This window comes from Larus michahellis, chromosome 6 (assembly GCF_964199755.1).
Source record: "Larus michahellis chromosome 6, bLarMic1.1, whole genome shotgun sequence".
NCBI lineage: Eukaryota > Metazoa > Chordata > Aves > Charadriiformes > Laridae > Larus > Larus michahellis.
In genome coordinates, this window is record NC_133901.1 from 31298300 (window position 1) to 31368830 (window position 70531).

General features: G+C 41.2%; 3 protein-coding genes across 6 annotated transcripts; 1 reads left to right on the top strand and 2 right to left on the bottom strand.

Moving 5' to 3' along the window:
• Positions 1-561: 561 nt before the first annotated feature.
• On the bottom strand, positions 562-4438 carry COMMD2 (COMM domain containing 2). Of its 2 annotated transcripts, none has more exons than XM_074591738.1 (5): positions 4351-4438; positions 3386-3463; positions 2824-2906; positions 1326-1499; positions 562-857 (listed from the first exon to the last, which is right to left on the bottom strand). In XM_074591738.1, the coding sequence occupies exons 1-5, from the start codon at positions 4436-4438 to the stop codon at positions 660-662; spliced, it is 621 nt and encodes a 206-aa protein (XP_074447839.1). In that variant the 3' UTR covers positions 562-659. The 2 variants fall into 2 exon arrangements, with proteins under 2 accessions (XP_074447839.1, XP_074447840.1); XM_074591739.1 differs by lacking the exon at positions 4351-4438 and adding an exon at positions 3579-3841.
• A 1326-nt stretch (positions 4439-5764) lies between these two features.
• Positions 5765-50712, top strand: RNF13 (ring finger protein 13). 2 transcript variants are annotated; one of them, XM_074591155.1, is made up of 10 exons: positions 5765-5883; positions 12187-12314; positions 15225-15305; positions 20130-20255; positions 25246-25333; positions 27101-27191; positions 28884-28989; positions 35860-35953; positions 47411-47491; positions 49232-50712. In XM_074591155.1, exons 2-10 carry the CDS (start codon positions 12201-12203, stop codon positions 49594-49596), a joined length of 1146 nt encoding a protein of 381 aa, XP_074447256.1. In that variant the 5' UTR covers positions 5765-5883; positions 12187-12200; the 3' UTR covers positions 49597-50712. The 2 variants fall into 2 exon arrangements, with proteins under 2 accessions (XP_074447256.1, XP_074447257.1); XM_074591156.1 differs by having other exon boundaries at positions 5798-6337.
• A 4753-nt stretch (positions 50713-55465) lies between these two features.
• On the bottom strand, positions 55466-60829 carry PFN2 (profilin 2). Of its 2 annotated transcripts, none has more exons than XM_074591160.1 (3): positions 60495-60829; positions 58962-59154; positions 55466-57208 (listed from the first exon to the last, which is right to left on the bottom strand). In XM_074591160.1, exons 1-3 carry the CDS (start codon positions 60624-60626, stop codon positions 57111-57113), a joined length of 423 nt encoding a protein of 140 aa, XP_074447261.1. In that variant the 5' UTR covers positions 60627-60829; the 3' UTR covers positions 55466-57110. The 2 variants fall into 2 exon arrangements, with proteins under 2 accessions (XP_074447261.1, XP_074447262.1); XM_074591161.1 differs by having other exon boundaries at positions 55466-56891; positions 60495-60810.
• Between the last annotated feature and the right edge of the window lie 9702 nt (positions 60830-70531).

Below are 70531 nucleotides of genomic sequence, written 5' to 3' on the forward strand. Positions count from 1 at the left end.
TGGGTTTTCTATGGTACCTGCTACCTGCAGAAAGCATGAGACTACCTAGTAGGGGTTATAGGTAGCTTTCTTAGAATAGGAGCGTTAGCTTGGTTACACTTTCTGTCGTCATGCAGGAAGGGTAGAAACGCAGTGCAACACCCAGCCCCTGAGTTGACTGAATCCTCTGGAGGGCAGTAGTCCCACCTGTACTCTTATATATGCATGAGTCTGCTGGAAGAAACATTCCTGTAAAGTATCATTCCCAACAGTATAGGGTCTTTTTAAAAAAATTCAGAACAGGTGCAAAATCAAGAAAAATACCTACTTCATAAATGTAAAAATAAACGCGCAGCTTCATATAATATTGACACAGCTCTACTTAATGTAGGAAAGCTCTTCAAGTAGAACTATACTAATTTAGAGCAAAAGAAATTCTCAGCATAGCACGCTGAACTTCTACACGTGCAAGTAAGCAAAACCAAAGACCAATCTCATATCAGGCAGGCGCGCAAAGTTAGCACCAGAGGACATTCAGCCTCTAATTACTGGCTCAAGATCCTGGCACAGGAAAGCATTCCATCTGATCCAGATGTTTATTTTTCCTCAAAATGTATTTGTGAACTTTGTTTTTAGTTGTTCCACAAACCGCTTACTACAACAATGGCCATGAATCAATACTATTTCATGTTGCGCACTATTCTCCTGCAGTGGTTGGTTTTCATTTCCCCTAGCGCTTGTTCCAGTTGCTGAATTAGGTGGAGGAGGGTAGACGGGTCGGTTTGCAACACCTGGGCAGTTTGATCTTCATGCTGATTAAGATGTAGCTTTATAGTCACAGCAGGCTTAATCTGTTGTCTCAAACTTCTGCTTGCAAGCTGAAACAGGAACAGGCAAACAAACAAAGGAAGATGGTTATCAGCTTTCATATTTACAATTCGCAACAGGTTTGCAGGACCTGCTTGGAGGACTGTTCAAAAATCCTTTTCATCCACATTAAAGATATACACAATCTATTATTTAGTTTTATCATTAGGCAATACTAATCCCCTTTAATTAATGCTTTCATAATATTTCTGAAAATAGGTGATAATTAGGACTGAATATATTACGTATATGCTAAGATTTTTAAAACACCAATGGAGTTATGAATTCAATTTCCATAAAGCAACACTTTGCATCATTATATATCCTGTTCATCTTATAACTAGCAATAACAAAATTATGTCAGTTTTAAATACAGGAAAAACTGCTACCTCAATTACTTTGAAATAATATACATTCATTTTTTAGTAGTTGTTTATGATGTTAAAAAAATGTAAAGTGAAACAAAACACACAAGTTACCTGCACATCCAGTCTCCATTCCAGATTGTGATAGCTGGGAAGCTTCGGTGTCAGCTCACCAAGAATGCTTCTAATCTCTTTCCTGTTATCGAGGTACAGCTGCAGCAATAATTTGTTCAATTCATCTGAGAATCCCAGAACATGAATGGAATCTTGGAAGTCTGTCTCAGAAATCTAGAAATAACAATTTAGGCCTTAATGCAGAACTGTGTAATAATCGTTATTTGTTGAGAAACAAATAAAACTGTAAGCAAACTTTACACATATGGCATGCTGCAGTTATTTTCCTGCAGGAATGGGTGAGGACAATTCTACAGCTAGGACAAAACAAATCATCCCTGTTTTAAGTGACTTACACGTGTTGATGTATTACTGCTGATTTGCATGAGCTTCAGGAACAGTTTAAGATCCGTTTTTTAAAAAAGAAAAACATTCAGCATCCTCACATTTAAGCCTTCATATCAGAAAACAAAATGCAACACAAGAAAAGCATCTGAGCTTTGTCATGAGGAAGTACATATTTCTGTCATCAATTTATCAACAGATGTTAATATAATATTGATACTCAAATTATAAATACTCTGAAATGATCTGAATGCTTTCATGCATAAGCGAATACCAGGTACAACTTTAAGGCTCACATTACAGTAACTCAGAGAGGCCCCAAGAAGCTGATTCCCACAGGTCAATGCCTTTGTGCTGCCCTGGAGGAGCTGGTTCATTACTGTGAAAGCAGTTATTTATTTACAGAAAACGTCATACCTCCACAATGTATTCATACCATCAGCACGTTCTGCGATCAATTCTTGTCTGCCACGATACACTACAATTAACGTGTCAATCAAGCCACCTTACTTCAAGGGAAGACTCTGTGATATTTCAATCCCTTCCCCGCCTGCTCTTCAGAACAACGTCTGCTCAAGTTCAATTTGAAATAACTTGTCTCTGTATCCCTTCTCCGTGTCTATATTCTACCACATCAATAGTAAACAGTCTTACCTATAGAAAAGAGCAATTATCCAACTATTATTCTTTCAATATCTGCTTACACCCACCCAAACTTCTTATGTCAGAAGCTGAAAAGGCTCTCAAACCTACCATGTCAGCCAAACGTAAGGAAGACTGCACAGGGGTTAGTACAGCACACATTCTGCACAAGACAGCAACAACAAAATCTTCACTTGAGTTTTGCTATTTAGACAGAGCTCAATCCTGAAGTATGCTTCTCTATAGGGACTAAATTATCCCATGTTCTTGCTATACACTATTAAAACATCAAGTTTTAGCTTCAGATTCCAGTTATCCGTGCAGACGCAGTATTTCAATAAGAGAACAGCATAACAGACACCTTTTTAAAAAAAAAATAAAATTAAAAGAATACACGTGATCAGAATTTTGAATTAGCTTTTCCCCATTCATCAGTATTTTCAGAACTAGAAATGTCTAGAAGACATCTCTTGAGCATATCCCTGAATTTATGGCACAGACATGTCCTTACCATAAGCTTGGAGCTTTCAGTGAGAAGATATGTGAGTCCTTCCACCCCATGCTGGACAGTGTCAACACCGACGTTAAGCTTTCCTGTAAAGAAAACGCAGAGTACCTATTACTTCCTTCTTAAGCTGCCACAGCAACAATACACAAAACTGCAAATCTACCCAAAGCCAACTTGCAAAATATGCATAGAAAAGAGAGAAAAAGAGGGCTGAGCATCCTTCAAATAATAACCTAAGGGGATCGAAAGGCAAGTTGCCCCCCCCCCCCCCCAAAAAAAAACCCCAACCAAACAAACCAAAAAAATAAAACCCCAAACTAATTTATTATGGCATGACACAGAGAGAACCGCATGCTCATGTACCACAGCTGTCGTGAACACACCGGGACAGAAACGGGCAACCGACAGGCTCGGGAGAGACACGGCACCCCCGCGGGCTCCCCGCAACACCCCCGCACCCTCCGACACCGCTCCGCCGCCCCCGCCCCGCCTTTCCCGCTCTCCCGTTCCCGCGGCGGAGTCGCTACGTCCCCCCCGCTCCCGGTCCCCCCGCCCCGGCTCTTACTGGCGGCGGCCTCGCAGGCCCGCGGCGCCGCGCCCCGCCGCAGCAGCTCCAGCGCCAGGCGCCCCAGCTCGCCGACGGCTGAAACGAGAGGAGGCGACTCCGCTGCAGGCCCCGCACAGCCACGGCCACGACCGCGCCCGCCCCGTTCCCACCCCGCTCCCCGGGCGGCTCCGGGCCGGGCCCGCTGCCGGACCTGCGCCGCCCGCCCGCGGCAGGCAGCCCAGGTGGGCCTTCTGCTCCTCCGACAGCACCAGCAGCATCGCCCCGCTCTCCCTGACGCTCCTCGCCGCGACCGACCAGGAAGGGGCGGCCCGGGCCCGCCGCCACCGGGACGCGCCTGCGCGGGGCCGCCGGGGGCTGCTGCCGGCGGGGAACCGGGCTGAGGCCGAGGGGTGGGTGGACGGACGGACGGACGGACGGACGGACGGATGGATGGAGAGAGACACCCCCAGCCCCGTCGCACCCCCCCCGGCTCGGCCTTCACAGCCGTTCGAGAGCGGTTCTGTCCCGGGCTGCGGGGGATCTGCTGTACGTGCGGTTCAAAGCTGTTCTGCAGGTACAGCCCACACTAACACCCGGATGGCACCGAGGGGCATGGCGCCATACTGCCCAAACCTGCAGGACAAGGATTACACTCTGGTGACACTGCTGCGTCCCATGGCTGGTACGCGATTGCATTTGTGTGCTGAAATTAGGTAGAGGTGGCATCGCTATTCCCGTCTGCCTAAAATAGATTTCTAAAAACGTATATTCCATGTTAAATAAAGCCAAAAAAACCCAACCCCCAAAACACCAAGGTTCTGAATTACTAAAATGATGCGTAACTTCTCAAAGATCTTTTTTCTCTTTTAGGCCATAATTCATTTTGTTAAACAGCAAGGCTGTTCAGCTTTGACAGGGTTGTTTTAGATCAGAATAGCATTAGGAAAATGTGAGTGGAAAAATATTTCATTTTATTTTGTTACCTGACTGAAGTACTATCTTTTCCTCGGATAATGCAGTGCTTCTCCATGAGACAAGCAGTCCAGAACTCTTTCTAGCTATCCCACACATCTCGGTGAAGTGTTATGCTTGCCAACAGATATGTTCCAGTATAATTATATTTGCAATTTATAAACTTATAAGTTACCATAGTTACATCTACAGGAAATTTTTGCAATTTTGTGGCTGGGAAATAGGTATAGGACAAGGTCCTGCAAGGCCAGTGGGGTGGGGGCTTCTACTCTCTTGGACAGCAGCCTTAACACCATGAGTTTCTTTTGAGCGGCTATCAACCTCAAATAATCCAGTTTTGGTAAATTTGTCTGCTATTTCCATTCCCCCTCCACCCCACCTTGTTGTAAACATTCACCCATCCTGTTAAGTGCTCTGGTTAATGATGGTCAGTAGATCTCAGGACCAAGACCTTCTACTATAAAAAAATGTGAAAACGTATTACGGATTTATTCCTAACCTCTTCCTTACTGAGTTCCAGTGCTTTCCAGGAGCAAGTCCAATATTACAAGCACAGACATCAGAGACTCTGAAATATTAAATGTAATACTTCAGCACCTGTTCTTTGGAGATTTTAGAGGATAGCTTCACATTACCTCTTAAAATCATAAAGGAGAAAGTAGAGGTAAGGACTGTGAATCAGCGTGAAGGGAATGTAATTTCTTAGCCATCCTCACAAATTGAAACAACTTTTGGTGGTATATTAGAATTGCAGATTTTTGTTTCTAGTCTTTAGATTTCAAGCATGACCTTCCAGCAGATGTTCACATCCAGAGTAGCAGTTCCTAATCAACTCATCCAAATAATTTTACTTGCCAAGTCCTTCTACGTATCCGACCTCTGCAGTCCACAGACAGGCCTACTGTAGTTCTTCCAAGCTACGAAGTAGGAAATTTTTCTATTCTGTACTTGGTACATCTACCTGAACTTGGGAAAATGTGACCCATAGAATAGTTTGGGTGGGAAGGGACCTTGAGGACCGTCTAGTCCAACCAGGCCGTGCTTCCGCCTCATTGGGGTCACTGAGGAGGCCGCACCGCCCGCCAGCCCCGGAGAGCCGTGAGAGCGGGTATGGCCGTGACGAAGGGAAGGGAAGGGAAGGGAAGGGAAGGGAAGGGAAGGGAAGGGAAGGGAAGGGAAGGGAAGGGAAGGGAAGGGAAGGGAAGGGAAGGGAAGGGAAGGGAAGGGAAGGGAAGGGGCTAGCACCGCCCGGGCTGCGCCCGCCCCGCCCCGTCCCAGAGGAAGCTCCTCCCCCACCCCGCGGGCGGGGCCAATGGCAGAGCCTCGCCCCGCCCACTCGCCTGCTAAGGACTGCCCCGCGTCACGCACCGGCGGCTGAATGGCAGCCTGGGCCAGCAAATAGCCTGTCGCGGGGCTCGTGCCTCTTGCTGCGCGGCGGCGGGGCGGGACTTCCGCTGTGGCGGCTGAGGGGTGGGAGGGCGCCATGGAGTCGGCCTAGGCGCGGCCCTCGGCTCCCCGCGCCGGGCCCTGTGCCGGGCCCGCAGGTGAGCGCTGCCGGGGCGGGGGGCGCGGGCGCCGGTTCCCCTCGGGCCTCTTCCCTGCTGCCGGGCCCCCTGGCTCAGCGGTGGTTAAGGAGTTGCTGGGCCCCTCGCTCCATTGCGCAGCGCTTATTTGCCTCCGCCCTTCGAGCGGTGAGGCGGGGCCGCGGCCGGCCCTGCTCGGCTGTCCGCGGGGTCCGGCGCTTCCCTGTCCCGCAGACCATCACCGCACCGAGCGGCCGGAGGGAGGGGAGGTGAAGAGCAGTGAAGGGAAGGGTACCAAAGCGCTCTCCGAGCATCGCTTCCAGACTGGTGAAAGCCAAACCCTTGCTCTAGCGTTTCACACATAGCTCTGAGCCGTTGCTCCGAGGTTGTCTGGGCACGGAGGTACTGGTTATGCTTCGACGAGAATAAGTAGGATGGAGGCTGTCTGGCTGACAACCAAATAACTAGTAAAAAGGTGAAAAAAAAAAAAAAAAGGAGGGGAATAGGTCCTGCATCTTATCAGATCTGAACAGTGAATTTTGTTTGTGTGCATTAGTTTTCAGTTCTGTGGATAGGTCTTAAATGGAGATTTGGGTCAGTGATGATATGGTGACATCAGAATGCAAAAAGCCGGAGACATTGGGGCTTTTGGGGATATGTGTGAAAATTGTTGATATTATCTGTGTTACTTTTGTTCATCCTACGCTTGTGGAGTTTTGGAAGGTGCAGTCTAGTCTATCAAAATATTTAGAATGTTGTTACTGAGTTTGTGGGAGGACAGAGCTTTTGTACTTTCATATGATTTTTGTAATTGCTATAAGCATTGTAATCGTCTTTGGTTCTAAAATAGAATTTAAGTCTAATACAGATGTGCAAATTATTTTTTTCACCTATAAGAGGGGAAAGATGTGTTTTCTTGAGAGAGTTGAAGCACGAGCATAACCACGTGGACAAGGAATTGCTTTGTGTTGTCTTCTGCTGTGAAATAAGTTTTGAGTTGATTGAGATGTAAACTTCTGAAAATTTGGCATTTTATATATACTTTGTGGAGCTTGGTTTGTGGTAGTTGCTAAAGCTCTAATTATTCCTGTTGGTGTCCCAAGCCAAGTAATTTTTTCATGACACCTCTCCAGCATGTGCTCTTAAGGCGTGTTCGCGTTGGCAAGTTTGAAACTGATATTATTGGCAGGATGAAGGACTTGCATCTAAAAGAAAGTTTTCCACTCAGGTTGCCTGTTCCGGTCTGGGAGTGAGTGTACTGGTGTTAAAGACACTGTGTGTTTCATAACCCCTTGTTATTAATACAAACAATATCATTAATGCATTAAGAGGTAGTCACGGTGTTCTTAGTGTCTGGTACAGCAGAATATCTGTTGTGTATTGTCACTTCTTATATCAAGCTTATTTAGCCATCCTGATTTTCAAGTGAGAAGGAACATTTTTCTCTCCCCTTCATTTGAAAGTGTAATCAGAAGTGTATTTTCTGTTGTACATACAACACCACTACTTCTGCACTATCTTTATGGGCAAGACTTTGTCTGATATATTCCAAGTTAGTATATTTGCTTCGTGGTTGCCTTACTGCTCACAGATATGCCGTGATACAGCACACCCCACACTTTCACCTCCTTAGTTCTGACCTGATGATCCGGTTCAGTCCTGCAACAGAAGGATGTAGCTCCCCGGGTTTAGTTTGTTTTGTGAGTTCTAGGACGTGGAGTGGGAAGGAAAAAAAGAAACAATTCTCAAACGCCCAAGGTTACTTAAGGAGAACTCTGTCTATAGACACTGGAAAATCAGGTGTAAAGTGAGGAAGATGAGTCCAGAGTCAAGTTTAACTTCTTTTCTGTGGTTTACAGCATAGTCTTTAATTACGTATGCCTATATTTCTGTGTGCTATAAGCTGCCTCATTTAATTAAGAGTATAGTCTACAAATGAACTATGGAATTTCAGGAATTATGAGGCTTTTTTGCTTGCATTTGAGGCCATAGTTCTTGGGCCCAGAAGAATGTGTGTTTAACTCTTTGGTAGAGAAGACTGCACTGTATGTACCTGTTGTTTGTAAGGACAACTTTAGTTCAGGTATTTTATAATCTTGCTCAATAGTATTTTAATGCTTTTTCTGTGTTTTAAGGTATGTGCTGAATTTGCGGCATTGGTTAAAATATTGTGATAGCTTCCAGTGTGTTGTTGCTTCTGTCATAGTAAAAATGATTGCATTTTTTTTGAACAATTGCTCTTTTATCCTTCAGTTTCACTGACATCCTCTTTGTTAGGGCAGGCTGATGAGAGGAACTGGTAAATCTTAATTTAGAAATAAAAATTCTTGAATTTCATAATTCATTGCAGGTTCCGGTGGCTGTAACTTCTGTTGCGCTAACCAGTTGAAAGTTTCACAAAGCATCATATGTCTGAATGACCAAGTCAGAATCATGAGAACTGTTTTTGAAAATATCAGCTGTTCCCTCCCATTAGTCATAAAGAATTTTAATTAACTTTGTGTTAGTTTAAATCAAATCTAACTCTCCAGTATGTGCTCTAATTAGCATTGAGGACCTCATTGTGGGACAATGCTTTCTGCTTAAAAACCCTACAAAGGATAGAATAGGAAGACTGGAATTCTTAGGTGTTTCTTGATTCTGAAAGAGAATGGAGTAGTCTTGTCTGTGATTTCTTGGATAAGTGAACGAAGTTTCAAGTGTCAGAATGAAGTATCTGCAGTCAAATGAAAACGAATCCATGTGGAACTATATTTAAATAAGAAGCCTCAATTTGGAAGCTTTCAACAATCATACAAGCAATTTGGATGACCTAATTGAGTTTAATTGTTTGTGAAGTACTTTTAATTCCTCTAATAAAAGTAGTTAGAGTGGATTCAGATGTTCTGATAATGATAATATTAAGCACGTACCATCTACTTTTAAAACTTGTCCCTGAATTATTTCAACTATTATAGCAATACTAGATGCAGTGTATTTGCTGTTATTTTATGTTACCACTTTTTTAATGTTATGGAATTTCAAGTAATTTCTTACTGTCACCCTAGAAGAATTGCTAGAGAGACTTGGTCATCCATTTGTGGACCAAGTAATTCTTTTAAATGTAGCAATGAAAATGTTTAGGTTTTGTACTGAATGTAGTGCTTAATTGTTGCTTGTTTTGTACTCTGAAGAGGTGTATTGGATTGCATGTTTTTTGTTGAATGTGTTGGAATTTTGAATGTTGGATTTCTTAGCTTGATCACGTTTATGTGTGAGTTTTTATAAGGGCAATAATATATTTTGTGCTTCTGTGTTCTTAAAGAGATTGCCTGCACATAATCATGTTACAGCTAAGCCTAAGAGGAATCTGAAGTTACTCTGTAGACGGCTAATAATTGTCTGTTTTAAGACTGGATTATGACTGTAGCAACAGTACAAAAAGAAATTGTCAGGTGCTACTTGTCAGTGGAGAACAGAGGTCCTGCTTTTCGGCATTAGGTTGTGGTTTTGCACAATAAAGAAAGTGAAAGGCGTTTAGTAGTGAGAGCACAGGGGGAGGTTCCTCCTGGCTGCTTCTCATTAACAGTGACTCACACCCTTCTCACGGGGCTGTTCCTGAGATTTTTCTGGGAATTAATGGTGATCAGGTTGTACACTCCGCTCTTGCTGTATCCCAAGTGAGTAAGTAAAAGGCTGTTGTGGGAGGCTGAGTTAGGGTAATTCTCCATTACTGTTCCTTGCTCTAAGGAGCTTTTGTTGTTAAGATGGTCCTCTTCAAAGAAAAACAAACAGGTATTTGTTTAAGCACTAAAATGTATTACCTCATTCAGTTAGTAGTTTCGTTTGGAACAACCTTTCTGTGTGAGAGTTGTCTGTCATTCTTTTTTAAGACCGTGTCCAGCAGATGAATCAGTTGTTGAGGTTGACCATCATGCAGAATCCCACTGAGTCTTTCCTCTCTAAGCTTGTGTGCATACTGTGTCCCCCTGAACGTCACAGGTACAGCCACATTGCAAGAGCGTGACAGGCAGAAATCAGTGATAGTTGTTGTCTCTCAAGTTCTGTAAATGGAAGTGCTGCGATTAAATGATCTGGGTTATTACATAGTTAAAATGTGCTCTTTTAAAATGCAAATTTAGAAAACATCTCCCATGTCAGTATGCTTATAAAGGCTTATAATATACTTATACAGATTAAGTGTATTTTTGTGACAGGGAGGGTAGGGCAGTAATATATCCTGTATTTTAGGAACATCATACAGGACAGAAGCCTCTACATGTAGCCCAAGAGAGATGGGGGAGAAGATAGATGAGCGTTTGACCAGGATCCTTATCCAGTTCCCCTGTCTTTCCCCTCTGGAAACCTCTGTCCCTTTGTCAGCTGACTGTTGCTCCCATTCAGAGTGCTTTTCTCAACAGCATAAACCAAGGCTAAATCTCAAACCCCTACATTACTGCAAGCTGTGGGAAGTATATATACAAGAATTTAAACTCCTTTATGTGGGTTTAAATGTCCCCAGTTATGTGGAAGGCTGAAACTTCTCCCTTGCCCAACCCAAGTTTTTTGATACTTGATTTTGCAATTTAGCTAGTAGATTTTTTTTTTTTACCTTCATACGAGTGTGCATTATGTTACTGCTTCTTGTTTGTATTAGAAGCTGAAAGACCCGTGTTGGATTGAATGCCCATAGGCACGCGGTATTGAGCATTTTAGACTACAGCTTTGCAGAGACGTCATTTCTTACTACATTAAATGTGGTATTTAGCAAATGTTGCAGATTTGTGCCACGTTGTTCATGTTTGTGGAACATAAATTTTAGGGCCTTACAATAAGTGTGGAGGAAGTTGGTCTTTCACATTCAATGAATTCTGTGGTCATAAGGAATGGCCTTTGTCAGTCATGGAAATGACATTTTAACATGAGTTATGTTTGTTGTCTGGATTGGGATTCTCAATGGTGCCAGGAAAATAATTATTTGGAAGAGGCAATTGGAAAGTAATCTGTAATCCATTTCAAAGAATACCAAGAGTTTCCAAACTGAGGAGTACTGTGGATTATTATTTTAAGTGTTAGCTGTTGTCTTTGCTGGAAATAATTGAAATGCTCAAAATTTAGACATTATACCTTTAACATACGTGTTGTGTTTGATGGGCCATATTTTGCGCTTTCAAGATGTGTAAGGTTGTAAAATTGGCCAGTTTTTGATGTGAGAGATTACGAAATGAAATCTGTTACCATTGCAGTTCATGCATGTGTTACGTTTGGGAGGGACTTCAAAGTTCTGTTCATGCAAATGTTTGTTTTGTTTGGGGTTTTTGTGGGTTGCTTTTTTTGTTGTTGTTCTTTGTTGTTGTAGTTTGTTTTTTGTTGTTTAGGGTTTTTTTGAGGGTAACATTATACTGTCAATGACTCCAATAAGGATGTAGGTATCATTGCTCGTACAAGGAAGGCGTTCAGGCCTTTAATCTGTGTTTTTAATACATTAAGAAAAAAAATCTCTTTGCATGGCAAAGGAGAAATATCAAAATGCTTGTTTTACTTCCTCCTAGCCCCTCTCCTTGCTTTTTTTTTGGCTTTGATTAATGATAAATCAGCAGTTTTAAAGAACAGTTTCTGTTAGAAAATGTGCCGCTCTATTTCCAGACACAAGCTGTTGCGTTTTGCTGCTGGTTTTGAGGAAAAATTATTAACAAAGCAGAATTAACTTCCTTTTAATGTCATGAGCTTATGAAACGCATAGAAAAATACTTTATAGAATATTTGTGTTCTTTTTTCTTGAAGATTTCAAAAATGCACATCCTTTACAGGAGACTAAATCTGCTGTCCAGGCCATGAGTCATGTTTGAGCATTTGTGAATTTCACTGAAGTTAATAAAACTAGTTTGTATTTGGTACTTGTTGGTATCACTCTGGTTTTGCAAGTCTATGTTTAGAATAAATGCTTTCTGTAGAATTACTCCAGGTACATGAGGAATTTTCCTGATTCAGATTTATGGTAGGAGAAGGGAAGATTAAAAGAGAGAATGTTTTAGGTGATTAATATTATGTGAATGTTCATTCCTACATGCTGCTTGCATTGCCATGCGTTGCCTACAGCTTTTTGAAGTACTTGTATTTGATGCATGCATTCCCATGGAGGTTACGTGCTCTTAGCAAAAGGAACTTCCATTTCTAAAATAATCGTATAAATTAAAGATTACTTATTTCTCAAAAGTAAATGTAGAATAACGCTTTGCGTACTTTAGAAGAAAAGCTTTGACTGACCAATAGAGCCTAGTAAAATAACAGAAGGACATATTTGTTACAAGCCTTGACTCTCCTTTTTTTTTTTTTTAATTGCAGGTATTAAATAAAATATGCTGTTGTCAATAGGAATGCTGATGTTGTCTGCCACTCAAATATACACTATTTTGACTGTTCAGTTATTTGCTTTCCTGAATCTCTTGCCTGTGGAGGCAGATATTTTAGCAGTAAGTATGAGAATATTTGTCTACATAGATGAAATCCCTACAGAATTGAATCTTCTTTTAAACTATTCTATTAATGAATCAATTAGTACAATAAATGTTATAGCAGGTTGCTTGGAATGGAATTGCCTTAAGAGTTTTGTTCAATGAAGAAATAAATTGCTAATTTTCAAATGATTTTACAGATGATATGTGCTCAGATACTGTGACAGTGAAAGCACTTAATTCCCTTAGTCATTTGAAAAGTCCCAATCTGACCAGATATCCTGTAGTACATTATAACCCTGTTAAAAGAATTCCATGATTATTTGGTTTAGACAGAAATTTAAGTTTTGGAGATGGATGCCATTTTGTAGGGTAACCGTATATAAATAAAGTAAAATAATCTTCTGTGGCTAGTATAATTTATGCGTGCGCTGGAGGCTTTGTTGGTAAAGTCTTGGTGTATGTTACACCTAGATTTTTTTTTAATATATCAGGCTAATAAATAGTACAATGAACATAGGATCAGTCATCAAAGTTGTTGCTGGCCTATTTACTACCTATTTTATTTATCGTATAGTTTTATGGAGGAAGTTATATGCATCTTTGTAGGATAGATCTTAAGCCACTGAAGTAGTTAAACCTAAGTACTGTGGCCTCTACATTCCCTGATAGATCCAGGAGAGTTATTAGTATCCTATCAACTAATCTAGGAGAACAGAGTAAAAAACCCTTGACGCTAAATTTTAAAATAAAAATACATAAAAGTTTGTGGTAATGTGGGATTGATGAATACTGAATTATGTTATTTGGATCTCTGAGTTGTTACTATTTTATTTTTTTGTAGATAAAAATTTTAAGAAATGATTAATGCAGCTAGATAATTGCTTTATTATGGAACTGACATCACCATTTTATTGTGAAATTTTGAACTGGCTTTCTTACTGTAAATCTGATTTCCCCTCCCCCCTTTCCTCTCTCACCAAGCTTGTGCTTCCTCTTTTTATTAAAAAAAAACAAACCCTAATTTTTATTCTTGCTGCTTCCTCCCTTAGAAAAGATATTTCAAAACAAAACCAAACCCCACCAACCTGAGAAAGAAAAAAGGCATTTTGGAAGTTTAGTTTATTTTCTTCTGTTTAAGCTTCCATGTGCAGTGTTCTAAAATGCTTCCATTTGAAAATGGAGTGGTTTTTATTCTTGAATATTTGGAAGTTACAGATTTATTCTGAGAGTAACTTTGAAGTAGGAAATACAGAGATGAACTGGACACTTATTCAAACTTCATTGTGAAAAGGGGCCAGTGGAATGCTTAAGAGATGCTCAGAAGCAGAGGGCATGTTTGCACACTGTCACATGGAATTGAAGGCATACAGATAGCTTACCATCTTGAGAGGTTTCGTGGTTTAATGATTGCCTGTTTGGGGAGCAAAATTCCAGCTGAAGTTTTAGGTTTGTCAGTGAAAGAAATGCTGCTTTTCCTTACTGATTAACTTCTGTGTTCTCACATAGTTGCAGCCTCAAATGAAGTAATGCTTGTATGAAGTACTGCTAGGTGTATATGAAGCATGATTGGTTATTTTTTAAATAGGGGATAAAAATAAATAGGTGTGTGTCTGACTCCTAGCTTAAGTTGGGGCTTGCTGAGTGTTTCAAGGGAAAAGCTACATTAGCACAAGCTTAGGAAGGATGTTATAAAGAAGGTAAATGAGTGACTAGTGAGGACTGAGGAAGGCAGGGTACTGGTGCGAAGCTGTGCTGTGTGGCGGCGGGATGGAAGATCAGGAGAGTTTTTGTGGAGCAGATTGATTACACAGAACAAAAATGCTACCTTGCAATTTAGCTCCATTCCTAGCTCTTTCCCCTCAATTTTATTAAAGTCTGTGGGAAGGAAGCTCCTTTGAAACGTTCCTCATTTGAAACAGTTAAGGTAAATCATGGTAGTGTTTTTATCTGTAGTTTGAGTTCCCTGGTATAAGTCTGGGTGTTGCAAAATGTCTGGTCCCTTTGAAATAAACATGATCCTTACTTGACTGTTCTGTTTGACAGTTTGATGATACAGTGATATTTCTGAGTCACTAAACTATTCAATAAAACTTACCAACTGATGTGTATTCAATTCAATGTATAATTCACAACTTTTGCAGAAAGCTAACTTTTTTACTTTTAATGAAAAATATTCTAGCATACATACTGTCTGCACTTTTTATTGTATGGATTCTGCATTGGTTAGGCATATCATAGATGTACAACAAAAGATGTACAAGGAAAGGGGGAACAAAGCTTCCACAGATTTAAGGTCTTTACAGTATTCCTCTGTTTTGGAATGAAAGCCATAGTATAAAACAAAACTGTGGATAGTTTTCCTGAACAGATAGCAGGGAGTTGAGAAGGGATAACATATGGAGGCTATTCTTTGCTTACAATCAACCACCTGTTAAAAAATGTTCTTCCCTGTACGCAAGTGAGTTCAAAGCAAAAAAAAAAAAAAAAAAAAAAAAAAAAAAAAAAACGAAAAAACCACCAAAACAACAAGAACACCACCATCCAAAGAAACCACCACATCCAAAAAAACAGTTCTTCAGATTTTTGCTTTTTTTGGGTTGTCTGTAGTTTCTCTTCTGCAAATATGATGGTATTTGAACTGTAGACAGTAGAAAGTAAGTTATAACGTACAGGTAACGTAACAAAAGATCCATTAATACTTTATTGTTTTAACTACTAGATAAGAAAAGAATGATGTTGCCATGTGAGTAGAAGAAGAGTAGAAGAAGCAATTTTGTGATTTCCTGATGAGGTCACAAGAGGCCCTATGCCAGATAAATATTTTAATCTGAAAAAATATGCAGTGTTGTTTATTTCTACTTACATTTGTTATCTCTTTCCCTCTTGCTGTAAACCTGAATTTTCTTTAAATTTTATTTCTCTTAGTATAACCTTGAAAATGGAACTCAGACCTTTGATGATCTACCTGCTAGATTTGGCTACAGACTGCCAGCAGAAGGCTTGAAGGTAAAAAAAAAAAAATTTTTTTTAAAATTATATATATGTTCAGGATATATATAGAGAGGACTGTATCTGCTGAACACTTCTTCTGTAAGATAAAAGTTAAATGAATAGTACTGAGGAAAAATAAATACAGAACTGATTAATCTACTGCTCAAGGAAAATAAGTGTGCAAAGGGTCTGATGTGAACTGTTGTTCGTGAATAGGAGATTCCTCGCCTAAGAGGAGAATCTTGGCAATCTGACCTCTTGTATGTAAGAGAGAATTTGCTGAACACTCTTATTAAATAAGTTAAAAATAACTGAATGATGGGAGTCTAAGTAAGCAAGTTTGGTACGCTGTTGTCTTTTCCGAAGTTCGTCCCAATACTGATCTATGATGTCAGTACCTTACGCTGATATCAGTGGATGCCATATTGAATTTTGTCTTGATTTATTTTTTTTTTAAATATTTTGAGGATTTATTGTCTCTGTAGGGTCGTATATTGGCTGGCCCTTTCACATAGTAAAGTGTGGAAGGGCAAGAGGGGTTATCTTCCTTGCATGTGGCCCACATTAAGTGCTGTGTAAAGGATTGGTAGTTCCTTTTCTTGGGAAAGTACAAGAACTGTTGTCAGTTTGCTTCCCTCTTTGCGTTTCTCAAGCAAGTGAATGGAGAAACTGGTGGGCTGCAGTTCTGCTTTAACCACCGCATGCGGTGCCACAAAGCTGGTGGCTGTGTAGTAGGTGATTGATCATAGACCCTCTCCTTATACAGTTTCCTTTTAATTGCAATCCGCACCCCACAGCAGATGAGAAGTTCCCCATTCTCCCAGTGCTGTATCATTAAGTGGGGAAAATGCATGTAGCACATATACATGTTTGTTAGTTATCTGTTCCAGTGTCTTATAGTCCAAATAAAATTATGGCTTGAAAACTGGTCGTAGGATTATTAACAGAAATAAGCGATAATATATTGAATTAGCAGAAACAGTAATTTTATTTTATTTTTGTTAATCCAGTTTTCTTTGATATATAGGAACTAAAAAGTGTGTAAATTTTATTCCATATTTAATTGTAAAATACAACTAGTATTAGAGAAGATGGAAGTGAGGTGTATGGATTTGGAACTGGAAAGGGAAAAATCGTATTGACGTATCATGCGATCACATCAAGTGATTAATGTGCAAAAAAGGTTAAAGATGGCTGTAACTGTGGGAATACATATAGGACGTTATCATTGTTTTGCACTACATCAGAAATTCAGAAGATGTGAGGTCTTCTGAAATACAGCAGCAAGCATGTTTTGTACAGTGGGATAATTCCTTTTCCATGTGTCTAGTGTGATTAATACACTTGGAACATAGTAAGGTGTGTAGATGGACTGAATTAAATGAATAGAAGGGAAATTACATTGAAGGTGAAATGGGAAAAAGACTACGAAGAAGGTTGCATAAATGTAGCTTGCATAGACAATTATGAGAAGGCGTGTTCTGCTTTTTCTGACTTCTGCTAAGGTAGTAGCTGTCCATAGGCACTGGTGGCAGAAGTCAGTAACTGGTGTAAAGACAAGCTCACTTTTATCTGTGTAAAATAAGATAGAGGAGGTAGAATATAAATTATTTGAAAATAAAATATATACGGTGATGTTAACACTGTAAACTGGTGTGGTAGTCCTGCTGCTTAGAAAAGTATTTAAAAGCTAGATGAATATCCAGTTCAGTTACAGAGCTCACGTCCTCTGAGGTTAACTTTGTTGCCGAGATTAAGTAGCTGATGCTTGTTGTCAAATGGCAGTGAACAGTGGGCATGCTGCATTTTTCTTCTTGCCTGGTGCCTTCACATAAGATGCAGTGACATGAACTGTTTACTTTCTCAGGATCACATTCTTGCAGTCAGCGTCAGTAAGCTTAGTTCATTTCAGATAAAATTTTTCTGTTCCCCTCCTGTACTTGAAATGCTCATCTACAAGAAAGGCAATTTAGTTTAGCTGTACAGTCTACTATTTATGTGAAGTTCAGTTTTCATTATTTTTTTTTATTGTGGAAGTGGCTAGATGGAATCAGTCTTGTGGCAGTAACTTTTTTGTCTGGCTGTCACTTTGAACAGTGTATGAGTAAGTATTTGTGACAGAGATGTATATGTTTTTATTTTGTATGAGAATCCTAAGCTGTAAATGTGTTTAGGTAGGCCACCTTCCAAGTTCCAGTGAAGTGGAATTGCTATCATTTATGCAACTATGGAGGTTGTGAATAGCACATGAGGGCAGAGAGCTGTTTTCCTGTTCATTCTTTCTGTAGCTGTATGGCCCCAAAACCTGGCTGTGTGGCATCATTGATGCTGCAATGCTTAGGAGTAAACTATGCAAAAAATGAAGCTGATGTGAAGGTACGAGGTTGTATCACTCTTCATTTGCGTGGTGTCCTTTTGCAGTAAGAATTTCTGTAACTCGTAAGAATTCTGCTGTAAAGAAGATTTTGTTTTCAGAGCCAGTAGGTTTTATCATGGGGAGAAGTGGTGTTAGAGCTCTATGGTTGTTTACTGACTATATTGAGAAACAGAGGGAGATTAAGTGATTTGCCCAAGTAGTGAGCCAATTTAATACATCAAAAATAGATATAAGGAGCTTTGATTTTAACCTTTTTAACTGTGGGACAGCTCTGTGCCTTAACTAAGGTAGATGTCATCACCTGTGTAGAAATAATAATGAGTTTTAGACCTGAATATAATACCAGCATGATTTTTTATGTTTCCATTAAGTTTTTAATTATTTTAAAAAAATGCTAGGATACTGGTTGAAATAGGATGAAAATGTTTTTTATATATATGCATTTCGTTAACTGTAACATGATGCTGTGTGATTTGTGTAAAACTTCTCTGTAAAATGTAGTTGGTTCCAGACATACTGCTCTTTTTAAAAAAACAACAAAAAATAAACACTTTGCATGAAAGTGTGTAACATAAGTAGTGTTTGCTCTATGACTCAGGGGAACCTCAGGGAGCTAAATTTGGCTGTCAGCAAATCAGTGGATATTGCTTTTAATTGTTATAGACTGTGTAATGTTGTGCCTGTCACCACAAACTTGGCAAAGAATGGCTTGCTGGTGCAGCTTTTCTGCCAAAAGAAATATTATCATTACAAAAGTCTATTCCTCAAAACAATTGCTTGTCTCTGTTGTAGGTTAAACTTTACGAATGATGTATATTATGGACAAAATGTAAGATAATATATAAAAAGTACACTTAAACTGACAGTTTATATATGTAAGCTTACATATATTTTATATATCGAAACAGACAGTTTATATGTAAATTCAGATAGAATTACATATGATATAATTACTATATATAATTATTATTATTTCTATACAGCTGATGACCTCTCTACATATCTAAAGCTGTCAGTGAAAACTGCGAGTTTAAAGCTCTCAAGGATATATCTAGAACTGTAGCAATAATTTCTTGAGGCCACAGCAGTGCAGCTTCTCATGATCTTTATTTGCATAAAACAAATTACTTGTATTCTTATTTTCTGCAAATTCACCACTCTCTATCTGTATGATAATTTGCTCTAGCTTTAAAACTGATTTAAACAAGTGTGAATCTTGTAGAAATACTTAGGTCAAATGATAGTCCATGCATTAGTGTCCAAATGCCTCTACCACACTGTGACATTATTGCACAAACACCTTACAAAGAAAGTAATTTTTCTGAAGAGGTGTGTTTCAAATGAAGGGTAAACAAAACCTCCTCTAGGTGCATAGTCTGGATTTTTCTGTATCTTGGTAATCAAAATGTGTTGTGAAGAGACTAACAGGAATCTAATTAGTACCAATCTAATGGTTAGTTAAGTAACTAATTAATATTCATCTAAATAATAAATAAGCTCCTTTTTAGGTGAGGTAGAGCTTTGACCAAGGAAGCAAGCATATTCTAGTAAGGGAAAAAGGAAAGGTCTGCTCCCCTTACAGCTAGAACAAATAGTGTTGTGCAGTCTGCATGATATTCTTCTGGCATTCGTCTTGCATGAGTGTTCGTATCAGCAGTGTTTATGGTGTGCTTTATGCAGTAGGGAAGAAAGTTCCCGAGAGTAGTCAACTTTGAAGTCACAACCTTGTGGAGAGGGACTAGTGTAAGAGCATTCGATGTGCAGGTGGGCATGTTTCCTCTGAAAGAAGTAGAATTTTTCAGTAGATATTAAAGCATGAGGTTAGGAGAGTTTCCACTCCAGACATTTTCAGTGGTGGAGTACTAACTCAATCACCTACAAACAATCCAAAGATTGCTCCAAGGTTGATATTGCCAGAATTTCCTACTTCTGTGAATCTTTCAGTGGTAGCAGGTTTGATGATCTCTAGTCCTTGTTTACCGTAGCAAACTAGCTATTTTCTATGCCAGTTCAGTGTCAGTTTCATGCACCAAACTTTCTTCTATTTTCCCTTTTAATTTCCAGATACTAAGTTTGTGTTAGTGCTTTTCTTAGGCTATTATACTTTAGGTTTCTTGATTAGTCTTCATGTATCTTAGGATAATACTTCCACAATATTAATGTAGTGTATGCAGTCCTTTTTATGCTGAATTATCCTGCAAAGTCTGTTACGAACTTCAGATGATGGAATTGGAAAAACTATTTTCTTTGTAATTCTTTACAAACATAAAGATTTTGATGCATCAAAATAAATAGTTAGGGATGTAGCAGAAATCTTGCTATGATATGTGACTGAGTTGAAAATAAGAATTTGTTTAACTTTTTTATGAAAATGTACAGTTTTCTTTCCTTATAGTTGTCTGCCAACCCTTTTGTTAAGACAAAGAGAAATGAAGCTCCTTTTTTCTCTTCCTGTTTTCTAGGGATTCCTAATAAATTCAAAACCAGAGAATGCATGTGAGCCTATAGCCCCACCTCCACTGAGAGACAACTCGTCTGGTGCTTTTATTGTGTTAATTCGAAGGCTTGAGTGCAACTTTGATATCAAGGTAAGGTGTTTGGTTTTTTTTACCCCCCCCCCCCTCTGTTCAAAGGTCTTAAAGAATTTACTGGTGCTTCAGAAAAATATCTGTAGCTAACAGCAAGATAGATTCTGAAGGGAAGGGAGAATTTTATTGTCTACAGGCAGATAAAGCAGCACTGTAATGTGATTTAGTTTAAGATTACCTGTTTGTGAGCCAGCTTACATGGCAAATAAGGATGATGGATGCTGCAGTTTTATAATAGAAAACATTTTGGTAGAATATCAGCTTTTCTTGCCAGTTAGACTCTGCTGCCAGGGTTCACAGGGGAGATTAGGGAATGGAGATAACAGAAAAGCACCCAAAATCTGCAAGCCATTTTCCTGATTTGTTTTTGTTTTTAATAGCTGGATCATCTTGTGGCTCACTACCATTGTTGCTGGGGTCTCAGTGTGTTACAGTTGGTTGATGGGGAGAGGAGACAGTGTGCTGCTGGGCAGAAACGGGCACAATGACAAGATGGCAATGTTTATGGGTACAATAGCTAGATAATATATTATGAAGTATTTATATTACAAAAAATTTTGACCTGCAGCTGAAGTGGAGTATTTTCTGTGTTATTTTAAAAATACAAAATTAGAATTATTTGTGTTTGGCTGAAATACATGGTTTTCTTGAAAATAACCCTGATATATGGGGCAGCAAAGGATGTCTTAAGGAAAACAGGCCTCTTTTTGTCATTGGCTTTCATGAAGTAAAAGGAAATCCAGCCAAATTTGCTGCTATGTGCTATGTTCAGTTATGTGGTGTTGTGGTCAAACAGGTAAATTCTACCCAGACTGTAGATTCCAGCTGTAGAGACAGGCCCACTGCTCACGTAATTTACCTTCACATCAAACTCAGGAATATCACATATCTTGTACCATGAATCCTGTCACCGTGTGTGTATGGCTTAGTGGGAAAAGGAAGGGCAAATGTCTGCTTGTCTCTTTTACACCCTCTTTGCTTTTCAAATTGCTGCCCCTAAAATAATGGGATGGCATTACTGCTGAAGACCCTGTTAAAGGAACAGGTCAGAATTTTTCTAGTGGAATAAATTTTAAATCAGAAATACAGCAAATGCTTGTTTGTTGAAAACAACTTGTTATGACTGAGCCTTCAGATTTTTTAGTCTGGTACTAGACCAGAAAAATCACATCTGTGTTGCTGGTTACAGAATTCTGTGATTCTCAGTAACTCTGGAAGGCTGCTCAGCTATAGGCAAGGGTCAGGCAGGGGGCAGATGTGCAAAATTACTTTATCTGCCTAGCTATCAACTTCATAAATTTGATCTCTTGTATTTTAATTTTACACATCTTGATTTACCACACACGATCAATAAGTATTCTTGCAGGAGATGGAAGATTTGTACATCGTCATTGTGGGATTTCTGTGGTCAGTTCTTTAAGGATTAAGTCACGCTAGCTCTGTATGGAAACATTTTTTGGTTATGTTTTATATTTCATGTAATATCCATGGAAAAATGGATTCCCAGACATTTCTTCATTAGACAAAGAGCAGGGTAGAAAGTGGATCAGAAGTTCAACATGAGCATGGGTATCTATGTACTCACTGTCCAGTGAATTCAGATTTATATTATGTTGTCAGTACTATTGCAATATAGAATTTCATGCATGCTACAGCATTTTTCCCTGAACTTTCTGCCAGGAAGCAGCATGTGAGTTATATTACATATCTGCTACTTGACAACAGGATGCGGATTTTAACAAAAGCTGGAGTTTATTTTTAAAGCCCTGTTTCTCCTTCTATTTTATATTGAAAACTGCAAATAGAGGTGCATAGCTGTTTCTTAATTTTGTTGTGTATGAATCTTTACTAGGCCAAAAACTCTCTTCTTTCCTTCCATCTCTCTCTTAGCATTTAGGGTATGGTCATCTGTGACCAGATACGTTGTTGACATCATGGAGTTTGTATCATGTATTTTCTGCCTACGTAAAAGGTTTGTTTGGCAGAATAAGCATCACGTAAAATTGTGCTACTTACGGAAAAACTTCCTAGAATGGTCTGGGATTATATGTAGTAAATGATACCCCACTATGTTAAAACTGTCTCTTTAGGCACAAAACCCAGCGATGTAATACTGGCCAAATTCCCAACTATGCATTTATGTTTACATCTAAAACTGATTTTTTTTTTAACGTTGGGATTTCTCAAGGTGTCTTCATTTTCCAATAACATTGTTCTACAGCTTGGAATATAGATGTTAGAAATATGGGGAGAGAATCTGAATTGATGGTGCTCTGGGGCATGTAACTGTTGAGTAAAGAATTGATTGTCATTTTCTTGGTGGAAAGGTATTATGCAGTAAGAAATCACTTCCTGATGCTGTATCATCCTGTTTAGATAGATCTTAAAAATGGGTTAATGCTTCACATGCTGGGTTAATGCTTGATACGCCCGAGGGAAGGGATGTCATCCAGAGGTACCTGGACAGGCTTGAGAATTGGGCCAGCGTGAACCTCATGAAGTTCAACAAGGCCAAGTACAACATCCTGCACTTGGGTTGGGACAGTCCCAAGCACAAATACAGGCTGGGTGGAGAAGCAGCCCTGAGGAGAAGGACTTGGGGGTGTTGCTTAATGAGAAGCTCAACAGCAGCCGGCAATGTGTGCTCGCAGCCCAGAAAGCCAACCACATCCTGGGCTGCATCCCCAGCGGTGTGGCCAGCAGGGTGAGGCAGGGGGAGAGATTCTGCCCTGCCCCTCTGCTCCACTCTGGTGAGACCTCCCTGCAGTGCTGCCTCCAGCTCTGGGGCCCCCAACAGAAGAAAGGTTAGAACTAGATTATCTTTAAGGTCTCTTCCAACTTTAACCATTCTGTGATTCAGTTTTGGTGTACAATTAATGCTTTTGTCTTTGGGACCCTGGGTAGCGAGGGTGAAATTACAATTTAACAATATAACCGAACAGGGAATTGCTACTGCTTTTTGCAGCTAGGTGGTGGTGTTAAGCCTGTGCTCAGTCATGGTAGCTTGGGCAGAAGGTGCCTGGCTGGGATTGTGTTAATGTCACTCTTCAGTAATTCTGTGTCAACTGACCATTTTGTAGGCATCTTCATGTGTGGTTATAAATGAACACCATATTGGATTATAAAATCCAATAATTAAATAAAAGCCCTATGTTAAAAGTAAGTGGCAAAAGTGTGTAGGAAACTAAAACATTTCCTTAAGTAGTATAAATTACTTACTACCTGTCCTGAAGGACATATTTCAATGTATAATGGACAGTTAATAAACACCTGTTCAGAACATGGTGAAGAAATAAAACAAGCAAACAAAAAAATTTAATACTACGTAGAAACTGTCACTGATTACCATAGCAGATTTATGTGGATATGAAGATTAAGAACCTGCGATAACCAGGGACGTTTAAAGCTCACATCACTCAATGAACTCTTGTATTCCTTTCTTCAGTTTCAGCACTTGAGTTGTGATGTGTTGTCTCTGATGACTCCATTGCTGCTATTCTGTGTCACAAGCTCAGATATCTAGATGTTAGGTACTTTTCATCCTGTCCTTGTCTTGAGTGTTTTATTTAAAATTCTCAAGCCTTATTTCTTTTTTGCCTTTTTTTTTTCGCTGTTGTGCAGCATGCAAGAAAGCTTTGTATTTCAAGCTTGACCTAGAGAACCTTTTTTAGAATAATCAGTGGTAGTTTTCCAGCTTTACAACTCATGTTCCTCATTATTGTTTGTCTCTTGCAAAGAGAAACTGGGGGGGTGCATGTTATGTGTGTGTGTGTGTGTTTATATATACACACACACATACTTCCCCTCTCCTAGCTTTAAGGATAGAGATCTTAAAAAAAGAGCACCAGAACTTTCCCCTGGATTTTTCTGATATGGTGATGATAGCCTGCTGTACAGGAGAGATGGTGGTGATTTCCTGGTGAATTAGTGTAGGACAGGATTCCATAAGATTTGTTTATGTCTATGTTTGTAAGGGTGGTGTCATAGTTGGTGTTTGACTGATTAATAAAGCTGTTGTGATGCCATAATAGCTGAACGCTGCAGCTGTTTTTCAGTTTCAAAGGTATTTACAGCTGTGATGTTTTGGTCAGTTGTACTTAATGGTTGTATGCTTGCCCACTACAGAAATAGGTATTTGCCTTACAGTCTGCTTAAATACATGCATCTAAGTGGAAATAAAAGCTATCACTGTGTCCCGTACTAGCTTAATTCAGAGCAAGTCTCTCCAGCTATGGCCAAACTTATTATGTAGTTTTAAACAGGAGTTGAATACAGGATGAAACCCGTATGTTCCTCAAGGTTCTCTAGTGCTTTTTGCATGTTATAATGAGTTTTTATACTGTCATGGATGCATCAGAAGCAATATCTTAGATGAATAGTTGTAACTTAGTTATGTTTGCATTACTGATAGTCACTGCAGCAAATGCCATTTACATAGACCTTAAGCTTTGCTTGTATTGACAAAAAACCAGTATATATCAGAAACGTAACTGGTACACTATATTTATAGTTTTGTACCCATATTTATAATTTTTTACTTTTCCATGAGAAAGCTTCTGATGCCTGGGTTGTCAAGTAAGATATTTCCACATCTTTAAAGGCACGGGAAATATACTACTCATGTGATTTCATGAGCTATCAAGTGATAATTTCCAGTTTACCAAAGTAAGTTAGTACCTTTATTTTCAATTATGGTTAAATATTATTTTTATCTATCCATAGAAAGTTTTTTTTATTCCTGTTTTTAATATGTTTAAAAACTGTCTGTCTGCAGACAATATCGGATGCTTTTTCTGGAAAAATAACATAATTACATGAGTGTAAGAATAATTATATGATTTTGTTTTGAAAGGTGATACTTGTTTTGTAAGTGCAAATGACATTGTGGTAATACTTAAAAATTCCTGAAAGTGTACCTTGTCTTAGGACAGACAGGTTACTGTATTTTGAAGCAGTAGTCTTTCTAATAAGTACTTTTTATGGCTTACAGGTTTTAAATGCACAGAGAGCTGGATATAAGGCAGCTATAGTTCACAATGTTGATTCTGATGACCTCATAAGCATGGGATCCAACGACAGTAAGTACAGGTATCACTTCTTCTCTCCTGTTTGAAAATCATTTCACCCACTGGTGTGCAGTATTAAAATCAGGGTAAAGTATTAAACAAACAATAAACAAAAAAAACCCCAAACCAACAACAGAAAGCCCCAGAAAAACCCACCTCAACCAGAAATCCTTCTGCTTTTAACACTTTAAAATGGGAGATATTTGTAGAAGAACATATATGTATGCTTGCGTATTATTTGTGGCATTAAGTTTGTTCATTCTGAGTGTTTCTTTTGTTTTTCCTTTATATTTTAGTTCAACTGTTCTGGGTTAAATGGTCACATTTATGAGAGCAATTTATATGACTGATGTGGAAAATAGATGATGTGTTGTTAATTAAGTAGAAACATAGGAAAACTGAACGCTGCTCTTGGAAGGAAATCAAACTTTAAAATATGACTTTTTAGTATTTGTTAGTGCTTCCGTTTTGTTGTTGCATTGTTGTATACATTTTCCTGTTCCTTTGGGCAAATGGATTCTAATTTCATATGAATACATATTGCCTGTACATATTTTCAGTTGGAGAAAGAATGTTTAGAGACCAGTGCGCCACTTTCTGAATGATTCTGATGCTAGCTGTTCCAATTTTAACCTTTCATGGAGTAAATATGTGCAGAACATCTTGTAATCTAGTCAGAACATTGGCTTTGTTTTATGGTGTGTGTTTTTTGTCTATAGCAGTGTTACAGCTGTCTTTGTGGCATTTCTTTATTTTGTCCAATTTTTGAGCTTGCTCAGTATGGAACAAGAGCATAAATAAGAACAAAAATGTCTTTCCAAGAGGAAACACCATTGAATAAACTAGGAAATGAACTTTCAGCAAACTAAATGGCAGCTGAGTAGCCCAGAAAGTGATGTGGAACTGGTTTTAATGAATTCCCAACCCATGTGAATCTTATTTTCAGGTTTTAGTGAGAAATCTAAATGTAGAACAAGTTCACAACCAGTGCAGTTGGTTGGGTAGTGTGAGGTGACGTTAAGCCATGTATGCTTTTGCCTTTGGGAACCTGAGTGCTTTGATAGTGAAGTGTAAGTCAGAGGTGCAGATCAATAGAAAGTGAAGCCAAGGAGACAGCTTTATAGAATATGGGATTTATCTTTCAATAATTTTTCATTTGGGCTACATCTTTTGAGCATGTTATTGCCTACAGTAGTAAACAGAGAAGGGGGAGACAGTTCCATCTAGTTTCTTGAGACTGAAATAAAGGTGTGGGATTTGTTCATTCTCTTCTTTCTTCTTTTTGACCTTTTCTAGCCACAGCTGTTTCCATTGTGTTTGTCTATGTTTAGGGTGGAAAGAAGGGAAGAAAGATTAATTAAAATTTACAGTACCAGACCACAGAAATCATATAAGGTGCCAGAAATTTTGGAAATAAATGGAGTTGTGTGACTTCATCGTTCTTACTCAGAGACTTGATATCCTGGTTAAAATTCCTCTGATGAAGCCTCTTTTTTTTTTTTTTTTTGCGAAAATATTTTGGCTTTCTGCTCCCTTTAAATATTCCATTAAGAATTTTGACTTCTATACCTGCAGTAAAGTCCCTAGATATTCAGTAGGAAAAATGATACCATTTCTTATATGACGTAAAGATGTAGCATGCATGTACATGAGTCTGTCATTATGTTAAAATATATCTTCACGTTGTGGTAGTCTCATAATGTTCAAGTCTTATGTCTTAAGAGTGTCCATAGAGTGTCTGAGTAATAATAACTTTATTTTCTTGCTTTTTTTATACAGTTGAGATTTTAAAGAAGATTGACATTCCGTCTGTCTTTATTGGTGAGACTTCAGCTAATTCTCTTAAAGAAGAATTTACTTACGAAAAGGGGTAAGTTATCTCTGTGTTACTCCTTGCATTAAGTCATTGCCTCTTTTTAATATTTATGGTTTTAAAATAGGATGTTGTGATGACAGAGGCTACAGATATTCAAGGTGGAACCTTGTGCCTGAGAGTAATGGGCAGAAAGCATTTTAAAAATGAATATAAATCGCTTTCCTGCAAGAGGTTTACCATATATTTATGAAAAGTTACTCCTTTCATTTTCATATAGCATTAAACATATGAGTTTAGCCAGTGATCTAGGAATCACAGAAATATTTGTGAGCATTTGTGTGTTTTGGATCCAAGGGTGTGTTCTTGCAATATAAGTCAGTTCCCATTGAAGTCAGATGGGTCTTCAAAAAATGTATTTTTAAAGCCTGTTGGAGATAATACAGTCATGAAACTATTGACGAGTCAAGACTGAACTGTACATCTTAATCTACCCTTTCTATTGTATTCTTAGGTACCTGTACAAATACTGACATGGATAATTTCATTGATTGATAGTTTGAATTCAAATTATCATCTGTCAAACCTTACAGTGTTTAGCTCCTCGCTGACTTTAAGAGCAATTCTGCTCTAGAAGAGAGATAGAAAAGTGGGTTTATTGATTTCCCTGGTGCTGCCCACTGCATTCCTTGTTCAGAAGTGCATTCTTTCTAATTGCATCGGTGTTCGTAGTATAGGACTACTGAAGCTGTCTCTTTTTGTTGTCCTTTATTAATTGTTCTAGAACAAGTCAGAGATAACTTCCTATGCTAAGTGAATCTGCAGGATGCATTTAAGATGATTCTAACGGGATGCATGATTAGGTTTGCACTGCTTCTGTTTTTGCTCTAAGTTTAAAAATTTAAAAAGAAAAGTATTGCAAGAACAAGATGGTTAAAATACATACCTTGAATAGGATGGAAAAGGAGATGTGTCTTGTGTTATTATTCTAATGAGCGTGCTCCTTCAAGTCTCTGATGTCCTTTCACTAAATTAATCAGAAATAGATTGTGTCATTCTTAGGTAGGCTCACCTTGCTGATGAAACTAGTTAAGTGGAGTGTGGCTCCACAGGGGTAGTGATTATAGAACATTCATATAGAACATGATATACATTCACATATTGTACCTTCTCAGCTGTTCTTGACTACTTGTGCCAATAGAACAATAGCAGGATTTTACTTCCTTAAGTATCAATAAATACTTGTGTTCGGACATCCAGTTGTCAGCATCCATATTGGGTTTTCTAGGAAGATTTTTGGTTACTGTCCTGTAATTTATTGACTCCCCAGAGGACAAAGGGTGCGCTTGCCATACTTCATGATTTGAAACTAAACTTCCCATATAACCCAAAATACTTTGGTAAATAAGAATGATTTCATAGTATATTTTGATAGTCATGTTGTATTTTTCTCATTCTGTGCTCAAAGCAGTTATGAGGTTGTTTTCCTGCTTGCTTTAAATTTATTTATGATAAGTCAGTAAGTAATTTTAACTCCAAAACATTCTAAGAAACATTGTTTTATCCTTTTATTCAGTTGGCTTTACCTTATGTGAATTCAGGTGAATTTTCTATGTTGTTGTGCACAGGTAGATATTCCTTTAGTGTGTCTAGCGATAACCTTTTATTTTAATGGCTTTTTTAATTGTATTCTTTAAGTCATTGCTTATTAAATTCTAACCTATTTGTCTTATCTTTTTCTCCCCATAGGGGCCATGTTGTGTTAATCCCAGAGTTCAGTCTTCCTTTGGAGTACTACTTAATTCCTTTCCTAATAATAGTAGGGATCTGTCTTATTCTCATCGTCATATTTATGGTAAGTTCATTCTTTTAATAACATTTTTTCTTTCAAATAAATCATCACAGAACTGTCACTTACTGAAGTCAAGGGATACAGTAAAGGTACAGTGAAAGCTTTGTGAACGGTACATAACTGTACCATGCTTACCTGTAATCATTTATTTTTTTCAGTACAATAAACAGGTGCAGAATTTTGTCAAAGGGATATCAGGAGCCCTTAGGATGTTCTACCTGACATCTAACTACTTAGAAAGAATTGCCCTCACTGCTACTCTTCCACTGCACAAGTGGTTTTTTTCGCCCCATAAAGAATGACCTGACCTTGTGCTCTTGTACACTGGGATTATGTCCCAGTTTACCAAACCTGTACTGCTTAATAAACGTTAGTCCCACTGTTCCACAGTGCAGGTTTCACTGTGTTTTCTACTTCCAGTATAGTAATCAGTCAGCAAGCTCAGAGCCTGTTACAGTATAATAGCATATGTCTTACAGCATATACGTTACCTATAGAGATTCTCAGTTGGGCACGTGTCTCCTAGAAAAGGTAATATAGCGTAGCTATATATTATTTCAGAATACTTAGCATCCTACTTCTTCCTATTTTACCTTTTGATGAAAATCAAGTAATACATCAACTGTTCTATAACATTTTCTTAAAATATTTCTTTCTGTGTTAGTGTGTTTTGCACTGTAAGTTACGTATTTCATTGACGATCCTAGGCACAATCAAAATTGCAGCAGCTCTCTGAAAACAAAGCAGAAGTGACCAACCAGAGATGATGTAAAGTTCACTAATGCTTTGTCTGACCTGATGATGATAACCTTGATCATAGAGGACTTTCTCAGTTAATTAGGTGAATACATAGCCTTATCATTGTATGATGAAGGTCAGCAGTTTGAAGTAAGGAGAGATGGTATTTCTAAAGGAGAGCGGTGACCAGGGATAATATTTTATGAACATCTGTTGTTCTGAGACCATCAATATTCCAACTTGAGCTTCACTAATAATCTGCTTGTAGCGCACTGAAGCTGAAAAGTCAAACAAAATATTGGTTATGTAAGAAATGGAATGAAGAAGGCTATAAAGGGGACTGATATAATTTTGAAAATCATAAGTACTGGCTTTGAATCCTATCAAAATATGATGTGACGCACCAATGTGCCATTTTTCAGAAAGATACTAATTAAGGAATGAAGAGAAAGACAATAAGAATACTTAGGGGGCCTATTATTTAAAGAGTGACTTAGGTTACCATCGAAGAGAAAATGAATGTAGGAGGGAGGGACATATGACAACTGTAATCATGAGGCATGTGAGCTTGACCTTTATCATGAACACCACTGTGGAAATTCAGAAATAAGAGAGATGGCTTTTAGTCTTGGGTTATTTCTTTTTATTTTGCTTCAGAGTTTTTCATGAGTTCAGATGCTTTTGGTTTTAGATGATGTTAATTGTAAAAGTTCCCAGTGGATTTCAGTGCTGTCATCTTCAGGTCAAGAAAATAACTAAATTACAGACCAGTTTGCACCAGTCACTTTAGCAAGGATTTAGCAAGAGTCATGTAACAAACACAAGGCTAGTCCCACTGGAACGCCACCTCTCCTTAGAATTACACGTTTCCCTCACTATGAAAACAGCGGTTTTTGGCATCAAAAGTGACATTACAAATGTTATAGAGGTGAGCTAAACAAATTTGTAAAGTGTTTGTCTTTAGGGCATAAGTGAGTTTTCTTAGCAGAAACCATAGAATCACAGAATGGTTTGGGTTGAAAGGGACCTTAAAGATCATATTAAAAGTCACATCCAACCTTCAACACTTCCAGTGATGAGGCATCCACAACTTTACTGGGCAAACTGTTTGTGTCTTACCACCCTCATATATCAATCTAAATATACAGTATTTCATAGATACTGATTCAATTTGCCTTTTAAGAACTGGATAGTTTTGTATCAGCATGCTGATACTCTGAATTAAAACAATTTTTTACTTAATGTGTGAATTTGGGAGCTCCAGATTCCAAATAAAATATATAGGGAAGAACAGTCTGTACAATCCAAGACGAATAAACAGATGCTAGGTAGGATTAGCTATGAGAAGGGGAAATAAACATTTGGTGAGGAAAATTTCAGGCATTTAAACTCATCTCCAATTTCCTTGCTTATGCACTGTGAGGAAATGCAAAAAAGGGCATGTCTATAAACTGTGATTAAGAATTTATTTTTCCAATTATGTCCCAGCTATAAAAGCAAAGGCTTCGAGAGACCTGAATTTCTCTTCTGTTAGTGTCAACAGGTAGTGAGTGCTAAAATTAATGGTTCTTTCTGTGTGTGGAAAACCAGACAGGAACCAGGAGAAAATCATATTGTATGTCTGCAAGTCAGGGTTACCTGTACTATGTGTTTGGGACAGGTGTTTGGAGGGTTTTGAAAACAGGTGATAACAATGTTGAAAATACCAAAATCTGTCTACACAGCTCATGTTAAACTGTGAGGAAAAAAGTGGAGAGGTCTTTGAAAGCATCTTCCAGAGTGTGGTACAGGCCTGATGGGGGTAACAGGATAAAATCGGATTCCGTAGCGAAAGGTAACTAGTGGAAAAAAGAGTTTGAGTCGTCTTTATGAAGAAGGGGCAGGCAACTCAGGAGGATGAGGTTGTGCAGGGAGAAAATTAGAAGGGCCAAAGCCCAACTAGAACTTAATCTGGCTACTGCATTAAAGACAGTAAGAAATGTTTCTATAAATACCTTAGCAACAAAAAGAGGGTTAAGGGAAATCTCCATCCTCTGTTGGATGTGAAGGGGAAACACAGTGACTGGCTGAGGAAAAGGCTGATACTTGATGCCTTCTTTGCCTCAGTCTTTAATAGTAAGACCAGTTGTTCCCTGAGTACCTAAGCCCCTGACCTGGAAGACAGGGACGGGGAGCAGAATGAAGCCCCCATAATCCAAGGGCAAACTGTGAGGGACCTGCTACATCACTTAGACACACACAAGTCTATGGGGCTGGATGGGATCCACCCAAGGGTACTGAGGGCGCTGGCAAATGTGCTCACCAAGCCCTTTCCATCATTTATCAGCAGTCCTGGCAAACCAGGGAGGTCCCAGTTGACTAGAAGTTAGCCCATCTGCAAGAAGGACCACAAGGAAGGTCTGGAGAACTACAGGCCTGTCAGTTTGACCTCCCTACCAGGGAAGGTTATGGAGCAGATCATCTTAAGTGCCATCACACAGCACATACAGGACAACCAGGCAATCAGGCCGAGTCAGCATTGTGTTTATGGAAGGCAGGTCTATCTTGACAAACCTGATCTCCTCCTATGATAAGGTGACCCGCTCGGTGGATGAGGGAGGGGCTGTGGATGTTGTTAACCTGGACTTTAGTAAAGCTTTTGACACTGTTTCCCACAGCATTCTCCTGGAGAAACTGGCTGCTCATGGCTTGGATGGCTGTATTCTTCACTGGGTGAAAAACTGACTGGAGAGCCAGGCCCAAAGAATGGTGGTGAATGGAGTTAAATCCAGTTGGTGGCCAGTCATAAGCGGTGTTCCCCAGGGGTCAGTGCTGGGGAACTGTACTCAGTACTGGGGTTCTGTTTAATATCTTCATCAATGATCTGGACAAGGGGATTGGGTGGACCCTCAGTATGTTTGCAGACTACACCAAGTCTGGTGGGAGTGTTGATCTCCTTGAGAATAGGATGGCTTTACAGAGGCATCTGGACAGGCTGGATCAATGGGCTGAGGCCAGTGGTATGAGGTTCAACAAGGCCAAGTGCCAGGTCCTGCGCTTGGGTCACAACAACGCCATTCAGTGCTACAAGCTTGGGGAAGAGTGGCTGGAAAGCTGCCTGGTGGAAAAGGACCTGGAGGTGTTGACAGCCAGCTGAATATGAGGCAGCAGTGTGCCCAGGTGGCCAAGAAGGCCAACAGCATCCTAGCCTGTGTCAGGAATAGTGTGGCCAGCAGGACTGTGGAAGCAGTCGTCCCCCTGTACTCAGCACTGGTGAGTACAGACATCGAGGTGCTGGAGTGTGTCCAGAGAAGGGCAGTGAAGCTGGTGAGGGGTCTGGAGCACAAGTCTTAGAGGAGCAGCTGAGGGAACTGGGGGTGTTCAGCCTGGAGAAAAGGAGGCTGAGGGGAGACCTTATTGCTCCCTACAACTACATGAAAGGAGGGTGTAGTGAGAAGGAGGACAGTCTCTTCTCCCAAGTAACAAGTGATAGGACAAAAGGAAATGGCCTCGAGTTGCACCAGGGGAGGTTTAGATTGGATATTAGGAAAAATTTCTTCACGGAAAGGGTTATGAAACATTTGAACAGGCTGCACGTGCGTAGATGTGGTGCTCAGAGCCATGGTTTAGTGGTGGACTTGTCAGTGCTAGGTTAACGGTTGGACTTCATGATCTTAAAGGTCTTTTCTAACCTAAATGACTTGGTGATTCTAAGCTATGGGGCAGCATGACGGTGTTTGAGGAACAGTGTGCTGGTGAGGGCTTTCACTTGGCTCCATGACGTACTGAGTACACTGGGCCACACCTGAAATGTGTGTACACTGACACACACTTTATGGAGAATAAACGAGGAACTGGAAGCTTTGGCTCACTCCCAGAGCTACAACATCATTGGCATAAGTAAGACGTAGTGGGAAGAGTGCTGTGATTGTAGTGCTGTGGTGGACAATTATAGGCTCTTCAGGAGAGACAGGCAAGGCAGGGGGGTCATACTGTGTGTGGAAGAGGGCTTGGACTGTACGGCACTTGCAGTTGAGCATGAAATGGCTGGGAACCTCTGTGTAGGCATTAGGGGAGAAGATAATAAAGGGTATGTTGTCTTTTTTTAAAACCAATGATGGGCCCTGGCACCCCTGGAGCTCTGGGTTGGAGGACCATGACTGGGGGAATGATGAGCTCCCAGTTGACTTGGAACCTTTATGGGATTTGCTGCTGCAACTGAATGCACATAAATGTATGGGACCTGATGATGTTCATCCCAGGGTACTGGAAGAGTTGGCCAATATTGTTGTGAGACCCCTCTCAGTTATTTGTCAACAGTCTTGGGAATTTGGAGAGGTCCCAGTTGACTCGAACCTAGCAAATGTTATTTGTCCTGTTTTCGAGACGGTGAAAAAAGAAGACCCTAGTAATTATAGGCCTGTCAGTCTCACTTCATTGCCTGGTAAAATGATGGAATTATTGAAAAACACTTGAAAAACAATGCAGTCATCAGTCAAAGTTAACACGGGTTCATGAAGGGAAAGTCAGTCCTTCTAACTTAATATCCTTTTATAACAAGCTTACTCACTCAGTGGACAAAGGGAAGGCAGTAGATGTGTGGAGTTGTAGTTTTGGGGGTTTGTTTGGGTTTGGGGTTTTTTTTTTAGCAAAGCTTTTGATGCTGTCTTCTGTGGTATCCTTCTGGACGAAATGTCCACCGTAAAGCTAGACATGTGCACAATATGATGGGTGAACAATTGGCTGAAGGGTTAGGCTCAAGGAGTTGTAATTAAACAGGGTAACATCTCACTGGCAGCCATCCATTAGTGTGGTGTTCATCAGGGTTCACCTTCACCACCAGTTCTCTTAAATTTTTCTATCAATGACCTGGACACAGGAGTTGAGTGCGTGCTAAGTAAGCTTGCCAACAATACTAAATTAGGAGATATTGATTCCCTTGAGTGGGGGGAGGCTTTACAGAGAGATCTTGATAGATTAGAGCGCTGGACAATTGCTACAGTGAACTTGATCCCAGGGAGGTTGTGGGTTGGATTTGGTCCTCATTCATTTGTGGTTTTGGCCCTGCTTCTTTCAGGAGATCTTGTTTTTAACTAAAAAATGAATGCAAGACTCTGGTACGAAGTATCTGAATTATGGCAGAAAAACTGCAGCTTACGCATACAGCTCATTCTTTAGCTGGGGTAAAAAGAGTCTGAACGAACAGTTTGGATCCAAATACACTTAAAAAGCGAAGCCAGGTGTGACGCAGAAGGATAAATAAATTTTGTTGAAACCAATTACTGTTTCAAATGGTCCTAATAATATTTGTCCATAATATACATACATCCATACTTTAAAAAAAAATAATAATCTCTTGTGAAGTATATCAGTGACTTTAAGGGATTCCTAAAGTGAGAGATGTTAATACTGTTTATGAAATTAATACTCTCTGCGTTTACCTTATCCACAGCATAGGCATAGAGTAGGTGTAGGTGTAGAGTACCTCTGAAAACTTCAAAAAATTTGTTAGTGTGTGTGCTTTGGTTAAGGCCATTATTTTGTTCATTTGTCGTCATATTTGAAAAAGAATGTCATATCACAGATGATAGAATTAGAATTTGAACAGAAATAGCATTAGGGACTGCTAAGAAAATGGAAGCAAAATCTTTAGTATAGTTGAAGACAGTAAGAAACTATGGCTTGAAGTGACCCTTTTACCTGTAGGCAAACTGCATCTAGATACTATGAAAACAGTTCTGATGAACATGGGAATAATCCTGTAAAAGAGCTGTGATAATCTAAAACCGCAAGCAAAACCAGTCAAACTTAATGAATTGTTTTGCTCTGAGATGTGCCACCCTACTGTACATTGGCCTTGGTAGAGGGTTGCAGCAGTGGCAGTTGTTTTATGTAGTATGGACATAATTTTTCTTTTTCTCTTTCCTTTCCAAAAAAAAAAAGCTTATGTCTTTTCAGTTTTGAGTGCCATGGTCATCAAGAACATCCTGCAAGCTTGTTTGGCTTCATCCTTGAGTCCAGGCAAGGGAAGAGATGTTTCAGTTTGAGCTGCAGTTCCCTTTGGACTAACTTACTGTGAAGACTCATAAATCAAAACTTCTGTTGTTCTTTTATTGTTTTAATTTGCTGTTGATGCTGTTTTATGTCTGTTTCCAGATCACAAAATTCGTGCAAGACAGACACAGAGCAAGAAGGAATCGTCTTAGGAAGGATCAGCTTAAGAAAATTCCTGTACATAAATTTAAGAAAGGCAAGTGGATCATTCTCTTTGTCTAACCAATTGTTTTTAATGCCAAAAATCCTCTAAATTTGAGGAGCTTTTTAGTTTTGGAGGTAATTTTGAGTACACTTGAAATAGTTTGGAGTGAAAGCACACAAAACTTGACCCTGCTCTCACTGAAATAGAGGAGTTCTAGCATTTCTTTAATGGAAGCAGAGCAGACATCATATGCAAACTGTGGCTGAGAATTAAAACGTTGCTTAATATACCACAGAATTGGTACAGAACTTCCACAAAACTTCCTTGTGTTCTCATTAACAGTGACCGCAGCAGTCAGTTGCTGTGATGCATTATTTCCATTGTTTGTCTGGAAATTGATAAATACTAGTGGCACCTAAGTTGCCTGGCATTGTAGAGACTAGAAAAACAAAACTGTCTTGTGGGTATAATTTATCCACTTTTCCAGAAGAGTAGTCTTTTCGTTCAATCACAATACTTCTGTTAGGGCAAGAATGATTCAAATTTAATGCCAAAATACTTGCTGTTGTAATTCTTTGTAGTGATTAGTTTTATGCAAGATCTAATGACAAGATAAGAAATAAAGCTGTAGTAAGTTACTTTATTCAGTGAAACAGAAAAGCTGCCTTAAGTCCTTCTCTGTTGTAGTCTACTCCTAAAAGTAGAAAAAAAATCTGCTACATTTTTTCTCCATTTTGTTTAAATGTGTTACCATTTTACCATCTGATTGTGCATTCATAAAAGCTATTGCAAGGTATGAGAAGAAAAGGTGGAAAAAGTACTTAACTGAAATGATTGATTACTACATAACACATATCAATAGAGAATGTATTTGTGGAGGCACAAAGACCATGTTGGGGGATATGCCTGGTTTCAAGAATAGAACCACTGACTGTTCTTTGCCCTTGATAAAGCCAACCTGCATTATTAATGACATTGCTCTCACTTTGTGCAAAGCAGATGTTCAGTTTGAGCAGATACCCTTTTTATGCAATGTTTAGTCAGCCTCATGGGGGGGGGGAAAAAAAGTTTTCCTCTGCAGAGTTGACTGAACCTTGCTATAATGACCTATTGGAATGGATTTAAAATTAACTCTAAAAAATTATCTTAAGCCAATAAAGCTAATATTAATTTTGTTTCCTCTTATTGATTCCCTATGAAATCTAATTAGAATAAAAATACAAAGTAGATTATGTTGTACTTGAAAGAGAACTTTGCAAAGAAAAAGTTGCTTCAAGATCAGTTAATGTCTTTTTCAGTTAATTTTGTGCATCTGTAAATAATTATCTCAGAATTACATGACTGAGTAGCCAGTGTATGAAAATATCTTATTGCTGTTTTCCTTATTCTCCTTCCTTTTTCCTCTTGCTGAATCTTACACAATATAAATTGTTTGGAGCTCAGCCAGTCTTTGTAAAGTAAACCTGTCTGTAAATATCCAGGTATCCACTGCATTCACTGACTTATGAAAAACAGAACAAAAAGCTTATTTTTCTCAACTAGGATTTCAGTTTCTTTAAGCGAATGATCACTTTGGTTCTCCTGCTAAGAAATTAATCCCTTGCGTTACTTCCTTTAAGTCTTTTTACTAAAAGGACAAGACTTGACCCAGTACTTGCAATATGTTACCTTTGGCAATTACAATAAAGAGATATTGCTTCATGCTTCTTTGTGAAAGATAGGATTTCTCAAGACATTATTGCCAAATCCATTTGCTTCAGTCTTCTTGATGATAAACCCAAACAATCTTGCCTTTTGCTTTGGAAGGATAGGCGAAAACAACTCCTGTGGACTATAATCCTGTTTTTAGGAATGCTGGATTTTCTTTTGTCTTCAGTGTATTCTTAAAAATCTGTTTGTATTGAAATGTTAGTCAAATACTGAAGCTAAGACACTGTAGATACTGGTTCTTCTTTCTTGCAGTGCTTTTTATATCATGAATCACTGCTTAATAAATGGTTTCACTGTACTGTAAAAGGGTGTTTAAGGGAAAGCTGGTTTGAGTGGATATCTAGAATTTAATAGGTTGATAGGCAAATGATGATGTAATGAAGATGATTGCTCTGTAGGGGTGATTGCACTCTGACATACCTAAAGAGTTGCTAACACAGGAAATGCATGAACCGTTCCTAAATAGGATTTGAGTCAAATACCACTGTATGGCTTGGGAATTTGTTACTAATTTCAGTAAGCTTTACATCAGGCACTTAGCATTTCTGTAATGCGTAGAGAATGCAGTAACAAAAGATGTGGCATTGACTGTCTTTGCAAAGTCCTAACCAACAAGTTTCATCTTTGAGTAATTCCACAGCATGCAAAGTACGCTATACCAAAATCTGGTTTCTACACTGAAATAGTTTTGGGGCAATTTTTGTGTTGCAGTTCCTTATGAAATGGATTACAGTTTGGTCATACAAAAGTCAGTGGGAGTTGATGTCTCTTGTATGATGCCTTTATAAAAAAAGTGAAGACAGCAAAAAAGACAATCCATTTAATGTGCCTGTAATTTGATCATTAGCAAATCTGAATATTCTGTAGAATAATAGTTTAAGAAAAAAAATAGGTTAGGAATTTTCTGAATTGATACGTATTGTAGAATTTACTTTCAGAAATATATAATATTATTTTCATGCTAGCTTAACTTTACTCTTAAGTGGAATCTAGGCCAAGACTGAAAATATTTTTGGATCTTAACTGCAGTGAGATTACAGTGTAATCTCTTGCTCCTGTAGAAAAGAAAATATCATAAACTTAGTGAAGATAGAATGCTACAAAAGACAGACGTGTGAGTATATTATTAAGAAATTAAACATGAACAAAGCAATTATTTCTACATTGAGGGTTGAAAGTTAGGATCCTAAGCAAGTGGTTAGATGTCTGATAAATCTTCCAGGATTTGGGAGTTGCTACTTCCACAAGACTTCTAAAAATGGAGTTGTTTGGTTAGGCGTTTAAATATTAAACAGCAACTTAATGTTAGGTAGTCAGCTTTGAAATGCTTTATGTACACGTGGAAGAAAGCCCCAACATATGTGACAAATAGTAAGCCGTAAGAGTCATTTTAAGCAAATACATATTTTTAAGTATTGTGTGTATTGAATTTTTGGGTACCTGTCTGCATATGCAGATTGATACGTAGGATTGAGCAATAGGGGGAAGTAGATGTATCTCAATGTTTTTTAAAAATCTGCTCCAGAGTAAGTGCGGTTCTGCAGTTTACTGCGTATTCCTAAAGTGACTTTTTTTCCCTGAAAATGGGATTATCACTGATCTAATTACTGTTCATTACTGACCCATCTGCCTGACTGCATGGTATAGTTATGGTCTAATAGAGAAAACCAGTCATAAGGTCTGCCAAAGTCTTTGTAGTTTTATTTTTGCGTTTTTCATTGTTCATAAGTACACAGCTAGGTGGGATATATGTGGATGGATAGCTCTGTGTTTCTGAAAATGTGTGGGGTTTTTTTTTATTTGTATGTGCCATGTAGTTAGAAGATAACTTTGCTTACTAAAGACTTTCCATACACAGTTTATTTAAACAAGATACTTTATTTTGCAGCAGTTTACATACTTCCTCCCCCCACCCCCCAATTTTTGGTGGTTCTGAGCCAGCTTCTGAAATACAGTTATGGGTATTTGAGAAAGGTGTCTGCAAAGCATCTCTTTTAAAAATTAAATCCTCAGTTCTCTGAGGGGCATGTAGTCATGGAGGTGAAACTAACTTGGAGACCAGTCATGGAGGCTCCAGGATTCACAGAGAAGTCATCCAGATCTCAGTGTTGAGGAGGGCTGGTGTTTCTGGTCCTCACTGCTGCATGGGCTTGCCTCCCTTCCCCAAGCCAGGGTGAGAGCAAGAATCTAGGCAATACCATTAATTAATTTGTATGATAAACTGATGGGGAACTGTAGCAGACAGGCTGCAGCTGATGGATCCAGTGGGTGCAGATGAAGCAGCTGGGCTGAGGGCCTGTTGCTCGTTACAGTACAGTAAGAGCTGGGGCTGTGAAGTTGGGTAAGGTAGGCCAGGACACATGGCCTTGGCAAGAGTCAGAGAAATAGCTTTGTTGCAGTTAGCCAGTATGCTGTCGGATAGATCTGTGGCCTCCATGTTTGAGAATTTTAGCATCAGCAATATTGAGAAAACTCTATCTAGTGGCCTAGAAAGGATGTGATGCTTTACTACTGTGTCATTTTTTTTTTCCTACTGGGCTGTTGTTCATTTGCTCATTAGTGAGATAAACCTACTCAAGAACAGTGCTATCATTTTTCAAGACTTTCATATATGTTGAATAACTAGTGGGGGAAAAAGACAACTGTATTATTTAAATGTGTTTTTTTTTCTCCAAGATATGATGCCCTGGACAGTATTGACTGATGGTTAACATTCATTTTCTGTGTTGAACATTATAATTATGTGCTGATTATAAATGATCCGTAAACATGGTTTAACTAATGGAAACAATGGGGAGAAGGAATGTCATAGCAAAAAAGGAGGTAATTTTTTTAAAAAGCTGCAGCTGAAATATTTCATTGTGTTATATTAGACAAAAACTTGATATAGATCTAGCAGTGATGGACTCAGTTTAATCTCTTGACTTTTCCTATGTGCCTGTGAGTTCTGTGTTTTGTTTTTTTTTTCCTCTCTCTTGCTTTCCCTTTATCCTCTCCTGTTGTTGTATAGTAACTACTAGGAAAACTGTGTTTATAAGTGGTTCTCATGTCCACTGTGCTTATTTTCTGAAATGGCAGATTACAGCGGTGTTATTTTCTAGTGGTGGTCATCAGCTTTACCTTTATGTTGAATAACATATATTAACAAAAATAACATGAAACACATCTCACAGACATTCTGCCATTACAGAAGCCCTTGGAATTTTTCTTTTGGGAAACAGATCAGAATTTGGTTTTAATCTTGGATTTCTGTTGTTTGGATAATAGGCCTGTGAACTGGGAGGTCCTGAGTTGCAACTTCTACTCTGATTTACTGAATGCCAAGATAAAATAATTATAATCTCTGTCCACTTTCTTTTCCATCCCAGTAAATTTGGATTGAGAATATTTAGTACTTTGCAGTGTTCTTGCGTAAAGTGGATGCTTACCGTTGCAATGCTCTATCAATACTATGATTTTATTTTTTTATTAATCTTCCTTCTATTGCCTTTCTGGCTTAAAAAAAAATTGTAATGAAAGCAATATAATTCATGCATATGTACCAATCTCTGTAATTTACCTTTGCTGATAACAAAGCACATTGCAGATGTGCTCCTTCACTTATCTCTGCAGTCTTGCCTCTCTCCTTTTTTCCTTGTCAAACCACTAGCTTTAGCAAACCTGTAATTTAAACAATTTGCTGTGTCTTTGTTAATTGTATGCATACTGCTGGCTGGCTGGTTTATTTAGTGTGATCTATAATAAGGCAGAAGTCAAGTAGTAGGTAACACAAGACCTTGCTGCATTATAGATTAGTCTATTATTACATAGGTGTGAATAGTTTTTAGCATCTGTCTTACACCCACAAATAGAGAAATCCTGTTAATAATGTGAAGAACTCATATTCTAAGGATATCTTATGTGCCTTGGTTTCGTATCCACTATGTAATTGAGTACTATTTAAAATATTTTTTGTTTTTATACCTTTGGAAGAGAGGAAGGTTAGAATTTTCTTCTGTGTTGGTTTTTTTTTTTAAAGTGAAGGTGTTAGGCACAGGCAAAAGATAGATTCAGTAGGAATTATCATGGCCATCATAAAATATGAGAAATCAATTGTAAACAATATTTTGGTAAAATGGGGGGCTCATTTTGCATTCCTTTGCTCATTTGGTGAGTTTAGGTTGCACAGGGAATAGAAGAGCAAGCCTTATGAATGAGGTAAGAAAAGAATTATATGCAAGTAGGCTCCCCTTACCACTTTCCGAATATGTATCTAGTACCACAATGGAGGGTCACATGCTATATGTTCCTTCTTTTTTCATCTCTAATAAATGCCAAGTTTCAGTTTTGTGTATGGTACTTTTGAAATACTGAAGTGCTTAAAAAAAAAATCATTTTGGCAAAACAGCAACAAATGACAGTCATGATCCTGTGTAACATTGTATTCTGTGTTTTTTCCACCCTGTAGAAGAGAGATTCTATATCAACACCACCATCAAGGCACTTGCCTTCTGTTCTGGTAATGTGGAATATAAGCCATGTCCTTATTTGTAGAATTGTAGAATATTTTGGGTTGGAAGGGACCTTAAAGACCATCCAGTTCCAACCCCCCTGCCCTGGGCAGGGACGTGTCCCACTAGACCAGGCTGCTCCAAGCCCCATCCAGCCTGGCCTTGAACACCTCCAGGGATGGGGCAGCCACAGCTTCTCTGGGCAACCTGGGACAGTGTCTCACCACCCTCGCAGTCAAGAATTCTTCCTAATATCTATTAAAAATTAATAAGCTGAAGCTACAGTTATTTCTATATGAATACTATCAGGCTACTACTGTAGTTTCTCAGATTGGTTTTTATGATTTTTTTTTTAAATAAGAAAGTATTTAAACATGATCAAGGCTAATCGTGCATGTTAAAGATTTGTTTACAGACTAGGTGGCGAAGAGCAGTTAGACTGCATTTATTTGACTTGACAGTTTTCTGCATTTTTGAGTTAAAAATGCTTAGGATTTATGGTTTTTTTGCATCTGCAAAGACAGTTTCTTTTTCTTGGTGAAGTATATTGTTACACAGTTAATGAAAAAATTCTGGTCAAGTTGCTTTTTAGAACTTTAAGTCTTGAATTTTTAACATTTGTGCTTTATTTATTAATGATCTTATTCTGAACACATAAACAGAAAAATAGTACATCTTTGCCTCTTTTCTGTCACTGAACAACTTCATTTTGCTGATTCTCTTTCCCTGAAAACTGAGTATCGTGTAATACTCGAAATTTGAGCTGACAATAGCAATTGATCTTTTCTGCACCTCTACCTCACTGATGAGTCACTGGTGTTATTTCTGTTCAGTTTTCTGCAGCTTCCTTGGGAAGCTCAACTCCTTCGTTGCTGGTACTTAGTCTGCTTAAGCGTACTAAACAGATACAGAAAAACCATGCTGAGTTGCATATGAAAACTAAGTTTTTCTTTGAAAACTGACTCAAAATCCCCAATGTAGCTAATTTTGCCATCTGTAGAAAAACATTGGGTTTTAGCAGCATGGTATCAAAACAAATTCTAAGCTAAGTTTCACAGAATCTTAGGGTTGGAAGGGACCTCTGGAGATCATCTAGTCCAACCCCCCTGCCAGAGCAGGGTCATCTTAGAGCAGGTGGCACAGGAACGCGTCCAGGCAGGCTTTGAATGTCTCCAGAGACAGAGACTCCACCACCTCTCTGGGCAGCCTGTGCCGGTGCTCTGCCACCCTCGGGATAAAGAAGTTCCTTCTCATGTTTAGATGGAACTTCCTATGCTCAAGTTTGTGCCCATTCCCTCTTGTCCTGTCCCTGGGCACCACTGGAAAGAGCCTGTCCCCATCCTCCTGACACCCACCCTTTAAGTATTTATAAGTGTTGATAAGATCCCCCCCCTCAGTCGTCTATTTTCCAGACTGAAGAGACGCAAGTCCTTCAGCCTTTCTTCATAAGAGAGATGTTCCAGTCCCCTAGTCATCTTCGTAGCCCTTTGCTGCACCCTCTCCAGCAGTTCTCTGTCCTTCTTGAACCGGGGAGCCCAGAACTGGACACAGTACTCCAGATGCGGCCTCACCAAGGCAGAGTAGAGGGGGAGGATGACCTCCCTCCACCTGCTGGCCACACTCTTCTTGATGCACCCCAGAATACCATTTGGTTTCCAGAAATTCTCAACTGCCATGTAGTTTCATTACAGCACAGGGAAAACTCTGCTACTGTTTGAGCTTTTGTGTTGGAAGGACACCTCTTCTGAATAATGCAAAATCTGTCTGCTTCCTTCATTTGCAAACTTGTTGATAAGGTAGGGTAAGCTCATGACCTAAATGTGGACCTTCTGTAGCTACACGTTATTGAAATCTGCCTGATTCTTTCTACCTTTTCCCCAAAACAACGCTTTGACAGCTTGTGTATTGACGCTTTTGAACAAGCTTGGAGCATGAACTGTGCCTCTGATTTGTCCTCAGTTTATCTCAATTTCATGTATGTAATCTGGATAGTGCTTTGGGGAAATAATATGGGAATTGCTATGAAAAAAACCCTAAATTTGTGCTAAACGGTGTTGTGTTGCGGGTGACCGTGTGTGATAGATGTATGTTGAAAGGTGAACTAAGTATGTAAGATATTCTTCTTGTGGCTATTAAATCTAGCCCTAGCACACGTCAGTCTTAGGCACTTACATCTGACCTCTCTGATATGAGAGTGATGCGCAGCAATAAAGTTTTAGTGCAGCAGATAGTCCAGAAAATACTTGATAGAAGTTTACTGGGAGAGGAATAAGGTGACTCTCTGGGGAAAAGGAGTAGGGAATTGAATTGTGGGGATGACTGATGAGGTAACACTTGTGGGATGGATGGGGCTCAGGTTAGGTGGAAGTTGGAAGGAACCGGAAGAGGTTGGAAGGAGATGGGGAAAGCTGCCCCAAGGGGCACTGGGAACAAAATTCCATTTGTATTTTGGTATATGAGAGAGTGACCCTTCTCTTACACATACTCTTCCTGATGGGTTCTACATCTCCTTACTTCCTTAGCTCCTCTGCTGGATAGTAAAACCCAGGATCTTAGCTAGCCCTGAAGATGGTGAAAGTGTAAACTGCTGATCGTTGGGAAATGAAGAAGCAGCTGTGAGGACAGCACAGGTTGGGAACAGGGATACTTAGTGGGCTAGGACTGCTATTATGAATACTTAGCCAAAATATGCAGAGTGTGTGACATAGTTCTTTGGGGCCACCCCCTGGATATTGCAGGCTGTATCTGGGGTGTCCATCCTTTGGGCAAGGTGGGCCATATAATCTTTTTTCCCTGAGGTGCTATTATTGGTGCATTTCCTTATCACAAAATGTATAACCAGGATGCAGGCACCCTAGCACCACGTGTTGAGCAAATGACTGCCCTTATGATGGGATGTACAAATAGGCATTGGATCACTTGACCCTGTATCTATCCAGTCCCTCAACCAAACATGTGTTAGTCAAGTGATAGGAAAGCTTGCAGTTTAGTTTGCTGCACATGTGCTGCTAGCCATGTGATAGGGAAGACTTAATTAGGGGGCTGGGCTGGGCCAGACTTAATTTTTTTTTTTTTCCTGGTACTCTGTAGTTTGGGCATCTAAAGAACGCTTCATGGTCAGGAGAGTGTACAGCCTTAGCAAGCAGCTGCTTGTGAAGAGACAGTGCGGTACTGGACAGTGTTAAGACAGTAAGGTTCAGTTGTATAAAGTGCTAATGGCATAATAGGAAAAGTACCATCTGGAAATAGTGAGGAGCAGCATTGCACGTGTGTAAGTTGCAGGAGGTATATGAAAGAAGAGTTCACCAACTTTTGCAGATACAGTGGCTTTGCACGTGGCCAGAAGTTTTCCAGCCTTGACAGAGCTGAGCAGATACTCAAGCCAGCTCATGTCAAAGCGAGGGGCCCAAACATTGAAAGGGACCCCTTCACTGCTTAAGTCCCTCTCAGGGCTTGGTCAGGTAAGTATTCACAAGACAGAATGAAATACGGCTCCTTACAAAATGAAATCTAGCTACCTCTTTATTTTAAAAGATGTACTTTGCACTACTCACCTTTAGTAATATAGCCTAGTAATTGGCAGTCTTAGACAGGAATTGGGGGATCTAGGTTCAGTTCCCTCCATTGTCTTCTAGGATTAAGATGTCCATTTCCATCTCCTTCCAGATGCTATTTTCTTAGGAACTTCCTGTGTCAAGTATCCAAAGTCTTGACCTAAAACTGGGTTTGGGGAAAGGAGGAGGCTTGGCCTTTTGCCATGATTACCTGCTGATGGTCCTGAAAGGCTGGGTCAGAATATCACTGGCACAATGCTCAAGTTTCTCTTTTCACTTCCAATCCAATGATTCCTGGTCAGACGATAGCTCCCCCCCGCCCCCAGCTTCTTTCGCTTCTCTGCCCATGGTATTGCTGCTCTGTGTTGATTATAGAGAAAGCTGAATCCCCTTTCAGCTTTCAGATTGTTAGATTAAAATTATCAGGCCTTTTTTTTTTTTAAATTTTTCATGCATGATTGTTTCTTTGTTATGTGATCGTAGTATTATTTCTTTGTTTCTGTTTGAATTAATTTTTTGAGGATATGGGTGGCCATATTACAGGCTCACAAACAGTACTTGCCGCTTCTGGAAAGACTGCTCTTGATGCTTCCTACTGTTGCATTTTTCTTTTTCCCAGTTGAAATCACATTAGGAACACTCAGAGCATTCCTCTCTGATTAACCAGTACACTCTGTTTCTTCTCAGTTGTGTATGAGTGATGAAACCTCAGCTAAAATATCCTAAGGACGTAATCCCTAACTGGATGCACTTGCATGTTACAGTACTGAACTCCATTCATGTACCATTATTCCACATTTTTCTGTGCAGTCTCAGTTACTCTCTTGATGATGCCCACTTAATCGTATCTTGTATGTGTATAATTGATACGCTTCTTGTTTTTATATCAGTAGTGTTCCAAAGCAACTTTGTAAAATGACAATACCGATAACTCTCCTCCAACCTAATGATCTTAGAATCATAGAATTGTCTGGAAGGGACCTTTCAGATCATAGGGTCCAACCATCAACCTAACACTGACAAAACCATCACTAAACCGTGTCCCTCAGCACCGCATCTATCTGTCTTTTAAATACCTCCAGGAGTGTTGACTCAGCCACTTCCTGGGCAGCATGTTGCAACGCGTAATAACCATAATAAGGTGAACGATCACTTCCCTAATCCTGCTCACTACAATATTCCTGATACAGGCCAGGATGCTGTTGGCTGCCTTGGCCACCTGGGCACACTGCTGGCTCATAATCAGTTGGCTGTTGACCAACACCTCCAGGTCCTTTTCCAGCCACTCTTCCCCAAGCCTGTAGTGCTGCATGGGGTTGTTTTGACGTGGGGTGGTTGTCTAGATTCTTGGTTATTATTCTGCTTTTTTACCGTGTTGTCTTTCTTGCTATTTTTCTGCATAAGTTTTCTCAATAACTTATACCTGTATAGTAAAGTGAATCCCCTATATTTTAAATCCCTTTCTCTTACTTTTAATAGGAGTGATAGAATATTATAAAGATAGCAATTAATTCAGTTTAAAACATTTTTATTGACCTGAAGGGAAAGTGAGTGAGCTATATCCCTAATAAGGAGAAAAATATAGCAAAGTTAACCATACAGGTTAACTTCAGAGAACCTGCCCCTTGCATGGACAGGGAAGGCTAATAGTTTCTTCAACCTGTGTAACTAACCAAGAGAATCTGTATGTATGTGTTTGAAAAGGTCTGTGGCAAATTTTTAAAATTACTCTGATTCTTAATTATGTACTGCAGGAGATGAATACGATGTATGTGCCATTTGTCTGGATGAATATGAGGATGGCGACAAGCTCAGAATCCTTCCATGTTCTCACGGTAAGCAGCTTTATTTTAGGTTTGGTGTTTGTATTAAAACAGCTCCTTAAAACACTATGTCTAAAAATCACTGTGAATATGTTTATTGATTGATTTATAAAACTTATTTTTGATAATATGCACTAATGTATTTACAAATTGGGAAAAGAGCAAATGTTTTTTCCTCTTTAAAATCAAAAAAGGCTAGCATTCCCACTTTGTATTTTTCTTTGGATGTACACGTGAAAGAAAACTTGGCCTTGACACTGTACCCTGAATGTCTGTATTTAACAGGGAAACACATTCCAGAGTTACTTCTTACATTAAAAAAAATAGGCTTTCCCTTTCTCCAAGACCATAAATCATAAAACGTAATTCAGCTATTAGTGACATAGAGATACAGATGAAGGAATATAGTCTGTCCCGAAGCTTGACGGCACTTGGAAGTCAGTGTTGTCAGTGCAAAAATCAGTGGAATATTTTTACTGTGACAAATTGTACTCTGTCTGAACAGTCTTTCTCAAATACAGCCCACTGCAAAAGATATATCTAGTAGTCACATATGTGTCTATCCGCAAGACGAGGCTGCTCTTAACCGCATACAAGTACAAGAAATATTTTAAGAGCTTATACCTAGAAATGTGGAAGAGGCCTGGGCCCGAGAGTGTCTCTAAATTTAAACTTTTTTTTTTTATAAAAGCTGTGTAAAATCTGTCAAGATAGATAGGAGTCATCTTTCCTAGCTTGAGACCCTCTCTCTACTTCCCAGTCTGTTAACTGTATTACAGTCATTTTGGCTGGGTGAAGTTTTACCCAGCTTTTTCTCATTAAATTCCTGCTCTGACAAGGCACTGCAACAGCAAATACCACATCATGAAGAGATTTAAAAAAAGAGGCAACTGATGTTACAGCCTCACATCCGCAGTGAACACAGCAGATGACAGCCCGAGCTTTGTAGATCCTTATTCATAAAAAACAATTCCAGAATAGGCTGGCAAAAAAGGAATTCTCAGAAGAGAAAGCAGAGATCCATAGCATCTCTCCCAGCTAGGGACTGAAAAGTTAACTAAACCTGACCACCAGTATCAAAGGTTTCTGGCAAATAAATAAAAAAACCCCCAAAACACCACCATTGGTTCTTGTGGAGAAAATGCTGCTAATGTGCTTGAACAGAAGCACAACCTGCTGGCCCTTGTAAACGCTAAATGCTCTTTGTGAGATAGAAGTCTCTGTTAATAAGCAGAGCTAAGTTTTTAATACCGTAAGAAAGATGCTTTCAAACACATATTTTTAAACAAAGCCAGTATAGTTGTGGTGTCAACTATAGACTGAACTCAAAATCTGCAAAATCATGTGGTAATTTTATTTAATAACAAGGTGCTTTGGCACAATCTTGGTGGAGGTTAGAGGCATTAGGAGGATAATGATGGTGGGCGTGTATGCTGCAAGGTGACTATAATTCCTCAAGAAGTTTTTAAAGTTTATTTTGTCAAACGTGGCCCATTGCAGGACTGTTCTTGGATTCAGTCAGTAGAGGAAATAGGTATTTATTGCATATATCTATACGTCCAAGATCCTAATCTATTAGGCGTTTTGTACATAAGGAGAGACTGTCTATATCCCAACAAACTTGCAACTAAAATTATCTGTACAAGTTAAATTCTAAAATTCTCCTGTGTTACTAAACTTAAATATAATTAAGCGGGTTTCCTTGTCCTTTTCACATAGATAATGGTGTACTTGTATTTTGTTTTCTAACAGCATATCACTGCAAGTGTGTGGACCCGTGGCTGACAAAAACAAAAAAAACATGTCCTGTATGTAAGCAGAAAGTGGTCCCTTCTCAGGGGGACTCTGACTCTGAAACAGACAGTAGTCAAGAAGAGAACGAAGTATCTGAAAACACCCCTCTGCTTAGACCATTAGCCTCAGTTAGCACTCAGTCGTTCGGGGCTTTGTCAGAATCTCATTCCCATCAGAACATGACCGAGTCCTCAGAATATGAGGAGGATGACAATGACAATATCGATAGCAGTGATGCAGAAAATGGAATAAACGAAGAAAGTGTAGTGGTTCAACTACAGCCCAATGACGAAAGGGAGTACAGAGTGGCAAATACTGTTTGAGACCACTAATGATGCTTAGTGTATGAACAAAAGCGTTCTTAAGGCTATACTTTACAAATCTTTAAGTAGGGAATATATTTTAATCTGTAATCCATTTGGTTTCTTCAATAGGAGCAGCAGTTCATGTAGTAGTACTATGGTTAAATCATTACAGATAGATTTATTTTTGATTCAGGTATTCAGTCACACATTTGTCTTCTCAAAATGAACAGTTTAACTGGACTTCACAGTGCTAATGAATAATGTTAATAGTTTATATCAATAGAAATATCACACAGACTCTTAAGTGTATCTTGTTGAAATGGGATTTATCTGGAAGTAAATTTTTCCATTTTGTAGCTACAACTGGGTCATACCGATAGCAATATTTATTACATGTATGGTATGTGTTATCCCTTAAGCCCAACAAAAAATGTATTTGCATGTTTGTACAGAGTTTTCCTAAAAACTATCACCACTACTGAAAGAAAAATGTAGAACAGATCAATATTCTATACGCTGGTGTATCAAAACAAAGCAGAAATGCCACTTTTATCTCAAAGCAGTGATTCCAAATAATCCTTTGGAGTTTGCCACAAGTAGCTGAGTTGAAGCAGTTCCATTGAGCGGTTCCCAGGACAAGGAAACTTAGAATATATGTTTAGTTTTGAGCAATTCACAAGGTAAGATCCACCATAAACATGTTAATTATCCCTACTCGCTACTACAATGTAGTCTGGTTTCCAGTGACGATGTGGGAGTTGGGGGGGAGGAGGGAGGATGACTAGAACAGAGGTTTTGTTCCACATAGAAAATTAATGTTAGGTAAGTATTCTATTGATCCTCAACTCATATACCTCTTACTAAAGAGCATTTTATGCTGCATTAGTCTGCTAAACTATGTATATAGAAAAATTGTTCTTTTCAAATACCTGATTTGAAAACAAGTGCTTATAACTGTTTAACAGAACTCAGTACTTACCGGTGTATCATGAAAAAAGTAAATGCTATCTAATACCTCTGTAACTATGTAGAAAGTAAAAACATACATATAATCAAAATGCAGAGATTTTTTTTATATGGCCTTGAATAAGGAAAGCTTGAAAGAATGTTAATAAACATGTTTTCCACTTTAAATATCAAAAGGAATTTATTGAACTTCTGCATTACTTACATCCATCGTGTACTCTTGTACGTTTGTTACTAAGGTTAAAGTATTGTTAAAGATACAGAACGTGCAACTGTTCAGATCCCGTAGTAAACATTAACCTGCATGGTGCTTTGTATCACAGTACAAAGTGCTGTGCTGATCAATACTATATGCAGGAAGACTAAGTTACGTAGAAAACCTTAATTTTTGTTCACTTCTAGTTTGAGGGGAAGTTTGGATCAGTCTAGGTCTGTACATGTCGTTTGTATGGGGGAGAGGGAAGGAAGCCCAGAGTGGCAGCACCGCTAGAGCTGCGGCCTGAGCCTGTGCTGGGAGGCAGAAAAGGGCAATCCTGGGCCGAGGCGATTACAGGTGAGGCGTTTCCATTTGTCATTCCTGACCTCATCCACACGCAGCTACACCCAGCAACGCCAGTCCGTTCTCTGGGACTGGCTAAGGGCAGAGAAAGTTTATTTTCAGGATGAGGCATGGTGAAAGGGTAATAATGAAAGAATGATTCATCTTAAAATCACTGCCACCAGCAATCCATGGAGTTAATGACAAACAATGTGTTATTATATTTTCACCATGTAGAAGTTCACTTCAACTTGCATACGTTTAGTTAAGTCCAAAGTGAAAACTGATTTCTGAAACTTACTAAGCTGTTTCTTGAAATAGGTTCCTGCTGTTGCTATGTTATGAGTGCATGTGTTTATTCGTAACTGTATTTCAGGCACCCCAAAACACGAAGAGATCCAGGACCATGAACTGGAGTAAACTTTGTAACATATGTTGTATGTAATTCTGGTTGTAGTATTTGCTGCAATGACAAAAAGTAAAATTACACTCTTTTTACTGGCTTCTCACCTGCCATTTTCCACCCTATACAGAGAAAATGCGTGCAGCAAAGGACGGACTGTTTCCATACCAAATAATACTGTGTGTCTTTAAAAAAACCCCAAACTGTTCCAATTTCTAAACTTCCTAATGGTATTAATGTACATTTTATTTCAGCAGGCCCTCGTAGTAAACAGTGTAGTGGTACTCCCGCTGCCATACCTCCCTTGTGCCACAGATACAGTTCACTTGTCTCGTGCCATTGCCAGTGGGAATGAAAATGAAGATTAAAGAAGGAATAGCACTTGATTATTAGAAGTACTTCAGAAGGCTAAGCGTCTCTCAGCCCTTCTAAGTAGAACTTGTATATGACATTAAAACTTGCTGGATAAATCGTCTGTCTCAAAAGGTATGGCCTGTCCAAACCCACAGGGAAAGATAAATCAGGATGTTTTTCTTTGGGCTACGACCTACTACATTATCCACATGAAGCAGCGCCGTTTCCTCACCATTCGCCAGGAACAGCTGACTCCCAGGTGGTTTTTTTGCTTATGCTTTATGCTTCAGTCTGTTGATCTAAGTTCAGTCTCTTGCTATTTTCAAGAATAGGATGTTGATGCTTTAAAGAGGTTCATACTTAATTGGTTGAAAAAAAAAAAATTCTAATAAGTAGTTGCAACTAGCATCTGAAGTTAGAAGTATTTCATGGGACCTCTGAAGCATATCATCTCTGCATAAAACAGCATAGGTATCGTTGGCAGTTACCACAAAATATTACTTGTATGACCAGTATAAATAGTTCCCCACAAAACAAGCTTGCACCAAACCTTTCATTACGTAATGAGAACAAACTACTGGGAAAAGGAGCCAAAAGAGGATGGGAATTAAAACCTGCCCTCCAAAGGGAAGGTAAGCTATTATTCAGTGTTGGGGGGCAGGGGAAGAATCCATTAAAAAGCAACTGGAAGGAAGTGATGGGTTGTCAAGTATTTTTCTTGACAGGTCAGTAATCAAGGAATGGTGAAGATTTAAATAGCAAAACAAACGGCTCTCCTGACCCCTCTCGGCAATGCAGGATGTTGGGAGAGTGCCAGGGCCAGTGCCTGAACAAACAGTAATAATGGGTACCTACATACAAAATAATATAATGAATATTAAAAAGTGGACAATGTCTAAAAATGCAATGCCATCAGCAGTTTGGACTAGTTAGATGTTTCCTCTACCAAATTCTAATGTAATTCTAAATAACATCTTCATTATAAATGCAAGACCCTCTGAAAGGGACAGTAATAGTGGCTGGTATAATTAAAATCTCTCTGTGAATTACTGTGGTGCGGAGAATGGGCACACTGAGAATTAACTTCATACATGTATTTCAGAGAAAGTAACAGACTGATTAGAATGGCCTGGAAGTCAGCATTAACAATGGGCAAAGCCCTGGTACCTCTGCACATAAATCATCTTCCCGTGTGTGCCATGCAATCCAAGAGGCATAAGTAACTGGGAATAGAAGGAAACCTTGAGAAAGTGAAGGAATTCAGTCAATAGCAAATTGTCTTCCTGAGTTTGAAGAGAAACTGAACAACTTGAGAACTACCCTTAAAAAAACACATCCTTTGGAGCAATTCTGCCTCTTTTCTGTATTGCTCTTAGTTTGCACAGGTTTCCTACTCCTTTCTCCTCATCTATTTCTAAAAGACTAATGTCAGTTCTGTTCCTTCATCCAAGCCTTGAATAAGAAAAAACGCTACAAATGAAAAAAAAAGAAAAAAGGGGTGGGGTGGGGCCAGTGCTTTGCTTCCTTATGGTTGGGAACTGCTGACATAAGGAAAGATGCCGTACTTTGAAAGCGTATGAGGAATCCAACAGCGTTTTTATAAAATGGTCTTCTTACTACATCCAGAATGGTAAAAGTGCAAGGGGTGGTACAGCTGCCTCCGCTCTGTGCCCGGAGGGTGGCTGGAGCTGTTGGAATGACACAGTGCGGGCTGGCAGGGGGACACTGAGCAGTGCCATCCTGCCAGAGCAGGAGGAGGATGGGAGTATGTGGTACTGCACAGGACCTGGATTCAGCAGTTAAAATCAGTTACTCGCATGGAACTTTGTGAAGTCTGAGACAAAGTGTTTTGCTACGTTTCTTCTAGTAACTTTTTTCAAGGGAAAAAAAATGCACATTTCTAATCTATCTAGGTCACAATTTAGTTTTCAAACCTTTAGCATAGGAAAATAAGCCTTTGTATTTAAATTGTCTCTTAATCTATAAATGGGAGTCAAATCTAAAATTTGTTGGGAGTCCAGGTTGTTCAAGAAAGGTATTTTCGGTAGACCCTAGCAAATCAGGTGCACAGGCACCATTCTGCTGTGGAAATTCAACAAGAAATGCATTTGAAAAAGTAATTTGAGGAACATCTAATGCTTACCAAGAAAAAGCATGCAGGTGACATATGGCCACCCTCTGCTCAGGAGGGGAATTGGGCAGGAAGGAACGGGATGAAAAATACTTGTGCAGTGCTGGTGGCTGTTGCTGCCTCCGAGCTGCCACCTCAGGCTACAGCCTCATGACAGAAAAGCTGCTGGCATGGGAACAGCCCCCACCCCACCTTCACCCCCAACTCAAACCCTGCAGTCAGAATGTGAGCGTGGTTTTAAATTGGGTGTAGACATGGAGCAAAACACAGATTCACAAATGCGGTTTGGTGGAGGAAGCGAGAGGTTTGCGTCCTCTGTACTACACTTGCTTGGGGCCAGGGGCTTGTTCTGGTCTGTTCTGACTTTAGCACCAAGGGCTGGGAGACACGGTTCAGACACTGAGCAACCCAAATAGTCAGAGCAGGTAAACACTTGGTGTGTAGAGGTTTTTGTCACCCCAGCAGCCAGTGGCAAGCCCAGGAGAGGAGCGGGTGTGACATGTACCCTGGAGATGAAGATGCAGGGGAAGGTCAGGGAGAACAAAGGCATTTTAATGGTAAAGCCCAGGCAGCACAGAACTGCCGCTGTCAGGACACAGAAAAGCACAGCCTGAGCTAAAGATAAACCTCCTGCGGTTTGGGCTTTTCTCTTTTTCCCCATTGGTCACTGTCACATCTCACATCTCACCAGTGCTGCCCTGTCACAGGGCCTGTTTTCAGAGTTCTTGGGTGGCAGAAGTACCAAAAGCCATGTAGAATTCTGCTGCAGTAACAGAGACCTTAGATCTCTCCCACTGCTTTTTGAGGAGAGCATGTTCTCCCCCCAAGGAACAGATTGTGTGGCAAAGGTCTCCTCTAGCTTCTGCTGGGGTTTGCGTACCAGGTATTCACGCAGCAAGGGATCCCCCCTCTCTCCATGGAGTTGGATAAACAGAGTTCAGTGACAAGAAATCATCTCCTAATTGAGATCTACCCCAAAGAGTGCCTGGCCTTTGATTAAAGTTATATCCTCACCCTAGAGCTGCCTCACAAAAGTGACAGCTGCGCTTCCCCCTGTGTTGGTGCAGGTAGACATGCATTGGAGAGGGGCCTCGGAGGAGTCCTGGTGGGGGGGAGGGGGAAATAATTACCAGCAGTCTAATTTTGTTTGGTTGGAATAAATTTATTTCATCTGTCTGTAAACAAGGTGTTTTTAATAGTTATGGCATTTTTTGAAATGCATATTAAATCAGATGAGTTAGACTGTATCCCAGATGTAACAAAGTGCAGGGAAAGAAATGGACAAATCAGCAACAAGAATTTGTTTAAATCTGTACATTATCCACAAGGCCCAACAATAGAAGCAAATACTAGAATGTCCCTAAAGTAGTGCCATTCGAAAGAAACCCTCGTAGTCAGTTAAAATCCATCTCACAATAGCAACAGTTCATTTTTTTTTTTTAACAATAGTATGGCACAGAATACATATTAAAAAATTCATCACAAGACAGCCAAGTCAGTTATTCCAACCAATACCATCTCCCATTTATTCTTTTGTATACAGAGTTCTGCAGTTCTCTTTAAATGGACATACAGGTTAGTACCGTGCCTGAACTGAGAGTTTGGTTACAGACATTTCAGATGACTCGTGCACAAGGCAGTTCACTCCATGATTTCTGCAGCAAGGGTGTGACAGGCCAAATGAAGATTTTTTTTTTAAATTTGAAATGGCATAATTTTGACAGTTTAGCTTTCAAACTACCGACCTTCATCCAAACAGTGGCTTCAGAGCAGCAAAACTCTTTACCAGTAAGTGATCTGGCAGAAAGACTGGAGTCAGTCAGAGCTCCCAGTGTAGCTGAAGGTGGCAGTTTTCCACAATGACATTGCAGTTTCATATTAAAAAAACAAAAACAAACAAACAAGAAACCCACGACCCCCAAGCTGCAAATTAAAATTGGTCCTATGAAAAACTGAAACCAGACACACTCCAGATGGTTATGTTGGGATATCTAATGTCCATAATGGCAGCCTTTTACAATTCAACTACAGAACAGGAGCTGGCATTTTGAAAAAAAAAAAAAAAAAAAAAAAAAAAAAAGTGCCTGAGCTATTGCAATGATGGAATGTCGCTGGGGATTCATTCGGGATGGTGGTTTTAAGGTCATGGGAGGAAGTGCATCTGTACCCTTTCATAGTTTTGTGATTGCACTTGTTAAGCAGTACAAGCTTCAGACATTGTGAAGAAAAAATAAAACTTCAGCCTACAGTGAAGTGCAACGACAAAACTAATGTAACATTAATAGCTTTTGAGTGGCAAATTGGTTAAACAAACCAGGCACTATAAAAATGGGTGTAAGCAAACAAACGTGGATTTAAAAAAAAAAAAAAAAAAGAGGGACAGAAGTAAAGATATGCATGCACTTTTTTCCTCCCAACCATGCTCTATGAAAGGAAGACTAGTGAGCTGTGTCATTGCTCAAAGTGCTGAAGAGGCATTGATCAAATTAGATTGTACAGTCGGCACCTTGTTTAGTATTTAAGTTGTTTTAGTTGTCAATATCACACTAATTGCTAAGACAAAGCAAAGCCTACACTTGGCGTATTCCCCTCCCAAGAGTTTTTCAAGGTATCATGCATATCATCTTTGTGGTGCAGTAATGGTGCCAGATGTGGGACTTGGTTACATACAGTGGTTAACATACAAATGAACAAAGGGTAACTGGAATTATGACATTAGGAAATGGGTAAATAAAAAACACAAACTACCATCTACAGTCTGGTAGCACTGAACACAACTGGGTGGTGGTGAAGACAGTTGCTAGGTGGATGGGGAGAGGCTGCTTAGACGTCAGACCTCCTCAGGTATAAAGCCAGTTCATATGCTTTCTTGTTGAGTGTCCCTCCATGGACACCTTCCTTTCCCATGACTATAACCAATGCTGGAGTACACAAGGAAACAAAACAGAAATGAACAGAATTAAAGAAAAAAAAAACCAAAAAACACCTTTCCCCACCAACAAAGGGATACAAAGGAGACACAGGTTCATACCCCATCACCCTGCATTGCTAATAAAGTTTCCAGAATGTAAGGTTTAAAGCTCACCGCCAGGAAAGTTTAATAGCAATCTTCCCCTAATACTTAACAGTCTGCCTAGCAACTAGAACCCAGAGTCTCTCAAGTATTTTGCCATTGAGTATGCCTTCTTATTCAATCCGCCTCCATGGACCCCTTCTTTGCCCATTACAAAGACCAAGACTGAAAGAGAAAAGAAAAAAGTTTTAAAAAGAGTGTGTTAGACAAGGAAATAATGCAAGTTTTAGGCAGTGCAATAAACACACTCAAATTCAAGATTTAGTATTTGGGTATTAAGCTAGTTTAACAGGAGTTTTGTAAAAATACAGATGTAGACAGGGCTGGGAGAAGGCATGAGTTATCCTCAGGGGTTTTACACAACTACGTAAGTCATAAGAATTCACTGCTAAGAAAAATGCCACCGACTATATCAGAAAAGTGTCACCGTGCCTCTCCACCATCAGCAGCACCCGTCATCACCCAGCCAGGAAACCCTGGCTGCATCTTGAAAAAACAAGGAGGGGGGGGATATGAAGTGTCGTCAGGAACAGAAGTAGCAGTATATGCAGAAGAAGAACTGTGACTCTGAAGAGCAGAAGAGGGAATATTCTTGTATTCTTATCTGTTGTGGTCGCTACTGGTGTAAGAACCAGAGTAACTGTCTCGATACTAACAGAACAACCCACGGGGTCAGACTTGGACTAAGACTTCTCATGCAAAAATAACAACTGTGGAACATGCTTTTTGCATAAGACAAAACGCAGGGAAGGTTTTAATGCTGACCCTCTCTCTGTTCCCACAGTTTTGGGGGAGTGTCCCAACTGTCTCGGGAACGAGACCATCGTAAGGCTCCTCAACCGGTGCACACCACTCGCGACTTGCCAGCAGAGGTCACCAGCAGGTACACAGACACAATAAGTGCTGTGCTTCCACAAGCACAGCAATTGTTTCCCAAGCTAGGAATACTGTGATTGGAAATACTGCAGTCAGCCTACCTACAGGTGACTGTACATCTCCATAGCAATTTGCTCATAAAAAGCCCAAGACAGACAGTTCTCGCTGGCATTTCACAATGTGCAGCGGAGTCAGAACTCTGCTTGTTTCACTTCAGTGCTGCAAACGTTCTTCCTGTATCACTGCCACATGGCCTTAGCCTATGCACATACTTTAGTCTGGTTTTGCTTTTATACTTATAAGCAAAAGGCCGTTGCTCACCAATTTGTTCCACAGCCAGCCAAAAAATGCTAGGCCAAATATTTTGAACGTGAGGCATGCCACTCATAGCCAGTGTTTTGAGGCATGTTTTTTATATCCAAACCTAGTGCCTTCCCCATAATAGGTTTTACTAGGAGTTAGATGAGGAGCACAAGGAGTAGGCGTACTAGCATAAAGCAAGCTTCTCAGTGATACCAAACTGGACGGGCTTTTTTGCCTGAAGACAGACTTCAGAGAGCTCAATAGGAAGTGCAAGAAGAGTTAGCGTAGAACTTGTTAAAAGGCAAGTAGGGGCAGCTCATACAAAGAATGCACATCTTTGCAGAATAAACCTTCCATTGAGAAGTTTACAAAGAAAAAGCTAGTTTCGCTACCAATCATTAATAGCTCCCTGCGGCGTCCTACTGTGAGCTTTAGATACCAAGTTATCGTATACTTGGCCAGCTTACGTCAAACCATAGTCTGCTCTTTCCTGCTTGTCAGAGAGGTGTTTAACCGTTTCACAGCCTAGTGCCCAGCTGTGATGGCAGGTGGGGAACAGGGACAAGTGCAGAGTTCTAGGCAGAAATCTAGTCATCCAGGCCACGGGCACCCACCCCCCTCACGCCACATCCTGAAATTAGACATTAAATACAGGAGCTGGTTTTCTTAATAGCTGGAGTCTATGCTTACGGTCACATTCTTAATTCAGTGATCTGAAAGTGAAGAAGATCATGCTTACCTCGGCCAGCTCTGCCTACAGCAACATTGTATGTCGGCTCACCACCTTGACTCTTTGTCCTGATGTCCATTGTGCAGTCACCATCGACATACAGGCTATCTCTGATCACAGAGCACTTCTTTGCACCAAGGGTCAGACCATTGGTGAAGAAACCCTCTCGGTCTTTTCCTACAATCATATCTATTTCTACTGGCTGTCAAAGAAAAAAGCCCAGAGTTAGCACGGCAGCGTTTTATTGCTTAATTTCTCTGTCTCGCCTTGAGAGGATCAGACGGTAAGTTTCCCCGTGCCCCCACCAGGAAGTGCTCCACAACACAGGGCTTTGTTAGCCACGGTTTATACTGCACCGGTTTATCGCCGCTGCCAGCAGCGGGACCGCCGCGCTCCTCGGCTCCCAGCCCTCCATGAGGGAAGCCCCGCACGGCCGAGGCCGGTCAGGCGCAGGGTTCGCCCATCCGGGCGGCCGAGGGCGCCGGCTCGGAGGCGGCCGTTCGGGACCGGCCCGGCGGGGAACCGGCTCGGCCCTGCCGGAGCCGCCCCCGCAGCGCCGGGGGCCGCTCCCGCCCGCCGCGGCCCAGCCGCGCTCTGCGGCAGCCGGCCCCCTCCGCTCCGCGCCCGCCCGCGCTGCCGGCAGCGCCGCAGTGGCGGCGGCGGGACCGGCCCCGTGGCGGCGGGCGGGCGCGGGGCCGCGCCACCACCCCCCGCCGCTGGAGGGGGAGCGGCAGGGCCCGGGCGGGAGCGCGGCCCGCTGAGGCGGCGGGGGGGCGGGGGGGGGCGGCGGGCCCGGCCGCCTCAAAGTGCAGCGTCACGGCGGGCCTGGCCGCCACAATCACGGCCCGGCGCCGCGCGGCCACCGCCCGCCCGCCCGCCGCGGGCCCTACCCGGCCCCTGCTCTGCCCCGGCAGCGGGAGCGGGCCCCGCCGCGCCCGGGGCGGGGCGCGGCGCTGGCCGGCGGGTCGGCCGGGGCAGGCCGCGCCGCAGCGCGCCGCCCGCCCCGCACGGCCCCGATGTGAGGGCGGCGCAGGGCCCGCACCAACGGGCGGGCGGCGGGCGCGGGGCGCGGCGGGGGCGAAGGACGAGCAGGGGCGGGGGGTGGGGGGGAAGGAAGGAGGGAGGGAGGAATCAATGGCAGTGCGCCATCTTGGCGGTGAAAAACATGGAGCCAGCGGCGAGGTGGGCATTCACGAACGCCTCCTACGCCGCGCACGTAAGCCTCGCCGCAGCGCCGGGCCCGGGCGCGGGCGGCTCTACGCAAGCCCCGCCGGCCCCCGCGCGGCGGCACCGGCGGCCCCACGGGCGGGCCCCGCCGCATCGGGCCGTGCCGCCGCCCCCGCCGGCGGGAAGGGCCTCCCCCCCCCCATCTCCGATCCCGCAGACAAAAAGGCGGCGCGGCCGGCCTTGCCCCACTCCCCCCGCCACCGCCGCCCCGCAAGGTGCCCCCGTCTCGCCTCGCCCCGCCGCGCTCCCGCGGGGCTGGGCCGCCGCCGCAGGCAGGCTCGCCCTTCCTCGCTCCCGCCCCGCCGCCGCCCTCACCGTGATGCTCTGGAAGATGCCGCCGGCCGTGGCTGCCCAGACGTACTTGGCGTCGCAGTAGCCCACAATGGCGGCCTCCTGGCAGCAGCCATCGCACATCAGGTTGTCCACGTAGCTCTGCCAGCCGGCCATCTTCGCGCGGGCGGCGGTGGGGACGAGCGGGGCGGGCGGCGGGGCACGGGCCGGGCGGCGGGCGGCGGGGCTGGGCGCGGCGGTCCCGTCCCTTTCCTCTCTGGCTCTCCTCTCCCTGCCCGACGGCGGAGCAGAGCGGAGCCGAGCGCTGCAGCGAGCGGCGCGGCGCGGCCCAGCCCAGCCCTCCGCGCTGCCGGCGCCGAGGGGCGGAGGGGAGGAGGGGCGCGGCCCGGCGCCGCCCCCCGCGCCGCCGGCGGGGGGGGAACAGAGCGGAGCGGAGCGGCGGGGAACGGCGCCGTCCGCCGGGCGGAGGAGCGCGGGGCGGGCGGCGGCGGCGGGTGCCGGTGCACGGGAGAGGGGAGCAGGGCGCTCCCCGCGCGGGGTCGGAGCCCCGGCGCCGCCGCCCGCCCCGGATCCCTAGGCTCCGCCGGGCGGGGTGAGTACCGGCCGCCGGGCCGCCTTCCCCCGCCGGTCCCCAGGTTCGATCGCGGCTCTTCGGGCCGAGGAGCCGCGCTGTTCGCCGCTGGGGAAGCGCGGGCGCTGCCCGGGCCGGCCCCTGCCGTTCCCCGGGGCTGGCGGAGCGGGGCGATGGTGGGAGCCTCTGGAGCGGAGCCGACATCGGGACCCCCCGCGGGGCTCGGCGCCCCCAGCCTCCCCCGCGGGAAGCCGCATCGGCTCGGCGGGCTGCGCTCGTGTTTTATTTCTATACCTTCCGTGTCTAATGTGGCGTAACCGGGCAGCTGCGGCGCTGGAAGCGCTGCCGGTGGCGGCCGGCCATGCTCCGCGCCCGCTCCTCCCGAACCCAGCCCCTGCCCCCAGCGCAGGAGGAGAATTTCTGTATGGAACCCCTCGTCTTGTACCGGGCTGCTGGGCTCCCTCCTCACACGCCAGCATCTGCTGCTGTTTTATTTCTGCGGGGTTGCGTAGGTGGTGACTTCAGGTTTTATTCTTCCAGGTTCCACCGAGTTTCTGTTGAAATAATTGAGTTTCCATGTTCCTTTATAAGACGTCCAGGTCTGGTACCAGTATTTTGCTGCGTTGATACTTGGCCCTGGACACGATCCCTGCTCGGAAGACTGTCCTACTACAAGTTGCAAGAATGGTCGCTTGCAACTTTTAAAAGAGCATGTTTTAGGGCAATGGCTCGGTCTTGCTTAGCATTGACATTGGGGGGGGGGGGAGTCACCTTCCATTTGAGCAGGGAGGTCCTCTGGGAAATGGAGACAGGTGGGATGGGAAGTGGCTGTCCATGTAATTAACTTGGAAGCTTTAATTCAAGAAGTTAGGTCTTCTACCTGAATATGCCAAGGCACAGTATACAATAATTGAATCTGCCTTTTCCTGAGGTTATATCCCGCAGGAAGAATATTCACCCGGTAGTTATAACGAATATCCCCACAGCATACTTCAAGGTGTTCTTAGTCCTTTTAAAACCTAGTTCAGTTGTCACGAGATTGAGTGTTGTTTAGGTACTAACAGAGATTGCTTAGAATACTAGATACTTACAAAAGAGCTTATTTGCCTCTTTTAGCTTAATTCCATAAGTATTTTCTCTATTTTATTTTTGCAGTGCCTTTCCCCCTCTGAATTTGGACAGCACCAGAACTTTGCTTTATCCTTTTCTGGCCATCCACGTATACCAAAAACATCCTCGTGTCATTGTGTCGACCAATGAGTTACAGGCCTTAAATTTGCTTTTGGCTTTTTAAATAGCTAAAGGGGTTTTTTTGTGAAGTTTGGACTGCCTTCATCATCCTCTCTGTGCAGATTCCTTCCACAGATGAGGAGAAAAAGTTCTCTTCCTTCTGAAGTTGCCATTGAGGGCCACTTCTCTTTTTTAATGGTCTTCCATAGGAGGTCCCAGTTTAACACTGCTACTTGCAGAGAATGGAATGCATCTGTCTTAAACGAACAAGATGCTGATGGGTTCATTATTTTTAGAGTTCAACCAGAATGCATTTGGGTTTTGTGTATGTGTGGTTTAGATTTGTTGTTGGTTTTGCAAGTTGCAATAAGGATTCCAAATTGTTGCACTTTACTAAGTGGATTTAATAAATATAGAGGCGGACAGCTTGTCACCCTGAACCCAGGGGCAGGCCTTGGGAATTTCGGAGCTGCCTGTTTGCTAGCGTCATTATCCTTTGATTAATGAGAGGTGGGCTTTGCATGGGCGGCAGGCTGCCTGGTACAAGCGTGGAGGTATCTCACGCAAGAACCCGTGGGTTTCCAGGGCTTTAGCCAAAGGCTACACCGCCTCTTGCCTGGAGGTATCTCACCTTCTTGCATGCACCCTTCCACACATTTGTCCATCCCTTTTGCCCGAGGACTAAGCGTGCGTTTCCGAGCCCTCGCCACCTAATGTCCTGTTTGATGGGAAGTGGAGACCCCACGGTTCCTGTCAGGGGGGAGCTGTTCTGAATCCCGGGGAAAACGCTGCTGCTTCAGCCGCTCACCTGGCATGCGAGGCACCAGGTAGCGGTCCCCCGGATTCCAGAGCTGGTCTAATGTGTGGTGGGTTCACTGCTTCACCTCTTTGGTGAACCAAACGTTTCACTTGGACGTCAAAGAATGTGGAGTGGGTCCTGTAATGTTACCACCGCTTTGTGGGGAATATCACAATTTTTTAATAGCTGCATAAAGCCGGTGGTCGGTAGTGTGAGTGCTATTTTGATGAGCAGGTTGTGTTAGCAATACAGGGAATGCAGTTGTCCGCTTTTAATGATTTAAATTGGAAATAACTGTGTGGAAGTCTGGAATCTCCTGGACATAAATGGATGGACAAGAGTTAGAGCATTTGCCACCTACTTGATAGCTCGGCTTTTAGTTATGTTATTTGTGAAGTAACTCTAGTAATATATTTAGAAAGTGAAGTCTAAATTGGGTTACAGTTATTTAACGTTATGAAACTACCGGGTAGCTTGTATAATTTGCAGATTCAGCAGTGCTTTTTCTAAAAATCATAACCTTTCAGTTCTATTTTCAGCGTTAGGTGCCTCATTTGGTTGTGTTCTATGTCATACAATTGTTATCATGCTGCTTGTATAGACACTACTGCAACAGCACCTTTGAGACTGTTTGATTTAAGAATATGAGGATGTGCTCTGTACGTTAAAGACTGTAAGACCGAGGAGTTCCAGTTTTATGTTTTGTTACGAGTCTTAATTGAAATCTGAGACATTTGTTAAATGAAGGATTTATATGTAAACAAAAATATGTTGTTTAAATTGATAGATGTGGGGGGTCATTTTAACACCAGTACCTGATGAAATGGTGCTGTCTGAATATAAGCTATACAAGTACGATAAATAGTTGTTAAATCATGATTTCTTGTATTTCAGTCTCGTTCTACGTTCTGTCTTCTAGTTGTTCTTTCTGGAAGGTATTTGCACACTACAGCCATAGTTTGGGGTTTTTTATGCAGCTTGTAACAATTACTAGTGTTTTTGCTTTGGTTCAGAACTTTGTCTAAAGTTTGTGTTGGATCACATCTAAGAAAAAGAATCATTTGAAAGAATTCTAAAGTACTGACTGTGCTTAGCCAGAGTGTACTATTTATAGCTTTGTGAGAAACCTCGACTGCTTTTATATTAGTAACATAAAAGTTGAAATTGGCCAAAAAACTTGAAGGAGGGCATATATTTTGTTAGTAAAATAACTTGCTGTTTTCTGTCAGGGTTTGTAACTACCAGAGCTGCTGCTCTGCTCAAAATGATAGGACAGCCAACGGTGAGGTTTCTTATGATGTCCCAGGTTCTTCCTGTTTTTCACCAAATTGGCCCCTTTGGAGATAACTTTAACCAGCACTTACGGGTAGACAGGAAGGGCAAGTGACCATCAGCAGAATGCAGCCTGACTTCTTTGTGGACATTAAACTTTACGGAGCCAGAGCTCTCTCGATGCGTCATTTGTCTCCAGCGCACGCCAGTTTGTGGTGCAGCGCTGGTGGCTTCCTCTCCAGACCAGATTGGGTTTCCCGTGGCAGTCTTTCTCTTTACCACAAGTGCTTTCGGAAGTGCAGAGGGTAAAACTGATTTAGAAGTGTTGCAAGTTCCCAGATTGACTTCTGCTGATTAAAAGCCTGGAAGCAAGGAGCAGGCTGTCTCGTAACCTCGGGCTGCTGACTAGAAAACGGGCTTTGCAGGGTCCTTCCGCAGCTACTTGAGTGACTTGGCTGAAAAATGAGGAAGCCACCAAAGGCTGGGTGAGTGTTAGCTAGAAATAAATCGTAAAAATGACATATTAATGAGCTGAAAACTTGAAGCCAGCTTTAAAAAATACGGTGGTAGAAAATCATTAGACTAAGACCCCAATGCAAAGTTTCATTGCACAGCAACACCTGGGCAGGAAAAGGTCCTCTCCAGTGCTGGCATAGCTGTGGTTGTGCTACAGGGCCCTGTACAACATCACTCGGAACCATCCAGAAACTTCTGAAGAAAAGATGCTTTCCTGGTGTGTTTTACATGGTTTGGAAAGGTGGTTTAACTCTACATGTGGAGGAGAGTTTCATCTCCATGGAGGAGGCTTGCCTGGTACGGTTTTACCAGTATAGATAGCTCTGCAAAACCTTTGTCTTTCTAAGGATGAGTTAGGTTAGCAGTTAAGAAGAATTTCCCTTCCTTGTCCCTTATTTTAGCCTCAAATTCAAACATAACAAACCTAAAATGTAACTTTTAAAATCCGATGCAAGCCTAGGCGTATTGCTGTGTCGGATGATAAGGGTATGAGATTGCTTCCATTCACGTGGCTTCCAGAAACGCTTTAAATCTGAGGAAGGACAATTCTTTGTGGATCTGATTTATAGACTGGCCGAAGCACTAAAAAAGATGGCTAAAATCATGGAACTTTGCTCAGCTTTTGAATTTTTAAGGTAAGTTCTTGATCTTGCCGGTGGCCAACAAAAAATAAACCTTAATCCTAGAAATTAAAGTATGCTATATGTAATTCTTACTTGTACAGGTAGTCTCCGGTTCACAATGGTGTCTTCAGTGAGGGTCCCTGTATGAGTGAGATGTCCAGAATTAGGCCTATATGACCCGGGTTTCTGTTTATTCAGATTTATGAAACAGTCACGCTCCTCACTGTACTTAGATCCTGCAGTATTTGGTTTTGCTTTAAATAAAGCAAACGGAACTCAAATTGGTAGTCCTCTGTTAACTTTTCAATTATGAAACAAGGGTATGTACTGTGAAATTCGAGTCACTTTGTAGGTAGCTTGACACAGTGGAGGGAAGGTGGTAGCATCTTCACTCCAAGCTGTTTCATTTATTCGATTTTATCCAAGCTCAGTGGTGACTCTTACATGCCTTGTTAACTGATTATTTCGGTGAGTGAAATGTTGTATAGAAGTTAATCTGAAAAGTGAAAAGTAAGACTAAGAAATGTGGTAAGGGAGTTGGAAAAGCACAAAGGTAGAGGGAGAGAAAGCAGAAAGGTGGAAGATGGGGCAGAGCAAGTGTGGGCTCTCAACGCAGTAGTTTTTTGTGCAGTGTGGTTAGACAAGAGCAGCTAACAGTCTTAGTACTGCATGAAGTCTATACCTCTGATCTCCCTGCAAACTTCACTGACCGCACTGAGAAATGATGTTAGACGAAAAAGAGCATTTGAATTTTCCTGGGCTTCATCTATGTTTTGTACCAGTCGACTTTGACAGAAAAAAACCCCTTAATTTTCCTTTTTTAATAGCTGATCTGCATTTTTGCATTGTGCTAGCGCACATTAATAAAAAAACCCCAAACTTCTCCTAAAGTCGTATTGCCTTGAGGGTGCGTTGGGGTAACGCCAGAATTCTCTCCTGCTGAACATGCCCACCAGGTCAGCAGCGCCTTCCCGGCTGCCACGTGGTGTCCCAGTCTGTCCCCAGTTCTTGGCCACCGATGCTGCTCGTCTTCTGCCTACTGAGCTGACCGGCCTTTGTGTTTTTTCTAGCTCACAGTTTCTTTGTGGGATTGTTTTTGCACCGCTTTCTGCTGCTTTTTCAGTCTACCACGTGATTTAGCCAGGGAACTGTGAAGTTTTATTCGGTGTGTTATTTCCTTCCTTGAGCTTTCTTTCAGTGACAGTATCTGTAAATATGTCTAGCTGGGTGAGGTTTCGTTTTCTGGTCACAAATAATTTTGCTGTTGATGCTTGTTATTTGTTAAAAGTATGAAGGATTTTTTGGATCACAGATACATAAATTTATCTGTCATACTCAGTTTCCACCCAAAACATTCACCGTCTGCTAAAGCATTTAATAATAATTCTGAAGTATAAAAAGCCATATTTTCGCAGTGAAATTATACAGTTCCAACCCTATAATACTCTGTGAAATTACAAATATATATTACTTTTTGAAAGAAGCAGAAATGGCTAAATGTTTTTTCTTTTTTTTTTTGCAAATTTCTCCCTAGCCACAAAGTACTCAATTCTAGCTATGAGTAGCAGTCAAACTGCCTGCTGTCAGCGCACCAAAGAAGAGCCAGTATGTGTATATTTAATATTTAGAATATTTTTATATTATTTTTTGATAATTGAAATACTACTTAGTTTCAGCACCCAGAGAATTGTTTTAGCCATAGCTGTAGTGTTTTTCTCACAATTACATCTAGTCAAATAAATACCATGGTTTTGAGAAACAAAGTATATGAGAATTATTCTGCTCAAATTTGTCTGCATAATCACAAAAGAAGATCAAAGAAAGGTTTTAAAATGCATTAATTATGTGCTTAGAAAAAGTGTACTCAGTCTGAAAGTCTAATACTCCTGAACTGTAAAGCAGCCGGTCTCGTATGGATGAAAAGAAACATTAAGAATCTAAAAATGGGAGGAACAGGGAAAAGTAGGTTTGAGTAAAGTGGAAAACAGCCAAAAATGGTGTGGTTTCATTTAGAAAATTTTCTCTTCCTTTTAAATACCTCACTGAAGGAAACAAATAATACTGTATCTCGACCAAACATCTATTCATAATGAAAAGTAAACATGCTGAGAATGTTACGGGGAAGAAACACTGGGGAGGGTGGTGGAGCTGAGGCAGATCTAGATCGTGGCAGGAAGCTGGCATCCACGGAGACCTGGTAGATGGCTTCAGGATGTCACGGTTTTGATTCTGTACCAGTGTTGGCGAAGGATTGTGCCCCCCGGCATCACTGGTTTAAAATTGTCTGCATATGAAGTGCCAGTGGAGGTGAGCATGTGAATCTCAGATTATATGCTGTTTTGAAACAGCTGGGGTTTATTATCAATCTTTACAGCAACTGGGAGTGGACTCATGATGGTGCTACTGTGGGGAAGAAGAATCCAGTCATCTGCTGTGTGACTCTCTGTGCTCTCCTGTCCGTCTTCTGGCGTCCTCACCCAGCAGCGCAGCTTGCACCACGTCATCGGTGGATGTGGCGGACACTTGGAGTGTCCACAGTGGCTCACACCTGCTTTTTGGTTGTCCGTGTTTCTCACTGTGTATCTCCCAGTGCACGCTTAGGTTATGTGAAGACGAACATGGGAAAGATGCATCTAATACAGCTTGTCTGTACTCTGGATGAAGATAAAACGCCAAACGGGCAAAGTGCTTTTTAAAGATTTCTAACTCAGGTGTATTACATTTATCTAGAAGAGTGAAAGGTTTCCTTCTAGTTCAGTTTTCTTTGAAACTCAAATGTAAAATTCAGAATGAGGACCACTTTTCTTAAATGAAAATACAGAACTTCAGTATGTATTTAAAAAAAAAAAAAAGTCTTCACATGTTACTGTTTTGACTGAACAATGAGAATAACTGTCCTTTGCTATGCAAATCTTGTCCTCATTATTAGGTTAGAGTAGTGTGCATAAGGCAGTTGTGACATGCAGCGTGGTTTTGGTTACAGAGCTAGAAACAGGTGCGGTTTTAGCGGTTGCCATTGCAAAAAAAATGCAGAAAAACAGAGGAAGGGAACATGAGCACCAGCTAGACTTTTTTTGGGGGTTTAATAGGCACCCATTTTCTTGTGTTATGTTCGTAGATGGCTGTGGAGAAGATAATGGTAAACTGCTGGCCAGTGTCAAGCCTTCATTAAACAGGAAGGGCGTCAGCCTCTCAAGAACATTGATAACCTGTTTTTAGATACGGGTTAGTTGAGTGAATTGGAATACGCCCTCTTTGATTGGCAGGAAATGGAACAGCTTGGAGGTAGCCTTTAGGCCACGGTATACTCTTTCAACACCTGCTGTCGGCATGGACCTGGGGACAGTCATCAACCCAGTAATGGCTGCAGCAAAGGAAATTCCATCCCACCATGAGGAAAAACTTCTTTACCCTGAGGGTGGCAGAGCGCTGGAACAGGCTGCCCAGAGAGGTGGTGGAGTCTCCTTCTCTGGAAACATTCAAAACCCACCTGGATGCGTTCCTGTGCAACCTGCTGTAGGTGACCCTGCTCTGGCAAGGGGTAGGACGAGATGATCTCCAGAGGTCCCTTCCAACTTCTACCATTGTGTGATTCTGTGGGATTCTGTGAAATGGCACTGCTCCTCAAGGCTGGGTTGTACGCTTTTCCACTTCATCCAACACCTTTCTATTGGACGCAGTTGTTTCTCCTTCTTGTTTACATATTTTTCTGTAGTTCCAACAATTTTTTTTTTAAGAGTAGTTTGTTGTGAAATACAAGATTGCGCTTCCCTCTCTACGCTTAAGGCATTGTAGCTGCACTGGCTTTCGTGGTAGCTTCTGTTACTCAGTAGTGTGAGAGGATAATCATCCCTGTCAAATGACTGTTAAAGACTAGGCAAAAAAACCCAAAGCTTCAGAAGAAAAAAAAAGGTTTGTTTTTGATTTAAATAACTAAATATTTTTGCTTCTGTCTTTGCTATTTTAGAAACTATATGCTGTAACAGAAGAAATACCACAGAAGGAGTTAAGTTTGTAATTGTAGTATGACCACGATCACCTGACAGTGTGCAAAATAGTACTTCTAGTTTAGCAAAGATGAATCGAGTGGTTCTGCTGTCTCTACTGCAGTTCCCTCCTCTCTCCTTCCTCCTCCCCTTCCCCTCCCTGACGGCCCTTCCCCATGCTCTGTCCTTCTTTCAGGGTAGCAGCCTGGTGTGTACAAACACCTTCTGAAGTATGTGCAAAAATACTGATTGCTTTCCAGGTAGTTGTAAGGTGGTTTTTCTGAAGGGTGTAACAATAAATAAATAAAGAGATGTCCCAGGTAGTTTTCAAAATGTAATTAAAATATGGTTAAACTTAATCCACTCTTCGGATATTTTCAGTATTAATCAGGAATAGCTTTTTCTGTCAGAGTGCAACTACAATTAAATACCACTACAGCCAGAACTAAACCAGCGATCTTATTTACACACTGCTTCGAGGATGGCGGTGGGTGTCGTGAAGTATTTTCTGCTGAAAGTGAAGAGAACGTAGCTGGGGCATAGATCCAAAAAATGGAATTCAAGTGCCCAAATCCAAAGTTTCAGTCCTGAAATCGTCCTGAGACCTGCTTTGTTTCTGGCTAATCTTGAGGTGACCAGACCAGACACGAGCATGGGCACAGAGCCTGGCCGGGTGCCAGGCCCAGGGGCTGCAGGTGGCTGCTGGGGACAGAGCCCTGTAGCCCTGTGGGTGGAGGCGCAGGATCCCTGATCCCTGCCCCGCAGCGCCAGCAGCCGGAGCAAGCTCTGCTCCAGCTTGGCTTCTTGGAGAGCGTGACCTGGAAGCTGCTCTTTGGGAACGGCTCACAAGCACCAGGGTCCCCCTGTAAAATGAGAGGGGCTCTGGGTGCTATCATCCTTTCCACGCAACCCTTCGAGAGCACTTGGCAAGAAATGAGAAGCCCAGGATTCAAATCCCTTCTTTTCCTGAGAAGTTGCAAATTTTCCGCTTCTGTTGAGAGTGCCATAGCTGCTGGCGTCTGGCTTTTGGGAGGAGCGTGCTGCCTTCCCTCCCTCCCTCCCAC

What these genes read in the sequence shown, in the direction of transcription:
- COMMD2 (XM_074591738.1), bottom strand. Translation starts at nt 4,438, where the DNA reads ATGTGTGGGATAGCTAGAAAGAGTTCTGGACTGCTTGTCTCATGGAGA. An exon ending in GGCCTGCGAGGCCGCCGCCA is followed by an intron (nt 2,907 to 3,385) that starts GTAAGAGCCGGG and finishes TTTTCTTTACAG; the next exon opens with GAAAGCTTAACGTCGGTGTT. An exon ending in CTGAAAGCTCCAAGCTTATG is followed by an intron (nt 1,500 to 2,823) that starts GTAAGGACATGT and finishes TGTTATTTCTAG; the next exon opens with ATTTCTGAGACAGACTTCCA.
- RNF13 (XM_074591155.1), top strand. Translation starts at nt 12,201, where the DNA reads ATGCTGTTGTCAATAGGAATGCTGATGTTGTCTGCCACTCAAATATAC. An exon ending in TGGAGGCAGATATTTTAGCA is followed by an intron (nt 12,315 to 15,224) that starts GTAAGTATGAGA and finishes TATTTCTCTTAG; the next exon opens with TATAACCTTGAAAATGGAAC. An exon ending in GAATTTACTTACGAAAAGGG is followed by an intron (nt 27,192 to 28,883) that starts GTAAGTTATCTC and finishes TTCTCCCCATAG; the next exon opens with GGGCCATGTTGTGTTAATCC.
- PFN2 (XM_074591160.1), bottom strand. Translation starts at nt 60,626, where the DNA reads ATGGCCGGCTGGCAGAGCTACGTGGACAACCTGATGTGCGATGGCTGC. An exon ending in GCATCTTCCAGAGCATCACG is followed by an intron (nt 59,155 to 60,494) that starts GTGAGGGCGGCG and finishes TTTCTTTGACAG; the next exon opens with CCAGTAGAAATAGATATGAT. An exon ending in TGTAGGCAGAGCTGGCCGAG is followed by an intron (nt 57,209 to 58,961) that starts GTAAGCATGATC and finishes TTTCTCTTTCAG; the next exon opens with TCTTGGTCTTTGTAATGGGC.